Source organism: Trichomycterus rosablanca, chromosome 19, assembly GCF_030014385.1.
Source record: "Trichomycterus rosablanca isolate fTriRos1 chromosome 19, fTriRos1.hap1, whole genome shotgun sequence".
Lineage (NCBI taxonomy): Eukaryota > Metazoa > Chordata > Actinopteri > Siluriformes > Trichomycteridae > Trichomycterus > Trichomycterus rosablanca.
Genome location: NC_086006.1, coordinates 25,172,566 through 25,231,744, shown reverse-complemented (window position 1 = coordinate 25,231,744; position 59,179 = coordinate 25,172,566). Strand labels below are relative to the sequence as shown.

At 41.5% G+C, this 59,179-nt stretch overlaps 3 protein-coding genes across 6 annotated transcripts; 1 reads left to right on the top strand and 2 right to left on the bottom strand.

The window, feature by feature from the left end:
* Positions 1-6,713: 6,713 nt before the first annotated feature.
* rabggta (Rab geranylgeranyltransferase subunit alpha) lies at positions 6,714-22,891 on the bottom strand. Of its 2 annotated transcripts, none has more exons than XM_063015270.1 (17): positions 22,863-22,891; positions 22,147-22,173; positions 20,936-21,046; positions 20,036-20,160; positions 19,058-19,245; positions 18,575-18,811; positions 17,561-17,644; positions 16,795-16,877; positions 16,027-16,122; positions 15,110-15,215; positions 14,962-15,013; positions 14,132-14,220; positions 13,434-13,522; positions 12,545-12,661; positions 9,453-9,566; positions 8,127-8,214; positions 6,714-7,139 (listed from the first exon to the last, which is right to left on the bottom strand). In XM_063015270.1, the coding sequence occupies exons 2-17, from the start codon at positions 22,147-22,149 to the stop codon at positions 6,991-6,993; spliced, it is 1,731 nt and encodes a 576-aa protein (XP_062871340.1). In that variant the 5' UTR covers positions 22,150-22,173; positions 22,863-22,891; the 3' UTR covers positions 6,714-6,990. The 2 variants fall into 2 exon arrangements, with proteins under 2 accessions (XP_062871340.1, XP_062871339.1); XM_063015269.1 differs by lacking the exon at positions 22,863-22,891 and adding an exon at positions 22,395-22,648.
* An 823-nt stretch (positions 22,892-23,714) lies between these two features.
* stxbp3 (syntaxin binding protein 3) lies at positions 23,715-40,588 on the bottom strand. Of its 3 annotated transcripts, XM_063014883.1 has the most exons (20): positions 40,543-40,588; positions 39,188-39,237; positions 38,596-38,677; positions 37,897-37,973; positions 37,637-37,709; positions 36,396-36,496; positions 35,556-35,701; positions 34,347-34,440; positions 33,898-34,022; positions 33,297-33,395; positions 33,126-33,183; positions 32,960-33,025; positions 32,048-32,128; positions 31,788-31,923; positions 31,562-31,668; positions 30,739-30,840; positions 30,007-30,092; positions 28,822-28,967; positions 28,348-28,478; positions 23,715-24,152 (listed from the first exon to the last, which is right to left on the bottom strand). In XM_063014883.1, exons 1-19 carry the CDS (start codon positions 40,586-40,588, stop codon positions 28,372-28,374), a joined length of 1,782 nt encoding a protein of 593 aa, XP_062870953.1. In that variant the 3' UTR covers positions 23,715-24,152; positions 28,348-28,371. The 3 variants fall into 3 exon arrangements, with proteins under 3 accessions (XP_062870953.1, XP_062870952.1, XP_062870954.1); XM_063014882.1 differs by lacking the exon at positions 23,715-24,152 and having other exon boundaries at positions 25,546-28,478; XM_063014884.1 differs by lacking the exons at positions 23,715-24,152; positions 40,543-40,588 and adding an exon at positions 40,406-40,522 and having other exon boundaries at positions 25,546-28,478.
* Positions 40,589-42,584: 1,996 nt separating this feature from the next.
* Positions 42,585-50,923, top strand: LOC134333624 (fibronectin type III domain-containing protein 7-like). Its single transcript, XM_063015701.1, has 14 exons — positions 42,585-42,635; positions 42,731-42,743; positions 43,670-43,930; positions 44,136-44,396; positions 45,100-45,357; positions 45,463-45,717; positions 46,569-46,823; positions 47,195-47,455; positions 47,533-47,790; positions 48,334-48,588; positions 48,740-49,000; positions 49,621-49,650; positions 49,762-49,799; positions 50,309-50,923. The coding sequence occupies exons 1-13, from the start codon at positions 42,585-42,587 to the stop codon at positions 49,791-49,793; spliced, it is 2,451 nt and encodes an 816-aa protein (XP_062871771.1). The 3' UTR covers positions 49,794-49,799; positions 50,309-50,923.
* The last annotated feature ends 8,256 nt before the right edge of the window (positions 50,924-59,179 follow it).

The following is a 59,179-nucleotide window of genomic DNA, read 5'->3' as shown; positions in this document are numbered from 1 at the left end:
GACTGTGAATGCTAAAGCGTGTGGTTTGCGTTATTTTTTTAAATCATCACACCATTTATTATTCTCGTTTCTTGTTGATTGAGGCAGCATCATCCTTCAAGAATCCACTTCCATTTAAGTAGAAATAAAATACTGTACATTTACAGGGAACCAAACCATGTCAAAACCCCCACACAACATTGGTTTATTGTTTCCTTATCCATATACTCATTTTTTAATTTAATTTGTCACCTTTAATGTATTTAAACATGGGCAGACTGGTGGCGTACTTGAGTGAATGGTACACAGTAACCTGGTTTCTGTGAACTTGGTTGAATAAAAGTATTGGAACACCCCTTCTAATTTTTTTAATTCATGTGTTTCAGTCACAAATCAATTATGTAAAGGAACTTCTATGCTTCCAACTTGGCAGCAACAGTTTAGGGAAAGCTTTTCCAGTTCCAGCATGACTGTGCCCCTATGCACATGCAAGTCTTTAAAGACATGAAGAAAAACAAGTATCCTGCACAGAGCCCTGACCTCAGCCCCACTGACCAACTTTGGAATGAACTGGAACATCAACTGAGGCTTTCTTGACCAGCACCAAAGTCTATTTTAATACCATTTCTTTTTGAAATGGGATGTCCAACAAGCTTATGGTCAGATGTCCACACACTTGGTCATATAGTGTATTAGAGATCCACACTCACCAATAGGTGAAATTTAGAGTAGCCAGTGTGATATGAGTAAACTCACAACAACGAGGAAACAACCTCCCCCTGGCAGTAACTCACATGGATAAATCACTGTATTTTAAAAATGTAGAGAAACCTGCCCTACTAATGCCAGACATATCTGAGGGTCTGGCAGGCTGTAGCATGCTCAATGCCAGCACCAATCTGACCCACATGTTACTTAAGTGCTATGTGATTAATCTGTCGTAGAGATTACAAGATAAACCTCATTTTCATTATAAACAGGACGAAGGTGTGGCACAACAAAAGGGGCTCATTTTTTGGGCTTGGTACTATTTAACTTTAAGAATATGGTCACGTGAACACCAAACCACACCATGAAGGATCTTCTAAAGGTTTAAAATGTAGGTTTGGTTAGGTTAGGTTAGGTTAGGTTAGGTCATTCAGATTTTATTTATTAAACTTTCTGGATCTTTCCTGTCATGAATACAATTGATTGTGTGTTTGAGCTCAAGCGTTAAATATACAGTATATGGGTAAAAAAACAATAAACGAATGCTGTGTGGGGTATTTTGTTGACATGGTTTGGTTCCCTGCAAATCATTACCATGTACTTCATTTCTATTTAAATGGAGATGGATTGTTAAGGATGGGGCTGCCTCAATCAACGAGAATAATGGCATGATGGCATGATGATTAAAAAAATACCACAAATCATATCCTTTAGCATTCACAGTCACAAGAATCCAAACCACTTAAATTTCATTAACCACTAAGTGACAGCATGTCTATCATCTCGTCGATACTATGCCAAGGGGGAGTGGCTCAACACCTTTGAGTTGGTTCAACTGGATTTATTTGGCAGCGTTTGTAACATTACTACATTATTACTGTTTTTATTACAGGTGAAAAAAGTTAGGCATTGCAAACTAACAACACTGTACCAAATGTATCTCTTCATCACAGCGCCTGTTAGTGGGTGGGATATACTGTATTAGGCAGCAATGAACATTTTATCCTCAAAGTTGATGTTAGAAGCAGGAAAAATGGGCAAGCGTGAGGATCTGAGCGAGTTTTACGAAGGCCAAATTGTGATGGCTAGACGACTGGGTCAGAGCATCTCCAAAACTGCAGCTCTTGTGGGGTCTGCAGTGGTCAGTATCTGTCAAAAGTCGTCCAAGGAAGGAACAGTGATAAACCAGCGACAGGGTCATGGGCAGCCAAGGCTCATTGATGCATGTGTGGTCCGATCTAACAGACGAGCTACTGTAGCTCAGATTGCTGAAGAAGTTAATGCTGGTTCTGATAGAAAGGTGTCAGAATACACAGAGCATCACAGTTTGTTGCTTGTGGGGCAGCAAAAGGGGGACCAACACAATATTAGGAAGGTGGTCATAATGTTATGCCTGATCGCTGTATGCTATGTAGTGTTTTATTGACAGTGGAACTGGTTCATTACATAAGAAAGTCTTTGGATTTTGGATGTATTTGGGTGTTGCAGCAGAGCAAATCACACACCAACACTTGTTTTGGATTGGCGACATTGGGCTAAAACCAAGCTTTTGAAATCATCTGATCTTAATCTAAGTGATGTGGATTGTACTAAATGTCGTTATTATTATATTACAATATTTTTGTTAAGTAAAATATTAAAATAACTAAAAGACAATGAAATATCAGAATACATGTAATCAAAACATACAGTGAGTGCACAGCAAGGGATTTTGGGAATCTGTGTAACCTGCTTAACATTACTAGACCAATGGAACATCAGGCTGAACTTAAACTCTGTGGTGAGCTGAGTGGTAACGGGCAAGATGCTCAGTAAATTAAAGCAAAAAAGCAGTGCTCAAAAGCAAAAAGAAAGGCGTGAGGCCCATGAGCTCCTAGTTACGCCACTGTACCCAACCATAAATAAAAATCTTAAGACAAGGTATAGTACAAGCATTGTGCCCTTGACAGACTTTCACCCTGTCCAGCATGTATTTCTGCTTTATCCTGGTGAGCCTCATGGTGTAGCCTTGGGCCCATCCCAAAACACAAGTCCATTACAACACAACACAATCAAACGTTCACCCACTTATTCTCACCTGAAGCAGGTGAGTTTAGAGCAGCCAGTCATGTAAACCCCTTATAGACAGGTAACCGAGGCGAGGACGGACGGCTCTCTGGTCCCAGGTGTTGGAAAACAATTTATAAACTTAAGGTAACAAACTTAAAACAGGCAGAGTCTCTCTTACCTGAGCGTAGTCTCTGGATGTGTCCCGGTGTGATGATAGCAGTCTAGTGTACCTTTTATCTCAGGTGCTGACAGCTCTCCCGCTCGCCTTTTATATTTACACACACGCCCATCTCCTCGTCTCGCCAGTGGGTGTGAGCGGTGTCATTTTTAATCACCAAGACTTTTAATTCCACCCAATTCATCAACTTTAAAGAACTTTACAGAGAGATACAAAATTTTACTAAATTTTTTAAATATATAATATATAATCCCAATATAGTAAGCTAGCAGAAGCTCATGTCCTTTATATATAATCTCATTTTTTAATTCATGTGTTTCAGTCACAATTGCTAACAGGTGTAATAAATCAATAATATCTAGGAAAGAATAAAGCAACAATATAAAGAAATAAAGAACAGCAGTGTTTAGATTCGGCAAAGTGCTGAGGTCAGTTAAAACTGGCCAACAAGTATTTTGTCCAGCTAAACGTTTATATAAATAAATGAGTTAAAAATGTCTAAATTCCAAAATCAGGGTCTAATAAATACACTCTATGAACAAAAGTATTGGGACACCCCTACTTATTATACAATCTAAGCGTTTCAGCGATAGCAGTTGCTAACAGATGTAATAAATCATATAAAGGAAATTATATGTTTTCAACATTGCAGCAACAGTTTAGGGAAGGCCTTTATTGTTCCAGCATGACTGTGCACACAGCAGAGTATATAAAGACATGAAGAAAAGCTCAAGAGTCCTGCACTGAGCCCTGACCTCAGCACCACTGGAATGCTTGGAATGAACTGGAACGTCAACTGAGGCTTTCTTAACCAACATCTTGACCAGCCATACAAATGCTCTTTTGAATAAATGGGCACAAGTTCCTATACTACATACTATAAAGAAGCCTTATTACAAGAGAGGCTGATGTTATAGCTGAAACTGTCACACAGAGGTCACTCAATTTTAATACCATTTGTGTTTGAAATAGGATGTCCAGCTAGCTCACGATCAGGTGTCCAAATACTTTTGGTCATATAAATATGAATCCCAAATACTACTACTTCCCAAATATAAGAAAGAGTCCAGTTCTACCTTCCATTATAATCTCCTATAATCTATTTCTTTAGTGTTCGTCATCACAATGAATAACATTCACAGTCCAGGTTGGTAAAAAGCGCTCACACGTCCTGCAGCAGAAGTTACTGATCTGACAAGTTACTTGTACTGCTGTTTGTATGTTAATGGTACACAGAACATTTAGTACAGTCCACATACCTTAGATTAATATCAGACAATGCTTTACATTTTATAGTGTTGTTAGTTCGCAATGCCTTATTTTTTTGATCTGTAATAAAAATAGTAGTAATGTTACAAACACTGCCAAATGAATCCTCAAGATAAAAGACGTTCTCTTAGTTAGTAAGAAAGAAATAAATTAAAGTGGTTTGGGATTGTGTGACTGTGAATGCTAAAGCATATGATTTGCATTAGTTTTTTAATCATGACAAATAAAGATCAGACGACATTTTATTAATTATTAACAATTACAGAAATTGAGGTTGTTTTACACTCTTTGGTTACATTCATGACAGGAACAGTAGTTACTGCTTACACGAGGTTCATCAGTTCACAAGTTAATATCAAACTCAGTCGTGGACAATTTAGTATCTCCAGTTCACCTCACTTGCATTTTTTTGGACTGTGGAAGGAAACCGGAGCACCTGGAGGAAACCCACTTAGACATATGGAGAACATGCAAACCACACAGAAAGGACTCGGACCGCCCCACCTGGGGATCGAACCCAGGACCTTCTTGCTGTGAGGCGACAGTGCTACCCACTGAGCCACCGCGCCGCCCTATTAGTGCTGTTACAGAGGCGTAGTAAGATATCTGGTAAAATGGGTGCCGCATAGTAACTTGTTTTTCTCACGTCCATGTGGGTTTCGTCCACCTTCCAAAAACATGCGTAAGGTAAACTGGCCAGCAGAACACACCTGGGTGTGTGTATGTACAAAAAAGTCATTATGTAAATGTGTGTGTATACAGCATGTCTGGGTGGCGCCGGACCTCACCCTGCCCATAAAGTAACAGTTGATGAAAGTGATTTATACTCTATACGCAACTGTTTATGACTCACAGAAATACTCACTACTTTACTGATTATTGATAACATTTTTAATACATGTGATGTGTAATGAATAACTTACTGTCCAGTAAAATCTAACCAAGTCACGCTGGTGTTAAAACAGGTGCCACAGATTTCTTAAACTCTATGACAGCCCTTCCTGTTTCTCCAGAAAAACAAATTTTTATCATCAGTCAAGATCTTCAACAATCTCTTTCAGCCCCAGACACACCTACACTTCACTAAATGTATGCATTTCATTTCATGCATCTCAATGTTTTCATTTCATTTCACTTTTAATGACTGATAACAACACTGTCAAGTATTCAGAGTCATGAGGGTGTTCAGGGAGAGTGTGAACACTTCATTTGTTAATATACATCCATTCAGGCCTGCAACACATTCAAAAAAAGTTGGAACAGGGGCAATTCAAGGCTGGTAATGAGGTAAAAAAAAAAAAGAAAGACAAGAAAGACAAGTTCCTCGAAGAAAGACAAGTTTTCTGGGCTCAGAGGCATCTGGAATGAACCATCACACAGTTGAAATGTGTATTGCAGTCAGATGAACAGTATTTCAGATATTTTTTTAAAGAAATGGAAGCCATGTGCTTCGGTCCACAGTGCATAATATCATTAAACATGATTAAAGAATCTATCTAGCTGATGAAAGGGCAAGCTGATGAGCCCGTGATCTCTGATCCCTCAGATGACACAGCATCAAGAACCGCCACTCAACAATAGCTGATATAACCACATGGGTGAGGGATTACTCTGGCAAACGTATATTTTAAGGCACGACAATACAGTTACATGCACAAATGCCACTTAAAACTTTACTGTGCAAAAAAGAAGCCTTATGGTAACCATGTCCAGAAGCGGCGTCGACCTCTCTGGGCTCTGAGGCATCTAGGATGGACCATCACACAGTGGAAACGTGTATTGTGGTCAGATGAACAGTATTTCAGATCTTTTTCTAAAAGAAATGAAAGCCGTGTGCTCCAGTCCAATGACAAAAAGGACCTTCCACCTTGTCATGGTATGGGGGTGTGTCAGTGCCCTTGGCAAAGGTAATTTACACCTCTGTGATGGCAGCATTAATGCAGAAAAGTACCTTGAGACCTTAGAGCAACATATGTTGCCTTCAAGATGAGATCTTTTCCAGGGACGTTCATGCATTTTTCAACAAGACAATGCAAAACCACCTGCTGCACACATTACAAAGGCATGGCTGTGGAAGATGAGGTTCCGGGTACTGGACTGACCTGCCTGCAGTCCTGACCTGTCCCCAGTAGAGATTGTGTGGAGAATTTTAAAACGACAACCCCACACACCTTAAGCCTTGTTTGCAGTATGAATTAAACACTTCATCGCTAGGTATCCTTGGTGCCAAAACATATTTTAAATGTTGTGAATAGGAACGGTAACATTACAAAGTGGTAAATGCTTTACCGTCCCAACTTGTTTTGGAATGTGTTGCAGGCCTGAATTGCAGGAATGGATGTTTAGTAACAAATGAAATGAAGCTGATCAGACAAAATATGAGATTTTTTGGTTCATACCATCTGCAATTCATTCTGTCCCAACTTTTTTCTGATTTGAAGTTGAATACTGGCAAATAGCCCCTGTATAATCTTCATTAATCCTCATAATCTCACACACCAAAAGCACTCGGAAAGAATGAAATCCTTAATTTCTATTAAATCTGTTCTTTATTGTACGGAGAACACACTGTTCTTTTGTCTGGCTCATGTTATAATTGTTAGTAGACACAACTACTAGGTTGAGCTACAATTACAGTAGGTGTGAAGACCTCAAAACTCATTTAACACACACACACACGATTCGCACCAGCATGCAAACACAAGAACAATCAGGCACATGTGCACACAGTCTGGCGTTTGGAAGTCTCCTCCAAGCAGTGCAACACGTGTTCAGTCACTGCAGCCGTCAAAGCTCAACCAGACCCATCAAAGCAAAAGGTCAGTAACTGATGGTAGCAGCTCAGCCAGTTCTGCTTCAAAGTTGGATATCTTGGTGACCGGGTTGCCACGCAGATCCAACCTGGTGAGTTTTGGACAGGATGCCAGTGGCGTCAGGTCGGAGACTTTCGAGATGTCTGAGCAATAAGTTAAGCAAAAAATCATTTTTATATAAGTCAAATGTTTGCATAGACTAGTATTGAACAGGTACACTAGATAGGAACAGGTACACTAGATAGGCACACTAGATAGGAACAGGTACACTAGATAGGTACACTAGATAGGAACAGGTACACTAGATAGGAACAGGTACACTATATAGGTACACTAGATAGGAACAGGTAAACTATATAGGAACACTATGTGGCCAAAAGTATGTGGAAATTTTTATATTTTCTGGCAGCCTTCGATGAGATTTTGGACTATGTCCAAGCAATTGTGCGTCCATTAAAGGTCAGGGCTGTGTGCAGGACACTAGTGTTGCTTTACACAAAGGATGGTGTAAAGCAGGTGCTGAAAGGACCTTTTCCAAACTCATGGCTCAAACTTATTGTATATAATAATATAGAATAAAAATACCACAAATTTATTTGGCCAAATTAAAAAGTACGCTATATGGGCAAAAGTATTTGGACACTTGACCATGAACTTGGTCATTCCATTTAAAAAACAAATGGATTTAAAATAGTGACCTCTTTTCAGCTATAACAGCAGCCACTCATCTGGGAATTTGTGCCCATTCAGTCAAAGGAACATCTGTATGGCTGGACACTGATGTTGGTTAAAAAAGCCTCAGTTGATGTTCCAGTTCATTCCAAAGCTGTTCAGTGGGGTTGATGTCAGGGCTCTGTGCAGGACACTCGAGTTTCTTTTCAGGGACACAGTCATGCTGTAACAGGAGAGGGCCTTCCCTAAACTGTTGCCACAAAGTTGGAAGCTTATCAGTTCCTTTATACAATTGATTTATTACACCTGTTAGCATTTGTTGTGGCTGAAACACAGAGGTGTCCTGATATGTTCGTCCATATAGTGTATGTATAGTGTACAATAGTTTTTAATACATAGCCTTCTCCTACAGTGCAGTGTAAATACTGACTGGAATCCTGCAGGTTTTGAAAGGATACGGTTGTTTTTTAAAGACACTTCCTCAAGCTGGGGCAGTTGGTAGAGTCCTTCCACATTCTCAATGGCATTATCATCAACCTCCAGAACCTGCAGTGTCAGTCAAAAACGGAAAAAAACAACAAAAACAAATGTAAAAAAAAAAACCCCACAGCCAGTCAGAGAAAAGCACAAAGAAAGAAAAACAAACAGCAAAAGTGGATCAGAAGTGTACAGCCACAGAGCAGAACTTATTTTTTAATCTACTACTCACTTGAAAGCAAATTTTGGTGGAAATTTGATTTTAAAAACTATAAATAAACTATGAATAAAATCCTAAGCCAGTTTTTCACTGTGTGATTTCACTGTTCTTATAAGATCATTAAACGTCACAGTATATGAGACAGGAAAATCTCACTCAGGGCACTCAGTGTGAGATTCTTTTACAGGGAGACACACAGCAAGGAGGTCCTGGGTTCGATCCCCATGTGGGGCGGTCAGATTTCTTTCTGTGTGGAGTTTGCAGGTTTCCCGTGTCCGTGTGGGTTTCCTCCGGGTGCTCCGGTTTCCTCCCACAGTCCAAAGATGTGCAAATGAGAAAAATTGGAGATACAAAATCGTCCATGACTGTGTTTTACATTAAACTTGAACTGATGAATCTTGTGTAATGAGTAACTTCCTGTCCTGTCATGAATGTCACCAAAATGTGTAAAACATGATGTTAAAATCCTAATAAATGTATAAATATAAATATAGATTCTTTTACAAAAGACCTGCAAGTACATTGTCAATTTATGACAGAAAACAGGTTTATGATTTATTTATGATGAGAGCACAGTCATGCAGGAACAGGAAACAACCTTCTCTAAACTGTTGCCACTAAGTTGGAAGCTTTTCAGTTACTTTGTATAATTGATTTATTACCCCAACGGTTGGCAGTTGGAAGCAGATAATTTCCTTTATATAATTTATTACACCTGTTCCCAATAGTTGTGGCTAAAACATATGAATTACGTTCCAGTACTGTGACAGAATACTGTCTAAGCAATTGAGGGTTAAGAGCCTTGCTCAAGGGCCCAACAGTGGCAACCTGGCAGTGGTGGGGCTTGAACCAGCAGCCTTTGGATTACTAGTCCAGTAACTTAACCACTAGGCTACAACTGTCCCCCAGTTGAATTAAAAGATTAGAAGAGGTGTCCCAATAATTTTGTCCATATAATGTACTTCATATAATGGACATATGGACAAAGAGAAAGGTATGAAATGAAACAAGATGAATACAGTATTATAGAAAAGTATCTTTTATAGAACAGCAGCCCATCATTTCACTCCTCAGACTGAGACTTTACCTCCAGACAGTGTAGCATGGCGAACTGCGGTGGCAGCCTGACAAGCTTATTGGAGGACAGATTAATATGAGTGACCAATAGCAGCTGATCCAGGTGGCACAGGGTACTCAGGTTCTACAGAGAGAAAGAGAGAAAACAAAGCGACAAAGCAGTCAATAAAATGGGGACGCTGGTTTGATCGAAGCCTCCGGCCACTGTCTGTAAAGAGCTACTCCAATCTCTGTGTATTCTGTTTTTTCCCACCTCACAAAAGGCATAGCACCGTGAGCTATCAGTCTGAAGGTTAAGGGTTTGAATCCCAGCTCTGACAGGCAGCCAATGTTGGGCCCTTGTGCTTTATGCAAAAAGCATTTAATTGTGCTATATACATGTATGTTTCATTTCATTTTTACCACTGCTTTATCATGGTCAGGGTTGGGGTGGATACATTTCCCCTGGGAACACTGGGTGCAAGGCAGGAACACATCCCAGACAGTGTGCCAGTCCACACTGTGCCAATCCACTGTGGCTTTATCATGGTCAAGGCCGTGATGGATCCGATTTCTCAGAAAACACTGGGTGCAAGGCAGGAACACATCCCAGACAGTGTGCCAATCCATTGTGGGGCTTTGTAGCCATATCAAGTCTGTGTAAGTATCCGGTCAGCTTATAGCACATGCATAGATTCGAACCAGTACCTCAGTGGCAGTGAGCTAGCATAATAGACCGCTGTGCTACCCGAGCGCCCGTCTGTGTATATATGACAAATAAAAGACATTTTTCTTTATAAACATGCACAAGTGTTTCTGGGTTGTACCGAACCCACAGCGTTTCTGATCGGCTGTTATTAATAATGAGGAAATGCATTAAAATACACAATAAATAAACAACTGATGATTCAGCAGTCAAATATGGAACAAGTTAGAACAAGTTAACAAAAGTTGTTGCTAACATTGCTTCCACACAATTAGTTGCTTGTTAATGCAATTTATTCAGTCCTTGTGTGTGTGTGTGTATGCAACATTTGAATTGTGCTGCTTCACACTTTTCCATTAAGTTGGCATCTTTCAGTGTGCCTGATATTATGTGGAATGTGCACATTGTTTACATTTGTGCATTTAATGGAGGGGTTGTGATGGGGTCTAAAGACGACGTATGCCTAAACAGGTTGAAAAACTCCCCAATTCATCCAGGCCCAACAGATTATAACAGGTAAACACATTACACAGGTGTGCGACTAAAAAGCTGTTTAATTATTTTTATCTAATTTCCATGTATTTTGGTGTGCTAAAAACGAAAAAAATATTGAAAAAAATCCTCTCTTCAAATTTAGTACATTTTTCTAAATTTTTGGTATTTTTGATCTTAGGGTTTTAAACCAAATTTAAAGTCAAAATTACTATTAATTAATTCACATCAGTGCATTCAAGATATACAATGCCAAAAAAAATTTAACTTTCAATTGGTTCTTCGTAAACTTAAGTATGAAGACCACGGTTGGCAAGTGTGCGGCGGTTTGAAAGTCTTGTGCATGCTGCTCAGGCAACAAGCTGGGTATACCAAATATCCTTGTTTTCTGTGTCTATGGGACAGTCGAGACCGACAAAATCACTGGACTAAGAATTGCCAGAGTTGCCAGCCGAGGGTGCTCACAGTTGGTGAAAAAAATGTCCTCCGAGAAACTTTGGTACCTCCCGATAAAGTTCTTCTACCACCTCTCCACATAAAATTAGGATTGATGAAGCAATTCGTAAAATCCCTTCCAAGAGATGGAGAATGCTTCAAATACTTGGTCATCAAGTTTCCAGGCCTCTCGGAGGCAAAATTGAAGGAAGGTGTGTTCGTCGGACCAGACATTAGAAGGCTTATAGCTGATCAAGAGTTTATCAATACCATGACGGTTCCTCAAAAAGAAGGGTGGATTGCATAAGTCATAAAGAAATTTTTAGGCAATAACAAAGATCCTGACTACAAAAAGATCGTCGGACGAATGCTGAAAGCATTTCAAGCTTTAGGTTGCCTGATGAGTCTGAAAGTGCATTTCCTCCACTCCCACCTTGACAACTTTCCTGAAAATTTGGGAGCTGTGAGTGAAGAGCAAGGTGAACGATTCCACCAGGACATTAAAGAGATGGAAAGAAGATACCAGGGAAGATGGAGCATTACAATGATGGCAGACTACTGTTGGACGCTTCAGAGAGACATTGCAGATGCTACTCACAAGCGTAAATGTACCAAGAGGAGCCTCACAGGGAAGAAGAATCGATTTTAGTGTGTGTTAGTGAGCTCATTCCAGTTAAAAAAATGATTCTCATGAAAAATTTGTAATAAAAAATTTATTTTATAAGTCTACTTTCATTTATTTTGAGGTATTGCCTTATTTAACATAGTTACCTAAATTGTCAGAAAATGTGATGTCCTATGACAAAACGGAGGTCATTTTCGGATTCAGCGCACCCAAAAACATAAAGATTACGTGGAATAACCAAAACAGCTCTTGAAAAAAAATTTTTTGCAGACCTGTGATTAATGCATTTGGGTGTAAACCAAAAACCAAAACAAATCCAGGACCGTTTGCAAAAGGTGGTCTTATAGCACTCCTTAACGAAAACAAAAGTAACAGCATGAGAACATGATTCACGTGTGATTCAAACTGTTTTCGGTCCCACCTTTCGCTCACACCCCTCAAAATGTTGTTTTTTCTAATCCACTTGAGCCTAATGGATCCTGCATCACTGTTAAAAACACATCAATCCTCCCATGTACACATATAATCACATGCCATCAGACTTCTCATCTCAGGGTAGAGCATGATGAGCAATTAATCACTATGAATTATTAGAATGCATCACGACAAATCACAACCGCCATCTGCTCAAAAGAATGAAATCAGAGAGATGATAGATGACAGCAAACACGAGTGGGTTAAAAAAGGGCCGAATCAATTCCGAATTCTTAATTCTTAATTATTAGGATTTATTTTGGTGTAAAAGTGCTCAGGTGGCACATCGGTAAATTACGCTAGCCGACCAATGCTGGGGTCCAGTGTTCTAATCGACCATGGTACAGAATTCCAGTCACACCTCAATGCAAATCCTCAAAATGCAAATTACCTTATCAGAAAGACTGAAGACGCGCACTTCAGCATATTCCATCTTCATAATGGTGTTCTCAATCATAAACTTACTGCACAGATCACTGTAATACGAGCTTCGCATCGGGTCCACTTCCTGAGAAAATGAGAAAAAGATAAAAATAGACACAGTTTTAGTTGTTGTGTAGCAGAAAGGTAGAAGCCACGCTGCCGGTAACAGCAGTGCCTGAGTTCCTGGGGTTCTAATTCCAGGCTGGGCTCACAAATAGAGAAAGTGCTTGGTGCTTAGTCCTGGTCCCAAGCCCGGATAAATAGGAGGGTTGTTTTAGGAAGAGCATCCTATGTAAACACTGTGGGAAATCAAATAAAGATGATTGATCTACTGTGGCAACGTCTAACATTCATGTTCTGTGAACGAGTGTAGCAGCACATATGCTTGAGTTTTCTTTAATCATCCCCTCAGGTTCTGTCTGGATCTCAGTAGTGGTGAGCTAGTAATATAGCACTAATATACTGCTGCACCACCCGAGTGTCTTACACCTAAATAAACAGTCATGTTTTAGTCGCTTTTTTCTTCTTTATTCAAATCTACTTTTAACAATTTGTAAGAATATTGAAGCATACATTTAGTATTATGAATTTCTTCCCAACACTGTTTTAATTCCAGTTGTAATTGCCCTACAGCATGCGCCACACTTCTTGCCACTGCAGTACTGACTCCTAATGTCTGGTTAACATCCTACACTCACTTCATCAAACATGGGACCCAAACAGGCCGAAAATCCAGAAAGTAACCAGAGCTGGTTGCAGGGATTGTGCAGCACCAAAACTAAACACGTTAGATCTATATTAAGCACCAGACTCGGTTTTAGCGATTAGTGTGTGCTGTCTGATGTAGATCTACTCACCATCAGAGTCTGGAAATGAGCAAGTGTCTCCTTCTCATAACCCAAAGGATCCAGAGCTCTCATCAGCAGGATTATAGTCAACAAGCACCCTGAGAAACATAGAGGGATATAAGGACAAAAATGGACATTACACCAAGCTTACACGATGACCACAGAAAATCTGATTGGCTAGGAGATGTGCAATAATACTTTAGAAAACAACAGCAGTGAACCAGATCCAGTCAAAAATGACACACTTTCAAATAAATGCACCTGACTGATGAATACCAAACAGTGCGGCTAACAAGTGCACGTACAGTAGTACAGTTACACACTATGTAGCACACAGGATGGGACAGTTAGGTGAAAAGTAGTAACTCCTGAGTGTGAAGAACACACAACATGCATTAAATGCATTACATATGCAACACATGCACTGGTCAGTTGCTGCAGCATTAGCTGGAATCTTGCTGGAACTGAGCTGTGTCTCCGCTGACCATACCTGAGACCATACAGCATTAATACACAACATGCTAAACAAACTGGAAGCTACAATCAGGAAAATATGAACACTGGAATTTGTATTGGAATTAAATGCTGCACTAGCACTTGTGTTAACCCTCAGTTGCTTGCACTGTATCAGTCACAACTGCAAGTCGCTGTGGATAAAATCATCCGCTGAATGCCGTAAACGTGAACCTCTTACAAGTCACACTCACATTTATTCTGAGGTTCCAGTTCCAGCAGCTGATTACAGGACTGTAGTTCTGATTCCAGAACCGACGTCTTTTCTACAGACAGCTCACTCCTACCACACACACAGAGGCGTTTGTGAATTGCTGACAGAGATAATATTAGTCAAAAAGTGCAACATTTGCAAATACACTCACAGGCCAGTACCGGGACAGTCGTGAGGCAGCAGGGCAATGCAAAAAAAATCATGTAGAACAGCGTTTCTTAACCCTTTTTTCTTCAGTTACTGCTCAAATCACACAATGGAAAAAGGAGAATGCGCTCAACAGACAACTGGCCCCAATTCTGACCATCGGACCACGTCTTGTTTCTTTAATTTTCAGCTGTCTGGTTTGAGTGAGCTTTAGATCCCTCTGATTGGTTAACAGTAGTAAACTATAGTGTTTCTCTGGTGTTGTTAGTCCTTCACCTGAGGATCCGGCGTGTTGAGCTTTCTGAGAAGCATTTCTGCTCACCATGGTTGAAAAGTTCATTATTGAAGCCTCCCTGCTAGCTCAAAGCAGTCTGGCTATTGTCTTCTGGCCTGTGTTATGGAGGTGGAGTTACTAACACCCATTTTGAGTACACTGACAAGACTGTTGTGTGTAGAATCTTAAGAAATGTTACAGTCTGATGTTTGATATGAACATGAGCTGAAGTTCTTGACTCCTTCCTGTATGATTTATGATGACTACATGAACATGCAGGTGTACAAGTGTTCCTAATAAAGTGGCAAAGTGTAGTAAGCATCAATGTTAAAAAAGACACAAGAGGCCGGAAGCGTGGTGCACTTACGCAACCTTACATATTTTTGTACCTAAAAAGCCCCTGATCTGTAGCAGAGTCCCTGCACCAACTCTCCGACTGACCTACAGGGGCATGAAGCCAGAGATTAGAGCAGTTCGGAGATACAGAACGGAAGCCAAGAAAATCACATCTTATTTATTTTATTTTCGTTCACTCACCTCTATAGAGCGAACAGTCTTTGTGAATGTGTTTCTCCATCCAGGTCACCGTCAGGTTGTGTTCGTTATTAATGTCAATAAACATGTCGGGAGGAATTTGGAACACCTTAAAAAGAGACGTCAGAGAGGAGAGAGAGCATGTTATTACAGGATATTTCAGCCCCCAAGTTGGACCCCATTAGCCAGGCCCCTGATCCTCGACTGTGAATCAAATTCTGTCTGATTTTGGCAAATGGTGACTTAAAAGTCTGGTCAAATGATGGGAGCACCTAACTTTTAGAAAACATTAACTTCAGGGAGCAGCTGATTTGTTTTGTTAATTAGGATTTTAACGTCATGTTTTACACTTTGGTTTTATTCATGACAGGAACGGTAGTTACTCATTACACAAGATTCATCAGTTCACGAGGTTATATCAAACACAGTCATGGACAATTTTGTATCTCCAATTCACCTCACTTGCACGTCTTTTGACTGTGGGAGGAAACCCACGCGGACAAGGGGAGAACATGCAAACTCCACACAGAAAGGACCCGGACCGCCCCACCTGGGGATCGAACCCAGGACCTTCTTGCTGTGAGGCGACAGCTGATTATAGAAAAAAGGTCATCTCTGAGAAGTGCACAAATATTAGGGAGGGACAAACAATAGGGTGCGGTCGACTTCAGGGTCTGGCCGTCTTCAAACAGGGAGTGGCTTAATTTAGGGAGCGCCCAAAAGTATCAGGTGTGATTAAGAGAGAGGTCAAACTGGGTGTGGCTGAATGTAAGAAGCGGTCAACTTTCAATTCGTCCGACGTTAGGCTTTGGTTAACTTTATGAAGCAGTCTTTTCTAGGATTGGTCCGACTTTGAGGAGCAGCTTACTTTAAGGTGTGGTACTCTGAGTGTAAAATAACTGAATTAACTGTAAGCATACCCAGACAGGGCTGTAGCGGAGCTGAGGGTGAACACTCTTCCACTCGCCCCGCTGAGGCTGACCATTTGACACCACCATCAACTCCATCGTGAGAGCCTGAGAGAAAGAATAAAGAGTTTGAGAACGAAAGAGTTACTTCTACAACTAAAAAAGCGCTAATAAAAGTGTACACATGAATGTAAACAAATTAAATGTCACTTATTTAAAAGCACCTACAAAGAAATTCCCAGAAAAAACATTCTGTAGGGTGGTGAAGCAGGATAATAAGATAGCCCACCACTGGGGAAGGTTCAAGCTTTGAAGAAGAGGAGGTCAAATATGCACTACTGCTGTCTGGTCAAGGTGTTAGAGGAGTGTTAAGGCAGCTGCAGCGTAGTGGTTAAGGTACTGGACTAGTAATCAGAAGGTTGCCGGTTCACTGTTGCCACTGTTGGGCCCCTGAGCAAGGTCCTTAACCCTTAGTCGCTCAGTTCTGTAAGTCGCTTTGGACAAAGTCGTCTGCTAAATGCCGTAAATGTATAATGTATATAATGTATATAATGTACGTAATGTATAATGTATATAAAGTAGAATGTATATAATGTAAGGAGTGGAGGAGCACATAGGGCACAGCATGACTCCATCATGAGAATCCACCACTTGCTGGTGTAAGAAAGTGGGTGCTAGTCTGCGCCTCACCTTGGGCAGTGTGGGAATGGCGCAAGCGGCAGAACAAGTGGAACTGGGAATCAGAAATGTCTAAATTGTGAAGCGTGCATGGAAACTTACATTTACAGGTTTGGAGAAGGCCACAGCTACCCTGCCCCCCTCTCTATTCACATAAACGCAGCTTATCAGATCCTCCCGCTCAGCTATAGAGGGAAGAATAAATAAATTATTAAAGAAAAACATTTACAACTATAAAAACACTAAAACTAGAGAGGCACTGAGACCATATTTACTCTTTAGGGGTCAGTCTATGCAAGTAAAGATGGATCATGGCTCACCAATTTGTGAGAGAATTTCTCGCCACAAGATCACAAGTAATTTAAGCCATTCACCAACTACCGTACATAATATTATGAAAAGATTTAGAGAATTCGAAGAAATGCCAGTCCATGCAGAATGAGGCTGGAAACCACTGCTGAAAGTGTGCGACTGCATAAAAGACCATCATGCTCATGTGATAACATTACATGTGATAGCTACACGGGCTCAGAAGTATTTCGGAAAGCTGTTGTCATTTAACACCATCCGCCATTGCATTGAGAAATGCAACCTGAACATCTGTCACACAATGACAAGGCCGATTCATCAATTCAATACAGAAATGCTACAGTTCTGTAGTAATCTGGCCTAGAGCTTATCCCAGATGGACCGCAAGACAGTGCAAACATGCTGTGGCCAGATGAGTTCATGTTTTGGCTTGTTTTTAGGAAAAATGGACGTCAAGTTCTCCATGACAAAAACATAAAGGACCGTCCAGACTGTTATCAGTGAAAGGTGCCCAAGCCAGCACCAGTCATGATACAAACACAAATACACAAACTCCTACCTCTTCCCAGAAGCCAGCGGTAGTAGAACCAGGCACTCTGATCATTTGGGTCAGTAAAGAAGGCGTTCTGCACCAGCTCATACTCTAAAGAGAGAGAAAGAAGCTCACAATTTCTACACTCCAAATGCAGTCAGACAGATATGTTCAGTGTTTGCTCTTCTAGACTTTATTAAAACTTTACATAAATTCTCAAGAAACATGTCTAAAGATTTCAACAGCTTCTGCAAGTGTTCTTTTTCTTATTACTAAATTATTAAAACCCATTTTACGGTACACTTATGTATTTATTAGGATTTTAACGTCATGTTTTACACACTTTGGTTACATTCAAGTTTTTGTCAAGGAAACCCACACAGACACGGGGAGAACATGCAAACTCCACACAGAAAGGACCCAGAGCGCTCCACCTAGGAATCGAACCCAGGACCTTCTTGCTGTGAGGCGACAGTGCTACCCACTAAGCCACAGTGCCGCCCTCACATGTATCTTTAATCTTGTTTAAATTAATAGAATAAGGGATTAATAAAGTGATCTATCTATCTATCTTTACAGTAGACAGTAGAGGCCTGGAACCGGTGGCACTAACAAAAAGACAGAGGAGGGAGCTGGAAGTGACAAAGATGCTGTGATTTTTGTTGGGAGTGACAAGGATGGACAAGATAAGTAATGTTAATTAGTTTATAAGAGGAACGATGCAGGAGCAGGGATTAGTGATCTATTGGCAGAAGGGTGCTGAGGATGAGAGAAAGACCGAAAGGATGTTTACAGATGTGGTGAGGACATGCAGGTGTTCTGAGAAGGATGTTCAGGACAGGGTGAGATGGAGACGAATAATGGCGAGCCCTATCAGGTGAAGATTTTTTAACAAGGTGAAGCAATCAAGCATACAGGAGCTGCTCCACTGGTGCAGAGGCCTAATGGTACAGCCCACAATCAGTGAGAAAGCACACTGTTGTTTTTTTTACTTTAATTCGTCACTCGTCTGGACAGGTATGATGTGTTAACAGGTCTCACCTTTGAGCAGCTGCTCTTCACACACCCGGTGTGACTGTGGTGAGGTGTTGTTTTGGCAGGGCTGTGCTGATTCTGAGCTGGATTGCGGGTGCAGCAGGGGCAGCAGGGTGCTTCGGTAGTGCCAGCTGGAGTAGTTAGAAAAGTTGGAGCCAATTAGGCGATCAGTGAACTGCAGCTCCTGTTCCACCGACACTCCGGACTCCTTCACAACCAAACGCCGGTAATCCCAGCAGTGAACTGAAACAGAGAATTATTGAAACCCTTACTAGAGATCAATAAATAATGATCATTGGTAAGCACTAGCTGTAGATCTTCTAATTTTTTGCCACTATAACTGTCTATGGCTATTTTTGTATCACAATGCACACACTTTCCTGTGTTAATAAATGACTAAAGGAATATCTTCACTGTCACCTCATATTTATACATATTAATATTTATATAGTCCTTTCGCCCACCATCCTCTTCCTCCCTTTCACTCACAGTTACGGTCGTCCAGGCTGAGGCAGCGATCACACAGACTGAGCTCCCGCTTCCAGTCTGGCTTTGGCAACCGATAGGATACCCAGCCGCGGTGATGCCAGCTTCCATACGATTTGGGGTTCACCTTCAGGCAGGACTCGATGAAGAACAGTTCGGCCTCGTACAGCTTCTGCATTTCTTCCTTCTCTCTGTAAAGAAAAACAAAAAGCAGATTAGATTCATAGTTCAAGAAAATTAACACGATTTCACACTACATGTGCTGGCTGACATCTTTCTGTGCTGGAGCTAAAGTAGCTAACAAGTCAAGTGGCTGTTAGCCTATCTCGGCCAAAACCTTTTCTAAAAACGCTACAGAATTTAATGAAGAAAACAACATAAATAAATATGAGCATTGTTACTCTGAGGCCATTAGAAAAATGCTTTTATTTTGATAATCAACTAATCACTCAAAATTAAATCTCTTCCATCTAAAGCAAACCACAGTAAACCACAGTGGGACCAGATTGCCACCAGTTTCATCAATTAAATATATTTTGTGTTGTGTTTCATTTTGATGCATCGTTTGTGTTGCCTGGGTCGTGGTAAAAATAATGAACAAAATGTGGTTCGCTTAAAAAAAAGTTTAAAAAAACCCAAAAAACCCTGGTCTAATGGACAGGTGGCACCAAATCGCACCCTCAAAATACAACAGCGCCCCATTTAGAAGCGCATGCAACACATTTATACACCCACTTGTCAAGAATGTTCCAATTTCTATCCATGGCACAGAGCATGCTACCACCACAACAACCACCAGGACAACATGGTTAGTAAAGATGAGTAAATGACTGGCTGCAGCTTCATGTAGGTAAATGTGAACTTGTCTAAATTTGGCATTTCAGCCCGATGTTCTAATGAAGCCAGCGTTGCAAGCAGGCGGACTGAAATCTACTTTCATGACTGACACACAAAGCATGCTGGGAGTTCTTTTTCTCATACTTGATGGTCTCTAGGTGCAGCAGAATCTCTCTCCTGTAGTTCCACAGGGTAGCAAAGTCTGGGTTAGAAGACAGAAGCTGCTGAGTGAGCTGGAGAGCCTCCTCATCGAGCTCACCATCACTTCTCTGTAACAGATAAAGATATGAAGTTTTTAGCATCCACTAAACAATGGAGCTCATTAAGAACAGATAGTTCTTAATTTCTGGATAGTAACCTTATTTTATGTGATCGAAACTTGTGTGACCCCACTCTCTGCTCTACAAGCTGTGTGTGTTATATATTATATACAGTATATTTAGCTGCTCACATATTTAAGGGCTGTCACAGCCATTGAGAGGTGCACGTGTCAGTGCGCTCTCAGTGCTGGTCCCAAGCCCGGATAAAAATAGGAGAGTTGAGTCAGTACAGGCAACCAATGTTGAACCTGGGCCAGCTATTTGGATCAGAATGATCCACTGTGACGACCCTTAAATACGGGAGGTTAAAACACAGAAGCAAATTTCGTCTCTTGAATGTATGCCGGAAATAATTATGAGAGATGTCCATTTACTTTTGGCCACATAAAGTGATAAGCTTTCTTTGTTATTTACTTAAGTAATATTTTTAGCATTAACATTGAACATTTAATTTTATTAAAAATAAAATCACAGGCTAAAAAGAGCACACGCCTGACCACATCTTTAAAATGTCAAGCACTGTATTCAATCAGACTCTTAGCGTGTACAGAAGACTCCTGTATTTTTTCAGCATCCTCGTCAGTGTCTCAACCAGACAGCAGGAGTCACTGCTGCAGAGGCAAGGTGGTGAATCCCCGCCCAGACTCCCCTCCCTCATATACAACCGTTTAGATTAATGATTTAATACAGTGATGAACAAACACTTATCTGCTGCATGACCAACCTTTTTAAAAATGGCATCACGGACAGTCACATACACTTTTAATTTCTTTTCTCTCTCTTTTCTCTTCTCCTCCTCCTGCTGAGCGGTGGTCTTAACCTTCACCCGACCGTGCTGAGAGAAAAAGATGTAATCATTAAAGTGGCTGGTCACACTCTGTGTACAGGATGTGTGGTACTGGTATGTGTATGGTGCATTGCAGTAAGGTGTGTGATGTTGGTACTTGCATATAATGGTACTGTGTATGGTGTATCAAGACACTGTGAGTGCATCCACATGGGTGTACATAATTTAATGTGTACAGTACTTGATAGTACTCTTTACACCCCGGTCACTCCCTTTTCATTTGTTTTTATCTCAGCGGGGTCAGAGAGTGAGAGCCATAAAGACTCGAACCGCCACCTCCACAGCTTCTTTCCCCAGGCCATCACCATACTTAACAAGGACTGTTCCCACATCACTCCGCTTTAACAGAATGAACATTGATTTTATCATACATGCTGTACTTCACACGTGCCTTCCACATTTCCCCGTACGCAGTCAATGCCCATATGCACCTTATTTACTTAATAATCTCCATCGCACAATTTTTTACTTGAAGTTTGTCAGTGTACTGTGCTGTACATCTTCATTGCACACTTTGTCTGATGCTGTACTGTTTATGTTGCTGTTGTATTTAGTATTTGTTTATATACAGTGTTTCTTTTTCTAATATTTAATTAGATGTATAAATGTTGACACCTGCACCAGTAGAAGTTCCTTGTACATCTGGTACTTGGCCAATAATAAAGGGGCGGCACGGTGGCTAAGTGGGTAGCACTGTTGCCTCACAGCACTGTCGCCCTGTCGCCAAGGTGGTCCTTTCTGTGTGGAGTTCTCCCCGTATCTGTGTGGGTTTCCTCCGGGTGCTCCGATTTCCTCCCACAGTCCAAAGACGTGCACGTGAGGTGAATTGGAGATACAAAGCTGTCCAAGACTGTGTTCGATATAACCTTGTGAACTGATGAATCTTGTGTAATGAGTAACTACCGTTCCTCTCATGAACGTAACCAAAGTGTAAAACATGACGTTAAAATCCTAATAAACAAACAAACCAGTAATAAAGATTCTGATTCTGATGAAGTATGCCAGTCACTCAGTCTAATAAATAAATAATAAATAAATAAATCATATGTATCCGGTGTGTGAGTGTGCATTATTTGTTTAAATCTCACCATATTTCACTGATGAAGAGCTCAGATCTGAAAAACATAAATGAACCATTAATAGAGAACCTGACATGTACAGTGCGCATGCGCGAACCACCCAGCCCACCGTATCATGTAAATCAGTCTGAATACGGGTGTGTTAGAAGCGACAGGTCCAGTAACATGATAGGATCTAATTTAAATGTCTAGAATAAATGAGAAACGTTAATAAATGTCTAAAACAACTGTGAATGCAAACACAGGGTTTGACTCACCCAGCTAACTGTCACTAGTGCTGCAGTTCAGTCAATGAATGATGAAAAAGCGACCGGAAGAAGCGAAAAATAAAACTGAACCCACGCAAATAAGATTAGAAACCGATCCTTTTTTAATAAACACTTTAGTTTACTGTCAGTCTGATTACAGAACTAAATACTGGTTTAATTTCCCCCTGTGCAGCTCTGTTCTTGCTCAGAGAGATGTGTTGTCATCCTGAATGAAGTGGACTACAAATTTACGTCACTTCCTTCTCTTTGTGAAAGTGTTTCCGTGTTTTTGTAGTTCTCACAGACTGTCCAAATCTGTTTAATAAAGTTTAACTACATCAGCCTTTCTCAACCGGGGAGCCGTCTGGCTTCGTCAGGGGTGCCGTCAAAAATATTCTCACGTTACTGATATTATGAAATAAATTTAAAATAAAATAATAAAATACAAAAAAGTCAACTTATCATGAAAATGTATACCATTAGCCGCCTCAAACATCAACATGTGTCTCACACGCCCCTTTCCTCATGCTACAACGTCAACGCGGGTTGCCTATAGTGATGAGTCGTTCGCGCATGATCCGATTCAATTGAACGGCTCTTTAAAATGAACAAAAGGAACCGAGTCGCGCCTCTGGGAGCCGTTATAATATATATTTATATTTCTGTGCTGTTCTTATCGGCTGTAATTCAACCATTCCGCTTCCATCAGTAGAGGAAATTAATCAGTCATAAGCAGTCAGCTGTTTATTGTCGAAAATCAATCACTTTCAGTATAGCGGAGAGAGCAAGCGACACACACACACACACACACACACATACAGAGAGAGAGCTCATTACCTCATTACTGTAAATATAATAATTTTTATTGTTATTATTTTGCACTGTTTTTATTAATATTTTATTATTTTTGCACATGTAACTGTTTTGTATATAATTGTTCTTTTTTATTGTTATTTTTATTATTTCTCTGTAACTTGCTTTGGCAATACGAATGTCCTTATTTGTCATGCCAGTAAAGCTTCTTTTGAGTTTGAGAGCCGTAACCGAGCTACAGAGAGAACATGCAGACAATGAGCAGTGCTAGTGGTAAAATGACAAATAATTGAGAAATAAACTATAAACTTCTTGATGATGTTAAATCTGATTGGTTCATGGCGCGTATGTTTTAAAGCAGAAACAAACACAGGTACATCTCTGCACAAGAGAGGATTTTTGTAAAACTTAATGCAATGCAACCACAGTATGTCTCTTCCCTGTAGTGTTTTTGTGTGTTAGCAGTCCGAGGGATGCAGAGTGTAAGTTTTTTAATAAATTTTTGACTGGGGTGACTCGAGATTTTGAATACTTTTAATGGGGTGCCGTGACTGAAAAAAGGTTGAGAAACACTGAACTATATGATATTAAAATAAAAGCCCACTTATTTTACATTAAAAACATGAAGACACACAGGTCACTTTACTGGGAGTAGTGCACGGCTGTAATCACATTATAATATAAACAGCCCCTACTATTCAGAATGCCTCCCAATATACTGATGTGATCACAGCAAGAAGGTCCTGGGTTCGATCCCCTGGTGTGGCGGTCTGGGTCCTTTCTGTGCGGCGTTTGCATGTTCTCCCTGTGTCTGCGTGGGTTTCCTCTGGGAGCTCCGGTTTTCTCCCACAGTCCAAACACATGCAGTCAGGTTAATTGGAGACACTGAATTGTCCTATAGGTATCTGGCCGCTAGGATGCATAAACCAGTGCATCGTAGTGCTGGTCCCAAGCCTGGAAAAATAGGGAGGGTTGTGTCAGGAAGGGCAGTCATCGTAAAAAAAAAACGGTGCCAAATTAATAATGCGGATCGCGATCCACCGGCGACCCCTAACGGCAGCAGCCGAGGAAATAGATACTGATGTAAAAATTATATACACATGGGATCCTCAAAAAGTTTCCGCACTTTTATATTTTGGTTAGAATCGGTGAGGGTGAGAGGAGTAGTAATCTGTCGTGTCTGAGAGACTGAGAAAAAGCTTATAGCCCGGATTTAGCGGCATCCGATTTCCACCTTTTTGGACGCTCAAAGAAGCTTTAAGGGGAAGAAGATTTTCATGTGATGATGCTGTGGGATAATGTGCTGTGCATCAGTGGCTACGTGCTCAACCAAAAACATTTTTGCTGATGCCATTAAAATGGTACGACGCTGGGAAAAATGCTGGAACGTTAGGATCTGTCAGTGTTTCCATTAGTTGTTGATATGCCAGGAATGCTTTAGAATGGCAGGATCCCCATCCCCTACCCCTACCCCTACCCAAACCCCACGTTCAATGTTCAGTTTATGGCTACAGCCTTGAGAAGCATATGCGCAGTCTTGTGGCATTTTACAGTATTCAGCAGACACTTTTAACCAAATCAACTTACAAACTGTGCCTGAATACAATCCAAGAAACTAAGGGTTAAGGGCCATAAGGGCCTGGCTCGGGCGACCAACAGTGGCAACTTGGCAGTGGCAACTTGGCAGTGGTGGGCCTTGAACCAGCAACTGTCTAACCACTATTCCAGTGCCATTAATCCATGTGGCAGTGGCAGCAGCATAAAGCAGAAACGATCATACAGCCTGACTGAAGAGATCCAGTCAGGATCACACACACTACTATACTACAGTAGTATCTGAGAACATTTCACGCTCCTGCAGGAGCATCATCCGGCCAGCAGAGACCGCAGTTGTAGCAGCAAATTTTACCATCTTAGATTCTGTGGCTTGTTTGGTCCTGAAGGTCCTTAATAAAGAGCTTTACCACACATTGCACCACTGCAAGTTCCATTACAGCTACAGTTTATCAGCTTTGTTTTATTAGCTTCTTGTTCTTGCTTATTGCTGTTTTTTGTTTACTGGGTTTCTCTTGCAAATCTTCTAAATGAACAGAAGTGCTCAAAGTCTGAATAAATTAGATATCTACACTTGAATGGACCAGGCGTTGTGCTAAAATCTGATTACACTGCAACGTCTCAGCAGGTTTAGCTTCACTTCAATATGAAACGGTAATTTAAATGAAACCTAAATCTGTAAAATAATAATGATCATAATCTGTTGGGGCAGTGGGTAGCCTGTGTCTGTGTGTGCATGGGTTTCCTTCAGGGCCTCAAAGAAATGTGATAAATATAACACAAAGAAATGTGATAACTGAACGACATTCATTTATTTGTCAGTTGTTCAAACAAAGGTTATGGAAATAATTACATTTGTTAAAAGGTACTACACTGTAACACAGCAACAAGCATGTACATTTGCTAGGCAATTATTTCAAACAAGGCACAAAAGTCAAAGTCCAGAAGTGTTTATAAACTATTTGACCAAAAGTATCTGGCCACCCAGCCATAAACTTTATGGACATTACATTAAAAAACCACGGGTATTGATTTGATGTTCTGATCTGTCCTTCACCCTGCGGTTATAGCAGCCTCCAGACATCTAGTAAAGCCTTCCAAAGGAGTTTGGAGTATGTCTCTGGGAATTTGTACCCACTAAATTAAAGCCATTTGTAAGACCTGGACTTTACTAAACGTTCTAAGGGCTCTAAGGTTGTTAGGCTCACAGATTAAACAGGGTGTCCACACACTTTTGGCCGTGTTGCGTAAGCACTAAAGCACTGTAGGATAAAATCTCTTTATGTTTATTATGTAACAGATGCAACATCAGAGCATTATAGACTTGAATACTGAACTAAATATGATGTCCTAGTAGCTACACTCTATGTAGGACATAATGCAGTTTGAATGCAGCCGGGAAATCAATGGTAAATCATGTCTGCATGAGTATGAACGTCCAAAACATGTCAGTTAGGTGTAACATTGTTTCTTACAAGTTTGTTTGTTTTTTAGGATTTTAAGGTCATGTTTTACACTTTTGGTTACATTCATGACAGGAACGGTAGTTACTCATTACACAAGATTCATCAGGTCACAAGGTTATATCGAACACAGTCTTGGACAATTTAGTGTCTCCAATTCACCTCACTTACATGTCTTTGGACTGTGGGAGGAAACCGGAGCACCCGGAGGAAACCCACACCGACACGGGGAGAACATGCAAACTCCATACAGAAACTACCCAGACAGCCCAACCTGGAAATCGAACACAGGACCTTCTCGCTGTAAGGCGACAGTGCTACCCACTTAGCCACCGTGCCGCCTTCTTACAAGTAAAAGGAACAAAGGTGATCAGAGTTTGAATCTTTGCTGTGTTATGGACAGGCTGGCAGGTCCCCACACAGACATGACTGGCTGTATCTGTTGGAAGGGGGGCGGTCGGAGCTGCCTGCATGAAAGATGGTGGAATTATAGAAAATAGTGCAAGACCCTTTGTAGGCAATAACACTGTTTGCAAAACAGTCTAGCTACTGGGAGGTGCATCTGTCAGTGCACTCTCAGTGCAGTTCCCAGGCCCGGACAGAAATAAGAGGATTGTGCCAGTAAGGGCATCTGTGTAAAAACTGTGCTGTCTGGTATGTGGACCTGAATAATCCGCTGTGGCGACCTTTAAATAAAAACATGGGAGATGCCATAAAATAGAAAGAGAAATGAACAAACCTGGTTATGAAGCGAGCCCTTTGTTAAGTAGTTAAATAAGCCATGCAGACATTGTTAGAGAAACGTGGCTGTTTAAACCCGAACAGCATTTTCTTGAAGGCACAAATAGATACAGAAATGTGTAGGACGACTGTTAGAGTAGGTGAGCGCAGGATAGCGCTATACTTACATAATCTATCTATGAAATACTTACATTATTGCATCAGAAATGCATCAGAAGAAACATAACCAAGCAGAAAAAATATCATTATTTGTTCTGACATTAAATATACACAATTTTCCCTTCCTCCTTATGGAATCCATTAGCCAAGACATGTTTGTTGTTTGATGTTCTACTTTAGTTTTGCACTGGAGAGAAATAATGTGTGAAGAAAGAGAAAATATTGGAAGCTAGTAGCTGGTGTCCCTGTTTCTTTTCATCACAAAAGCTGCTATCACTCCACATAGTACTTTAGAAGTGATTCTTTGCTCCCAATTCGGTCATTTTCAATGCATCTGCACTGGACTTCACCCACGCTGGCTGATGACGGCTGGCCCGAGCCACAGTATTTTTTGGTGGCAGTTTGGATGGCCTACAGTTTTAATGGACACTAAAAAGTAAAGGGGTTTTCTAACATTCGCTTCAGGCTGCCCTTAGACTCATTTCTGAGGAGGCATATCACAGCCTTTACATGTAAGCTACATTAGCCTCATAGCTCCAGTACAACCAAAAATCACACAGCAATGTTTTGGCAATTATACTGTAACGCCGAAAGTATTCGGACACATGACCATGAGCTCGTTGGACATGTAATCTTTTCAGCTATAACAACATCCTTTTTTTAAGAAGGCCTCCCACAAGACTTTGAAGTATGACTGTAGGAATTTATGTCCATTTGGACAAGTATTTGAATGGATGGACACTGATCTTGGTCAAGAAAGCCTTAGTTGATGTTCCAGTTTATTCCAAAGCTGTTTAGTGGGGCCAAGGTCAGGGCTCTGACCTTTTCTTTAGGTCTTTATAGAGCTTGGACAGACATGCTAGAACAGGACAGAGCCTTCCCCACCCTTGCTGCAAAGCTGGAAGCATGTAATTATGTTTATATAACTGATTTGTTACACCTGTTAGCAATGGCTGTGGCCGAAACACAAGTTCAGTAATTAAAAGGGGTGTCCCAATACTTTTGTTAATAAGAGTAACAACATTACTCTGATCAGACGCAGGTTAGCAGTAGTAGTAGGTTTAAAGTCTGATGTTAGTTAAACCTATATGAACAGGTCGAGCACTCAGGGGTCCTGGATCAGTGTGTTAGTTTGATCACATTGTGCTCACTTTGTTCTCTGTCAGAGAAGCTGAGTGCTGTATGTTTGGAGTTAGAGAAGAAAAGAGATGAAGAGGCTATTAAGAGTTTACAAGGGGTCTTCAGTGTCTCTCCGTTTAGCTCCTGTGGGTCTCATCCTCTGTCGTGAATTTCTCCATGGGTTTTTTGTTCAGGTCTCGTATGTCCTTCAGAAGTTTGGCTGGAGTCAGCATGTGAGTAGAACCTATTAAAAAAAAATAAACAGCAGCAAGCTAAGGAACGATGATAGGAGATACAACAGATTCAGAATCTATTCAGACACCTTGACATTTCCACACTTTGCATTGTGGTTTTGGAGTTAAAAGGATCCATGCTTGGAGAAAAAAAACCATGAGTCACTATTTTTACCATGATATAAAATACCACACTGCATAGACACTACTGTCAAAATAGATCAGTCCAATTTGAACTAAAGGTAAAAACCATGCGATTATAAACATATTTGCACAAAACAAAGGCAACATGATAAACGTCGCAGTTTCATAAACATGCAAACGGCTGCTGTTCGATTATCATCAGGTACTGACCGATGATGACCGTGCAGGACTTGCTGGCCTCCGTGACCTCATAAGCAGAGCGCATCTCAGAGTAGCTGACCCCGCCCAGGACGAAGATGATGATGCGGGAGCCGTTTCTGTAGTCGTCCTGAGAGCCCGGCTTTTTCTGTCTTGCACTGGGAGAGAAGGTTCATGTTTGTCAAAACCAAAGCAAGCACCAGGCTAAATGTACTCTTCTGGCTTCGTGTTATATGCTAGCAGATTGCACTTGACACACAAGACGACTCAAACATAAATCACGACTAAATCCAGGATAAGTGGGATTTTATTTTTCTAAAACTGGTTATCAAGTTTAATTTAGTCTTACAGAAACAGACTTTTGGGGATTTTTACTTACTAGATAATACTAGTTAGGCCCAAACTATGCTTTAGAATATGGAACCTTAAATGATATAGTGATATACGCTATGAAGCTAGTATGTCTGTGGGAATTTGTGACTTGTTCGGTCAAAAGATAGATAGACAGACAAACGGACAGACAGATAGGTAGACAGACAGATAGATAGATAGATAGATAGACAGATAGACAGACAGATAGGTAGGTAGACAGACAGATATATAGACACACAGATAGACAGGTAGGTAGATAGACAGACAGAGATATACAGACAGATAGATAGACAGACAGATAGGTAGGTAGATAGACAGACAGATAGACAGACAGATAGATAGACAGATAGGTAGGTAGATAGACAGACAGATAGACAGACAAATAAATAAACAGACAGACAGACAGACACTTCATTAAATCCGAAGGAAATTAAAGACAAAAAAAAGAGCATTTGTATGGCTGGGCACTGATGTTGGTCAAGAAAGTCTCAATTGTGTTCCAGTTCATTCCAAAACCTTATAGAGCTTGTTTTGTGCACAGGGCAGAATCAGGTTGTAACTGGCCCAGCGATTAGGAACCCTGTTTCAGTCATTATCTCCCCCCCAACAGACACACAGCAAATCAAGTGGCAGGCCAATAACAGAGCTGAGATTCGAACTCAAGATCCCAGCATTGGTGTGCGCCACCAGAGCTCCCATTCTTTTAGGGTTAGTAAGTTAAACTGGAGATTATAGAGAAAAGCTTTTCTACTGAATCTACTTCTACACATATGTATTATATTACTCCATGGGGTGTAAAGATTGAGAAGACTTGTTGCTGGCTACCTAACAGCTCTGGATCCATTCCATGCAGAAGGACACTCGGACACGTGCGGCCAGTCTCTCGAGTCCAGTTTATTTTCCACCACATCCTGCAACACAAACACAAACCAGGTTGTTTAAACAATACAGTTATTACTTCTGCAAATCTGGTCAAATCCAGTTGTATTTCCATCACTGTACCTAACACTCCCCTTGTAGCCACCGTTTCTTTTCACATGCCCAAGACGAGTTTACGCAGGGATCAGTAACTTCCAGAGTGTCATGCTCTGACCATGCCACCCTCAGACACCTTAGCCAACCACGTCTGTGTAAACGCGGACATGAGATTGGAAGCAGAGCTGAGACTGGAACTTGAGCGCTCAGGATCTCGGCAGTGGTGGGCTGGTGTGTTAGACCAGTGTGCCACCTAAGTGCCCAATACTGTTATTTCCTTAAGAACATTTAGAAATTTAAAACTTGAATGAACTGCGACTTATTTTACAGTCATTCAATAAAAGGGCAGGTTAAAATTAATAAGTGGCATCATGAACAATAGCTTTACTAGTGATGTGAACTTCTGTCTCCTTTCAGCAGCCAAACACTTGCACACTACTCAAAATAAATGCTGAAATCTGTAGCCAGTCACATGTTTCCACAGTTAAGCCCCAATTCTATGTCAGCACCTTGAATTTGTAATAAATATGAAAATTAGGAACACTAATCTATTAAGTTTAATGGACTGTGTGCACAGCTCACCTCCATCACATCTTTAATGATGGGTGTCCAACGAGAGAGGTTGTACACTTCCTCCTGGGAGCGATCTCTTCGAATCATCTTCTTGAACGAGAACAGGCTCGGCTGGAAAAATGAAGAGAAAAATATGCATCAGGTAAATCTGCTAGTGCCAAACAGACAAAAGGAACAAATGAATATAAAACATAAGGATGATTAAAAGGACGAATGAGTGATTAAAAGGACGAATGAGCTACAAGCAAAAGAGAAACGAAGACAGATAATAGATGCATTCAAGCCAGTGAAAGAAAAAATGATACAACCACTCATTGTTTAAACTGGAAAATGAGGGAAAACTGAACTGTTAAAACAGTTTAGGGAAGGCTCTTTCCTGTTTCAGCCCCTGTGCACAAAGCAAGCTCTAAATACTTAAAGAAAAGCTCGGTTTAAAGAACCTGCGCTGACCTCAGCCCCACTGAACAGCTTTGGAATGAACTGGAACATCAGTTGAGGCTTTCTTGACCAGCATCAGCGTGCAGCCATAATAAGCACAAATGCTCCTTTAACTGAGTTAGCACAAATTCCCACAGACATATTTCTCAGGCGAGATCACAAGCTAAATAGAGATCACTCTTTTTAAACAGCATTTGATTTTGAAATACGCTGTCCAGCAAGCTCATGGTCAAGTACTATGTCCAAATACTTTTGGCCACAGTGTAGGAATGACAGAAAAATTGAAGATGAAAAAAAAATAAAAGCAAAACAGGACAGAAGAAATTAAGTCAGAGAGACAAAAGCAAGCAAGAAGAGGATAAACAGAAGAACCAACAGGATAAAAATTCCTCACAGAAGAAATGATGGGGACACCCAGCGCTTTCCAGTTGGTGATGTACTCGCGCTCCTTCTCGATCCTCACATGCTGAATTAATTTATTTAGATTCTCCTCGGTCGTTCCTGCATTCAGATAAACACACAGAGTAGTCAGAGCTTGATTAATATCATAACATCTTTAATAGCAGACATGCTTAAAAACCCAGCTATAAGAAGAAGCACCACTGGGTGACCAGACGCACCGTTGAGACTGAAGATGTAGAGCAGAACGGCTCGGATCTTCTCAAGATCGCTGTGATCGTGCAGAAGGACGGGCAGCAGAGTCCTCATCGGGTCCTTTACCTTCTGCCCCTCGACATCCGAACCGACGGCCAGGTCCTGTATGCACACAGATGCATGTTGTTTGGGAGAGGGGTATGGGTGGTATATTTTTGGCTATATAGAGCTTAATTCTGTGCAACGTTTCTGCTTTTTTTTTTTTTTTTTAGAGATGTCTTTATACCTGCTCTGCTTTGCACAACTTCTCCACTGACTCCTGGAACTTGTTCATGCAGTCCTCAGTCAGCGTGAGGTGAACTGTTTTCTAATGGGAGACAGAAACAGTCACGGAACAGACAGGAACAGTTATGATTAATTCGTTTTAATGCCAGAAAGAGTTCTGTAATACTAGAGCTTTATTCACATTTTCATTTACATTTTCAGCATTTAGCAGACGCTTTTATCCAAAGCGACTTACAATTTTCACTTAACACGTTCTTATTTTTCTTTTTTTTTGAGTAACTGAGGGTTAAGGACCTTGCTCAAGGGCCCAGCAGTGGCGATCTGGCGGTGGTGGGGCTTGAATCGGCAACCTTCTGAGTACTAGTCCATTGGGCTAACACTGTCCCCTTTATAATTATATCATTTTCATCCATCCAAAACGGTCTAATGCAGTAGCCCACCATTACCTCATCAGAGCTGGAATCTCAGCTGTGCCGTTGACTGTCCCGGTGCCCACACTGACTCCATTGGCAACAATTGTTTTTTTTGCCACAGTACAACAGTGGCCTCTGCTGTCTGGTTGAGGCACCTGCTCCAGCAATAGATCTGCGGATTTCTCGAGACTTCATTGGATGTGCATTTATTTGCCTTCAACAGGGCCACTAATGGTTGTAGCTAAGTGATTAAAGCACTGGAATAGTGATTCAAGGTGACAATGTTGCTTGGCCAATGGTGGACCCCTGAGCAAAGCGCTTAACCCTGCATGAAGTCATAAATGTAAACAATACATCACCGTATACGGCCACATCGATTCATGTTGGATTATTCCCTTAATTTAACTGCACCACTTAAAGAGAAAGAAATATGTGGCTAGTGTGAAACCAGAAGTTTATCGGGGACTTGCGGTGACACCAGGTCTCAGGGTGCTGCGTACCTGAGCGATCTGTTTACGGAACGCAGGCATCTGCTTCATGACATTGGCCAAACTTCCAATCGACATCTGCCAACAGAAACCAAAACACACACGTCTCGGGTCAGCCCGGTGAGAGACACAGAGAACAGGTTTAGATCAGGAGAGAGAGAGTCAGAGAGGGACGTACCTTCCCGTCAGACTGTTTTTTGGTGGCAGAGATCTCCTTCAACAGTTTGGGGATAAGCCTAGGATAAAAAAAAGATGAATAATCCACTGATCCTTATCTGCTGGGTGGAGCTGGACAACACCTTTAATCCTACTGGACATCTTTGTCAAACTTTTGGGTTCAGTTACTCACGAGGTGACGTCGGCGATGTGCTTGTGACGCAGTCTGACCCACAGAGGGTCGCCGTCATTCAGCTGAGCTTCTTTCACTGAACCATCCTTGCCTTTGTACCTGGAACATAAAACAACAGTTCAGCTTACTGGTGTTTACTGGCAGTGGCATTCTAACACCATGCACAGTTCAGCGCAGATCGCACCACGCCCGCGCTGGCCAAGCAGAGCCGCAGACTAGCTGCACCGTCTCGCCACAAAACATTAGTCCATCCTAATCACTCCCAACGAAAATCTCAGCATCTTCATCTCTGCCACCTCCAGCTCCCTTTCCTGGCTTTTAATCAGCAGTTTCATGGTACAACATAGCAGGACTCACTACTGTCTCACAGACTTTCTCTTTCAATCAGAAATCACTCTTGCCACTCCACACCACCCACTCCATCCTGCCTGCACTCTCTTCACCTCTCTAAGGTATTTAAACTTGTCCACTTTCACACCTAAACTCCTTGCAGCTTCACTTTTCCACCTCAATAAAGCTTGTCTGGTGAAGGTGTCATGGTTTAGGTGTTCCTAATTAACTGACCACTTAGTGTATTATGTAAGATGGTGTATTTATTTACCTGTAAGCGTCGCTCTCGATGGGTATGAGATCATACACCATGGCCTGATAGGTCAGCTCATGCAGTATCGGGCTCACAGGGTCAAAGCCACGGTCCACAATGACCAGCTGAGCCTGGGTCTTTTCCTAAACATGACAAAGGTTCTGATGAGGTTATGTTCTAAAATTTTACTTTCAGGGTATGACTGCATCATGGAAATCAATTAAATACCCGAGTCAGGTTACAGGACTCAAACAATAATAAAAAAAACTGCGGGGATCAAACAAGTCCTGTAAACTGAGTCAAAACGGCATTTCTTTGATCCACTGGCAGTATTTGATACAACAAAACATAATAGCCTTTGTTCTTGTCACTATTACGGCATGTTTTATTCATTCGTTCATTCATTTATTCTCATGAAGTTGAAAAATAGAGTACGAGTGGAATAACGTGTGAAAAATAATCCGTGCCTTTTTTGTACAGCCATCATCCAGCTCATAGTGTCGGGCCAGTTTTTTGTCCACCATCTCAGCGAGCCATTTAGCATAATCCACTCCTGAATCTCTGCACACACAGAACAGTACATAGTCAAAATCAGAATCAAAGCATTTGCTGCAGAGCCTTTAAAAAGTCAAGTCCAGTCAAATTTATCTGTATACATTTTTACGATGGACAGATTCCAGGTCTAAAACCCCCCTGATGAGCAAACCTACGGCAGGAGACATAGACGAGATGTTTGGTTTAATTAAACGTCATGTTAGCATCTATGGCAGTTCACATGACAGACCCAATTTCTTTTACAGTCCTGGGCATATGATTATACACTATGTGGACAATATAGACAATATATGGACTCTATAACCTCAGCCCCTCTGAGCAGCTATGGAATGAACTGGAACATCAACAAGGCTTTCTTTTTTTTTGCTATTTTGTTTATATATTATGCTTTGTAAAGTCAATTCGTCTTCTGCTGCTGAAGACTCAGGTCAGGTCCAAGGAGGGTATTTTTGCCTGCCTCACGCTCCCTCCGACAGATGTGCAGTCCACCGACCCCTTCATCATATTCGCTCACACATTCGGTGAATTTGCATGTGAGGCCAGATCTGATCTGTGTGCTCCCCCTCAACTTTTTGTACAAGCGCCTTGGGCTATTAACCAGGGTCCTTACACAGCGTCGAAGACCCCACCCACTATTCAGTCCGGTCTTTTACCTACCTGGCAGACTTTAATGGCCAATTTTGTCTGCTAGAGGGCACCCAGCCGACCAGTATTCAAACTTAGGAGTTTAGAATCCCAGCGCTGGTGTGCTAGCGGAACATCCCGCTGCACCACCTGGGTGCCAGCTGAGGCTTTCTTGAGCCAAAAAACTCATTTGGCTGAATGGGCACAGATTCCCACAGCTGCCATTTCAGTGTCCAATATTAGTGTCCAATTTCTTACTCGGTACTAGCCGTACCCTTTGGTCTCTTTAAATTAGAAATGAGTCTTGTATTTATTGTACTGTTTTTTTTATTCACACTGTGTATATTGTATTGTTTTGCATTGTTTTTTTGTATTGTTTTATTTCAGTATGTACTTGTATATAGCTGAAATGACAATAAAGCCTCTTTGCATCCATGTATTCCATACAGACCTGTTTATTACCGTTTGCAGATGTGTAACGGCGTGTGTTCACTCACTTCTTGTATCTGACGCCGGGATACTCATCCAACGTGCCGCACAGAGCGACAATCTGATCAGCAATGTTCTCCAGAGTCTGGGCTCGGTCCTGACTTTCAGTGCAGTAGATGCTCCTAAAGGCTTCAGGTTTATCACAGGTAAACACCTGCGTGCGCACACACACACACACAAATAGAGATAATGCAATACACTGGACTGCACAAATAATAAGAGAATTTGGGAAAAAAGACAACCGAGAGAAAGCCTTGGTTTGGCCAGTAGCCACATATGTAAAATGAGGCATTTAAGCTTTTGAGAACAAATGCATCAGTAAACTGCTGTAAATCACATGGAGGAAGATGATCACCACTGAGCAAGTGTATGAGATAGCCAGAACAGAAAAAGAGCTACTGAACCACATTAAGTCCCACAAGTTATGTTACTCTGGGCATGTGATTAGGCACCCACATGACAATGGATGGATGGCTGTGCCACCTGAGCTTGGGATCAGAACATCCTTATGAATTAGTGTGATGTTCACTGAAATGACACAGATCACTATCGAGCTGGTCGAGAGTCCAGCAGGCACTGCTAGTGCATCCTCTGCTGGCTGGTTGAGGCGCCTCCATGAGAGACGGATGATTCACAGATAGCAGTATGTTACTGTCCATATTTAATGTGACTCTCAGTGAGACTCATGTCAGAGGGGGTGCGTGATGGTCTGCTCGGTCAGGACAGGGGCGATGCGAGTGGCGAAGGAAGTTATGATCTCGCATCTGGACACAATGACACTAGAAGAAATACAAAAGAAAAAAACAAACCAAAAAGACAGATTATACAGAGAACAAGTGTTGACTTACTTGAGCCTCCACTGGAAGGAAGGAAATGTTGATCTCTTTACAAACTTTAATGTGTTTTCCACAGAGTGACTTCATTTTGTTAAACAGCTCATCTGGGCAGTCTGGAGAACAAAAATAAAACAACAAAGCTTTACTAGGCTTAAAATCCCTGCTATTTAGAATAAGAAGAACTGGTCTTACAAAGTGTATTAAAAGAGGAACCCTAGCCTAGGCTGTGCCATTGTGTTCTAATGAGGTGAGGATTCACTGCTTTGTCACTCCTTTTTTACATTGTGAAACCGAGCTCAAATTTTAATCTGATTAAGATTTGACCCAGTTTATCAGTAACCTTTTCAAAGCACCACCAATGAGACAAATAGTTTATATAAAAGTTAGATTCTCACAGTTTCACAAACAGAACCGACTGGCAAGCAGTAAACTGTGTAACGATTAGACTGCAATTAACTCTTTGTTCTTAAATCTGGAATTGCGTGTTGTGGCTTCATAGCTCTTTAATAAGAATTACTTCACACTTTGTTGATGTTGCATGAACCCATGAGCCTTTTTTGCTTTCTTTCCACATCTGTAAAATGACAACTGTTGTCAGAGCTTTATTGTTTTAAAGTAAAATATTGTTCAGCTTTATTATTTAGAAGTAAAATACATTTCATACAAAACCTCATGTAAATAAACTTTTAATACTGTAATTCAATAGAGTGGATTGTTTTCAATAGTGCGGATAAGCATCCAATCTCATGGTGAACAAAGTACATAATGTGTAAGCAGCCTAAACCTTTAGATTAGCTCTTTTTGACCGTCCGTTCCAGTTCTCACACTAATTTTGAACACTTCAGCACATTTTCACCAATTGTCAGGGCAGCTGTAGCCTAGCAATTAAGGTACTGGACTAGTAATCGAAAGGCCGCTGGTTCATGCCCCACCACTGCCAGGTTGCCACTGCTGAGCCCTTGAGCAAAGCCCTTAACCCTCAATTGCTTAGACAGTATACTGTCACAAAACTAAGTCTCTTTGGATAAAAACAATGGCAATACCCTCGAAGAGCAAGCAGTGCTCTGCTGAAGAAACACTACATTTATTTATGTATGTATTTGGTTAAAAATTCTCCAGTTACTGAAGGAACTAGAAAGCCACACCAGATGCCAGACTGGTGGAAGATTTGAAAATAAAAGCTGATGCAAATGTAAGATTCTGGTGGAGAAAAGTCAATAGTAAATCTTGCCATAGATACGATTAGCACTTACAGTCAGTGAAGTAGACGTATGCTGATTTGTACAGGGGTTTGAGGTTGAAGTCGTTGATGAAAGCATCTACACACTGTTAGAGAGAAAAAAAAAAAAAAGAAAAAAAAAAAAAAAAAAAAGAAAAAAAGAAAAAAAAAAAACACACTATGAATACGAAGCAGAGGGACCGTGAGTGTATTATTTAAAAAAACACTCACATCATATTATTGTGAGCACACAGTTTACACAGGATGCAAAACAATCATAAAGCAATACAAGACCTTAGCAGTGGGGGATATGAAGTATATAGCCTTCATCTCAGGGACTGGCTCTCTGATTTTAAACAAGTCCTCCACAACTGTAAATATGAACACATCATTACAGATTCATGTTGTTAGTTGAAGTAAATAAAGTATCTGGAGATAATCACTGCTACACTACAGTATGTTGTGATGTTTACACACATTTACAGGGGATCGGCTCCAAGTCATACTCTTCTCCGTTTCCTAGTATACAGTGAGCATGCGATCAAAGATGCAAGGCTTCGTCCTCTACGACCCGCCCTTCCCCGGACATAGCCTAACATTGTACATGATTGTAGGCGCCCGCCTGACCAATAGCAATGCTGAGATTTCAATTTCAGCTCGAAAATCTCAGCACTAGTGGGTTAGCGCCCCATCTAAGCGCCAACTGATTTCAAACAAGACCATAATTTATGAAAACATTCATCAGTTTGTTTAGGTGAACTAAACTCTGAGACTCATCATCTACAGATTATAAACACTGTAAATGGCACAAAAATCATTAGTTTCAGTGCTATACACTGCGGCATCTACAAACCAAATAAAGGTTCATCTAAAGATCAGTTAATCTCAACTGACTGGCGAACTGAGGAGACATTTCTTTTTTAAATATGGAACATAGTCATAAAAATGTTGTGTAACTATCAGGCAAGCCTATTATTTTCTTCTGGTACTTACTTGTAATCCCTTCGGCCATCAGGTCGGACATGTTGCAGCACATTGACAGGAGCCGTGTGGTAAAACTGTCTAACATCATTATCTGTTGGAACAACATGAGAGAGACACAGAAAATCACAATAAAATTAAACATTAATCCTGATTAACACAGGTAGGTTAAGCCTTAACCTTCGACCTGAGAGTGTCCAGCCATAAGTGCTAGCCCACCACCGCTGAGATCTATCAATCAGCCAGTGCCTAGACAGACATGATGGGCTGTGTCTGAGGGTGGGACCGCCAAAGAGATTCTTTATAGATTCTTGACCTCAGGCCCACTCAGGAGCTTGGGAATGAATTTGAACATGACCTGAGGCTTTCTTGACTAACATCAGTATTCAGCCATACGAATGCTCTTTTGACTGACTGGGTACAAACTCCCACATACATACTTCAAAGTATGTCTGTAAGAAGTCCTGAAAGAAGCCTTCTCAGAAAAGTGGCTGTCACTCTATTTTAATACCATTTGTTTTTTAAATAGAATGTCCAGCAAGCCCATGGTCAGGTGTCCAAATACTTCTGGCCATGTAGTTGTTTAGAGCCAAGACAGACATACCTTCCATATTTCTGATTTTTTGCAGTCGGCTATAATAGTGTCCTTTATTCCTGTGTGGTCAGAAGAAAACAAAAAAATCAATAAGAGCAAACAAATCACAACTTAGTCAGCAAGGTGCAAAAGTTATACAAATATTTATCTAAAACTAGACCTGAAAGCTTGAAAAAGCCCTTCCTAAACTGTTGCTGCAAAGTTGGAAGCATATAATTTCCTTTATATAGTCGATTTATTTCACCCGTTAACAACTGTTGCAGCTGAAACACATGAATTCAATTATTAGAGGGCGTGTCTCAATACTTTTGTCCATATAGTGTATTTTTTACTCCTAAATTACAGTATTTGCGGCTTAATCTTTGTAGCATCTGATAACAGGACCAAATGATTAACGACAAACTTTAGTCAGGCGCAAGTCCAGGTTTTAAAGCAGGTGTTGTACCAAATTCGTCTTGTTTTTTCTACACCAGAACCATTTTACCTTTGCAATGTAAGAAAAGGTGGTAGTTGTAGCCCAGCGGTTAAGGCACTGGACTAGTAATTAGACAGTTGCTGGTTCTAGCCACACCACTGCCAGGTTGCTGCTGTTGGACCCTTGAGCAAGGCAAGGCCCCTAACCCTCATTTGTTCAGACTGTATACTAAGCAAGTCGCTTTGGATAAAGGCGTCTTGTTAATGCCGAGAATGTAATGTAAAAGACTGAATGACAGTCTATAATCAATAGAAACTGCAGCAGGAAAGGTAGAAAAACAAGATAGAATAACAATACAGAGTAAAGATTTACCTGCCCTGTATGGATTACTGTTAACAGTATCAGTATTCCATACAGCTAAACAGCAAGTAAATATTGTCTATTAATTTTCTATTAAAGTCTCATATCGAACAAACAAGCTCTGTAAATAAAGGTAAGTTTCAGACAGTTATTCAGAGTTTTTACCGTGATGTGCATTTGCAAAATAAATGTACGGAATACCGTTAAATAACTGGCTTCTGCTGACACTAATGCATTTCATACAGCGAGCTATGCTATGCTAACTAAAGTTCGTGCAGACTGACAACTTCAGTCCTGACACTATACATATACACTTCCATAGCTGAAATATAATAATAATAGTAGTATTAATAATAGTAATGATAATAATGTTAATAATATTAATTGTGTGTGTGTGTGTGTGTTTCTAAAACCACTGAACAGGAAACCAACTGTTGCTCCCATTAACCCACATAAACTGTAAACTTCCGTCTCTCGTCTTATAGCGCGTTTATTCACAATTCACGCATGTCAGCGGCTTAAAAAGGCTCCAATGCATCTTTACAGCTGAAAACATTAAAATACATTTAAAGAACATAAACAAACTCGCTTTGCCAAACTATATTCTTCAGCCCGTGATCTCCTCCCGATGCCATCTTGTGTCTGCTGAGTTTTTACGCGCACGTTCAGCGTACGTAATTACGTCGGTTACGGCACCGCGCGTGCGCGTGTATGCGCGGGCACGTGAGTGAATCAAAATAATAATAATAATAATAACAACAACAACAACAACAACAACAACAATAATAATATAATAATAATATAATAATAATAATAATAATAATATAATAATAATAATAAGAATATAATAATAAGAATAATAATAATAACAACAACAAAACAACAACAATAATAATAATATAATAAAATTATGATAATAATAAGAAGAATAATATAATAATAATAATAACAATAATAAAAATAATAATAATAAAATAATAATATAATAATAATAATAATAATAATAGTAATAATGATAATAATAACAATAGCAATATAATAATAAAATAATAATAATATAATAATAATAGTAATAATTAAAAATAATAATAATATAATAATAATAATAGTAATATAATAATAATATTTAATAATAATAATAAAATAATAATAAAATAATAATAATAATAGTAATAATAATAAAATAATAATAATAATAACAGTAATATAATAATAATAATATAATAATAATAATAAAATGATAATATGACAATAATAATATAGTAATAATAATAAAATAATAATCATAATAATAATAATAATAGTAATAATAATAATAATAGTAATATAATAATAATAATAATAATAGTAATAATAATAAAACAATAATAATAATAAAATAATGATAATAATAATAATAATAGTAATAATAATAATAATAGTAATATAATAATAATAATAATAATAGTAATAATAATAATAACAATAATAATAATAAAAATAATAATGAAATATACATAGTAAAAAATTAAAATTAAACAATAAAATAATAATAACCATACAGAAAATGTAATAAGAAAAATACAAAAACATAATAATAAAATGACAAATAATACCTTAATATTCGTAATAAAAATACAAAAAATTTAATTAAATTAATGCATACAAACAATAATAATTTTAATATTATTATAAAATAAAAATATAAAATAGATCAGTAATAATAATAATAATACAGAAAAAAATACTACAGCAATAATTATAATGCAATTATAAAATATTATAATAATGTCATTTGTAAAAACCATACTTAAATTTTTCTAAACTTCAATGTACTTAATCATCATCATCATTATTTAAATGATATTATTATTATTATTATTATTATTATTATCATATTAAGGTAATGATAATTATACTATTACTAAAATGTACAATAATACTGTACTATTAATAATAAAACAAAGATAATAATCATGTATACTATCACTATAATAAATCATAACAGTACTACATTTGTAAATTTTTTTTAATTTTATGTTATTACCAGCACTTTATTCTGGTGCAGATTGGTGGATTTGGCTTCCCTTCAAAAATGCCAGTAGGTGAATTGGCTAGTTTAAGTCGCTGCAATCTAGGATTGTATGTGTAAAGTGTGTAAGTGATAAAACATGTATTAAGAATGTACGGACGTGTAATAAATGTGTTACAATGTTTACAGTTTTTGTTAATTTAATGTTTTTATTTAGTCTCATTTTGACTTAAGAAACTGTCTGTCTGGTTCCTTGATAAAACTGTTATTATATTATGTAAATGATGAGTTCTTATTTAGGCTAATTTTGATTTTTAACATCAGTCCTCTAGACCCTCTGTCCTGCTCCCAATACATCTGATCCATATAAAGGGTGGGATCAAAGAATGGAAACTTGAAACATGGGCCTTCATGACTGCCATTGAGAAAGCCTGATCTGACCCACTTGCCCACAGGTAACCAAATCTCCTTCACTCTGATTGGGTGTCTTTACAGAAGGGCGGAGCAAACCTCAGGTATCTCACATGTGACCAAGAAATAGATAATCATTTGAATCATTTGAATGCGTTACACACATATAAGAAACACTGATTAATAAGATATTACTGGATATGAAGAAGATGGGTGTTTTGGTGATGTTTTGGCTATTTTTCCTTGGAATTGTTGCACAGGTATGTTTAGATTTAATAAAAAAAAAATAGAAAATTAAATTCAGGAATATACTCTTTATGAATCTTTATAATGTTTTTCCCCCTTTTGTTTACAGCATGCTGTGCAAGGTAATATATCTGCAATTCAGCTTTTTTGTTTAACAGTTAAACTGTCTTTATTGATTAGATTTTTTTTATATATATGAAGAGCATATTCAACCAGTGTATACACAAAATCTAACTTACAATGACAGCCAATAGTTCTATTGAACATCAGGAGAAAAAATTTAGACTTCTAACATTTTAGAAAGGTAAATTTTTGTAAAAATTAGTTTAAAGTTTATTTATGTTGAAAAGATTGTATAATATACTGGTAATAGAATACATGGATACATAGATAAAGCAATACAGGGTTTATAAAAAACCTGGAGTGATTTTGAGCATGTATTACACTACCTTTAATTATGTATTGCTTTAATAAGCTTCATCCCGTTTTAGTGTAGAATGCCTGGCACAAACTTGGTGCAGTGGTCTGTTATGCAAGCCCACAACCTCTGAGATTCAGGCTTGAATCTCAGTGGTGCTCTCAGTTGGCTGGGTGTCTATACAAACATAACTGGATATATCTGAGGGAAAGGGAGGGGGCGAGGATATATGGCTAAAGCCCTGTGATAAATTAGGCAGTATTCCCAGCTTGTACCTAGTGTTTCCTGATGGAACTGGTCCCACCACAAACCTGACCAGGATAAAGCGCTTTATGAAAATACAGCAGTTGATAAGATGAGGAGTGTGAGGCTGCTGATTGGCCACTGAATGGGATCTCTAGTGTCAGAAACGACCCTAAATATAAATAACATTAAACAGAAGAAATGACGTTAAAATACACCTCATTGCATTAATATATAAAAGGATGTACTTTAAAAAACTATAAACATGTACTTATATATGTAAATATATAGTTAGTGAATCATTGTTGTACTGGTCTGTTAAGTTGTCTACCACTGTATTCTGCATATTTGCTATATATGCTGTTCTTCTCTGGTCCCACCTAGGAGGTGATCTGAACGTGAGTGTGTACACGGTCACATCTAAGAGCGCCGTGCTGAAATGGAACAAATACACCGGTTCAGCCTCGTACAGACTCACAGCGTCGCCTCGTAACTCTCCAGATCCATCGGTGTTCAGCAGCTTCAGCCAGAACACCATCATGGGCTCCATCAACACTCTGTCCCCCAACACCGCCTACAGGTTTCAGGTGGAAGCTCTGGACAGCTCCATGAGCGTGCTGGCTCAGACTAGTGTGGATGGATCCACAGGTATGTATTACACTGAAGTTTAACTGCGCTGAACGAATAAGACGAGAGCATGGATGTGTTCCAAACCACATACTATTATGGTAATGATCGTGACAACTGTTTATATGGTACAGACAAAGTTGGTAGAGATTTGGTTGAACATTTCTGAAGTATTCCTTTAACTAAGGTGTTTTTATATATCACATCAATATCTCTGCCTGCCCAGCTCCTGATATCCCAACCATCATAGCAGCCTCCTCCAAACAGAGCCAGAGCATTACAGTGGAGTTTATGGAAGTACCAGGAGCCTCCTTCTACATCCTGCGTGCCGAGACCAGCGATGGCTCTATCTACTCAGAGATGCCTGTACCGGGATCTCCAGGAACGCTGCCTGGCCTGCAGCCCTACACCGACTACACGCTCAGCGTCCTGTCTGTCAACGGCGGTGGCAGGAGCCAGCCTTCCTACTCGGTCCGAGCAAAGACAGGTATTCTTCTATCCTTGTCTGCACTTTCTGAAATGAACAACCTATTCATGAGGGCACACTGTCGACCATTCTCATCCCTCAGCCCTCGGTGGTCACCTGAGCTCCTTGTTGAGTTAAAAGGATCAGGACGTGGCTCATATTTGACCTCCAGGGTCTGAGCGTGATCCATGGGAGCAAGTGAGCAAGTTCAGCGCACGTTTGTACCTTTGGCAGTAAAGGAGTACTTTAGAGGAATATATAGTCCAGGAACACAGGTCATTACTAGAGAATGGGGAAGAGAAATTGGGATTTATGTTCCTTCAGGAAAGACCTAAGATATTCTTGATTGATATTTAAACAAACCCGAATCTAAGCAAATAAATCCTTCATACCTGCCTTTTCAATTTGTGCAGGAATGTGATGTGTTAAATTAAATAAACCCCTTTGTCACCCTGTTAGAGAGACTCGTGATTGGTTGTCCAGCTACAAATTTATGGAAGGCCAAACAATAATCATTTAATGAGAGGCTGATTTCAAATGACAGTAAAATTGACCAATCATATCTTACCATCTTACCTTTGGTGAGATTTGTTATGGCTAAATTTATGACAAGTTTTGATCCTATGAGGATACGGGAGCAGTGTAGGATTATTTGTAAGGATAATGTAAGAAATGAGCTGTTTACTTTAATTTCGCCTCCCTTGTTTCCTGTACGTGCCTGCAGTGTTACCAGCTCCACTGTTGAACAGCACATCACTCAGTAACAGCAGCATTTTAGTGAACTGGGCTCAGGTCCCGTCTGCCGTGCTATACAGCATCAGCATCATTCGCAACGGTTCGTACCAACAGAGCCGCCTAAACACCACCAACACCAATGTGGCCTTCAGCAACCTGGAACCTGGGACCTACTACTGCATCAAGGCCAATGCCTGGAGCTCAGAAAGTGTGCCTGGGGATGATTACACTATCTGTCAGATCACCCGTAGGTGGCATCTATCATATTCATATATCATAAATCTGCTATACTGAGTAATGTTAATAAGGTATAAGTACATTAACTATAACTGCATTGTGTGTGTGTTCACAGGTTCATCCACTCCTCAGTCCGTTCTACTAGTGACAACAAAGGTAAATGACTTGATGGGTCTGTCAGTGTCCTGGTCCCCGGCACAGGGAGCCAATCAATACGTGGTTGAGAGCTCATCTGGGCTGAATTGCTCGACCGGGTCGACTACCTGCACACTGAGTCCGCTGAGCTGTGGACAGATTCACTACATCTCCATTACCGCCATCAACGAGGCTGGACCCAGTCAACGATCTGACCAACAACGCTACGTTACATGTACGATACAAATCATGAGCATGTTATAAAGAATTGTAACCATTATAACATTGATGTGCTTTTCAGTTTTCACCCAGCACACACAGCGTTCCTGCAGGTGTCCTACCAAAATTTGGCATAAACAGCACTTTTCCATGGACTCCTTGTGTCTACAGTTCAGGTGGTTGATAATGGAGTGGTGGTGTGTGTTTCCTGGACACATATTGGGCCTCTTAATCCAAATCGAGCATTGTTTGAATGCCTCAACCTGTTTGAGTTCTATTGCTGAATATGTGCATCCCTTTATGGCCATAGTTGACCTTTTTATAACATCTAACATGATAATGCCACTAGATGCCAAGTCATCTTAGACTGGTTCCATGTACAACGTACAAGACGATGATTTTAATGCACTTGAAGGCTGTAGCCATCAATTGAACATTGGGGGGACCAAATGAAATATACTGGGAGGGGGAAGCTGCCATATGAACAAGTAATGGGATCACTGAAAAGCTAGTGAGTCATTTTGACATTTTGGTCATATGTAATGTGATTATGGCCTTGATGTATTTCAATAGCCTTTCCAGTCACCAGATTTACATTTTCATTTACATTTTCATTTACATTTTCAGCATTTAGCAGACGCTTTTATCCAAAGCGACTTACATTACAGTTACAGTATACAGTCTGAGCAATTAAGGGTTAAGGGCCTTGCTCAAGGGCCCAACAGCAGCAATCTGGCAGTGGTGGGGCTTGAACCAGCGACCTTCTGATTACTAGTCCAGTACCTTAACCACAAGGCTACTGCTTGTACTGCTGTACTAGTTATTAAGTTATTACAGTCACCAGATCTAAATTTTTGTCCTTCTCAGTCCCGTGCCCGCCAGAGCCGGTCCGTGTGAACGATCTCGGTAACGGCAGCTGTTCAGTGTCGTGGAACTCGGTGTCCTACGTGGACTACTACACCACCTTCATCAAGAGAGACGATGGAATTGAGGAGATGTGTAACTCCACGGGAACCTCATGTGACTTCAGCTGTCACTGCGGCTACTCCTACATCATGAGCGTTTTCGCCAACAACCAAGCTGGCGCCAGCACTCCCGGACCAGTCCTAAACCAAACAACATGTACGTACAACCCATAAACATTTTATTTACATTTAGGGTTATTGTAATGCTTAAAAAAACTGCTTTTTCACCTCTTTTGTACCCAATCCAGTCTTGGCCAATTGGAGCTTATTTCTCTCTGCTTCTATTCACCTGCTAGTGTCGGGGTCTTATAGATAACACATTCAATGTAACCTTTATACACAAATGTGTTTGATTGATTGTTTGCAGATGTTAGCAAATTGTGAGGTGGAATCGCCAAATTTGCTAGTTAGATGGGGTGTGTACAAACTTTTGGGCATGTAGTGTAGCTACAACATCTGTCTAGACTAAAAATTAAATGGAAAAATATGAGTCGTCCACTCCAACCTGTCCATCCTGTCTGCTCACAGTGCCCTGCTGTCCGGAGAACGTGGTGGTGTCTGACATTTCCTGGGAGTCGCTCATGATAACGTGGACGGCGGTACGTGGGGCGGACATGTACGAGACCCAGGCTGTGAACTCTCCTGACCGTGCGGTGTTGTGTAACGACACGTCACCTGTCTGTGTGCTCTCCGATCTGGCCTGCAACACCAGGTACAGCGTCCTCGTCTCTCCCTGCAACGAACCACGTGGGTGTAACCGCTCCTGTAACCCACGGATACAAGAAACAGGTACAACATAACAATAACAGGCAATACCAGCGCCCTCATTCAAATGTTTACCCATAACACCCCTGTTTCTCGTACAGTTCCTTGTATGCCTGAGATCACGCGTATAATTCAGAAGAACTCCTCGAGCGCCAACATCACCTGGACATCCTCAAACAGCGCTGCCAACTACACGGTCAGCGTGATTGGATCAGTGGGCCCTCCTCTGACCTGTCAATCAGACGGGACATCCTGTCAGGTAAACGGACTGTCCTGCGGTTCCTCCTACAAGTTCAGCGCCATCGCCTCTACAGCAGCTGGAGTGAGCATGCCCAGTTACAGCATGCCCTTCGAAACAGGTAGAGTATCGTTAATCTGTAAGATGTGGGTTTGAGTCTTGCCTCCGGTCACTGTCTGCAAGAAGTGTTTCACATGTTTACTTTACCTGTCTGGGTTTCCTCCGGGTACTCTGGTTTCCTTCCATATCCCAAAATGTTTATCGGATTGGCTGCTGTTATTAAAGGTTGGGTTCATCTGTGAGTTTGTGGTGCCCTGTGATGGAGTGCCACACTATCCTGGGTACAGGAAATCTGCCTGCACTGACCTTGCAGATGAAGTAGTTTGTAAACAGAGAATAAATTATCGTTGGGGCAGCACCCTTGTACACTTGGTGACATCTTTACCCTGACCAGCAGTGGATTCATACAAAGAATCTTAGCACATAGGGAGGACCACGCTGCTCTTTCTGTATTCTTTCACCACTCATGCCAGAAAGGGTGTCCCAAAACTTTTGTCCACATAGTGTATTTATACAGTAGCTGTATTACATGCACCCTTGTATTAGGTTCACTCTTGACATTGTGATCGTGCTTCTGCTTTGCTCTTCCACTTTCTCTTTTCAGCTCCGTGTTGTCCAGACAGTCTCAGCGTGACTCAGGTAACCCAGGCGATGAGTAACGTCTCCTGGTCACCTTCTCAGGGAGCCCAGACCTTCAAGGCATCGCTGAGTTCATCACGGGGCGATGCCCAATGTCACACCACACAGACCAAGTGCATGATGGGCTGCATCACCTGTGGAACGAACTACACCGTCCGGCTGGAGGCGATCAGCTCTACGGGACAAAAAGCACAATGCACCTACCACGGCTTTTCCACCAGTGAGTTCGATTTGTAACATTTAACAAATGACATTGGGGGCGCCAAGGTGGAACTCTCTGTGTTCAAATCTCGGCTCTGCTGCCGGTTGACTGGGCGCCCCTAACTGGCTTCATGAAAGGTTCTTTTTCTGATTCTCTTTTCTTTGTTCAGGTGAGTGCTGTCCGTCTGGGATTCGCCTCTACAGGCGCTTTAATAACACCCTGCGGGTGTGGTGGAGGTCGTCCGCCTCCCTCAGTAACTTCACTGCTCAGGTGACGGGTGGAAGCAGGAACCACTCCTGCAGCCCCGCCCCGGGACAGAGCATGTGTGATGTGTCGGAGGTCACGTGCGGCGACGTGTACTCGGTCGTGGTCGCACCCATCAACCCGGACGGGACGGTGGTCCAGTTCTGTTCTAGCAGGATTTACTCTGGTAAGTGCACCTTATTTTTCAAATCAGTGCTCGAAAAGTCACTGGTTCAAGCCCCACCACTGCCAGATTACCACTGTTGGGCCCTTAAACAAGGCCCTTAACCCTTAATTGCTTAGATAGTAAACTGTCACAGTACTGTACGTCGCTTTGAATAAAAGCATCTGCTAAGTGCCGAAAACATGAACATTTCAGGGGCTGCTTTTATAGCATACATGTGCAGCACCCCCTCCTGTGCCTAAAAATCAATACCAGTCCCTGCAGTCAATTAAACTAGGAATCATTTTTTAGCAGATGTACAAAATCTTTTTTTTTTATTTACTGATTCTTGTTTTTCTCACCCCACCAATACATACTTGCATACACACAATCGCATATCTGTATTCACACCCACACACATACGTACTTGAACCAACATAATAAACAATCTGAGCAAAAGTACCACATGCACACTTACATTCACTCACACACTCACATATATAACCAAAAGTATTCACCCCCCACATACTCCACTATTACTGAGCTGCAATCACACTCGCCTTCGCTTGCTATTATTATTATTAATATTAGTAGTAGTAGTAGTAGTATTATGGCCTGTGCTCACTCTCTTTTCTCTTTTTTAGTGTATTGCTCGGGCAGTGATGTTGGGATGGGTAAGTGTCATTCATTTAAAAAAATTTTACATTTACATAAACATGAACATAATTGGCTATGATATGATTCACATTATTCTTATTTTTAATAAGTAATTTTACTTTTCACAGTACTCTATCGAGGCAAGAGAAGTGTGGATTAGCAAATGGTAAGTCAGACACACAAACATATCCAAATAATACAATCATATTTAGCGTAGATATATTTACGCTAAATGTTTTTACACACTAAATATCTAACGGTGGATGTGGCACAGTAGGTAGTGCAATCGTCTCACAGCAAGAAGGCTCTGGGTTCGAATTCCCCGGCCAGGCGGACAGGGTCCTTTGTGGGGTTTGCGTGTTCTCCTTGTGTCTGGGTTTCCCACAAGTCCAAAGACATGCAGTCAGGTCAATTGGAGAGACTAAAAATTGCCCTGTGTGTGTGTTTGTGTGTGTGTGTCTGCCCTGTGATTAACTGGTAACCTGTCTTGGTTGTTTCCTGCCTTTTGCCCAATGAATCAGACCCATCGTGACCCTGACCAAAATAATAAGGTGGTAAAACAAACCCTTAATGAATGGATGCAGCCCATGGGCATCGATGTGTGTGTGGTGTTGCATTGGTAAACAGTGTGTTAACTTGTGCTAATTACTTGTTGTTGTTTTTTTTTCTCCACAGATATACAGGAAACGACACAAGTGAGCACCAATGCACTCTGTATGTAACATCCTTGTCCCCCAAAAACCTCCACTTTTAAACCAAGCACAGAAAACAACACAGAACACCCAACCCTCCTGACGTATTCTAACATTGATTATGATGTGTGAATAAGTAACTTAATAATGAACCAACTTTTAAATGAATTTAAAATCATTTCAAGCCATTAAATCTCTGCACTCAGTGTTTCGTTGTATACAATCACTACAGTGAAAGTCAATGCATAAATTTTTTTAAATGGCATGACTCCTAAATGCCTCTGAAGTCAAAAATAATTGTTATAAACCAGGACGTAAAATATTCAGGTTTTCCAAATGATCTCAGGAAAAACAGCCAAATATTTTTACCTAAAGAGAGGAAAGTTATTTTCTTCATAAAGTAGATTTGCATCATGTAAAAAGGTCCACTTATAAAATGATATGTTTTATCCTTATGTTTTAAATCACTATCAGTTTAAATCTGATGTAGACTCTTCATACGTTTGACACCATCACCATTGTTTTACTGAATGCTTTGAATTGTTTAACTTGCTTTGAATGTGATACAACAATTCTGGATGTATCTATAGATAATAAACTCATGCATCTGTTCAGACTGTGTTACTGCCTCACAGTTTATTCTTTATAATACAGTAAAAAGTAGTTTAACCGTTTTTTACATTTTGGGAAACATTTTCGAGTCCTTTACATGTCATTTAGGAAAAAAGCTAAGTGGGCTGTTATATGCCTTCTACTCACCCATACATTTAAGTACTGCAGAGATGGTTGTCCCTCTAACAGATTCACCAATCACTGCAAATGACCTTTAGAGTGACAATTGGGTTATTTCTTACCTCCCTGACCAATGTTTCTTACCCAGATTCCCAAAATGGCAAGATAGCCAACCTAGAAAGGTTAAAGGTTATTCCAAGGTTCTTAGATATTGTTTTATATCCTGGCCCTGACCTATATCTTGCCATAGAGATCCACAACAGTTCCTTGGCTTGTTTTTTTCCATTACAATGCAGTGTAAATTGTGGGCCCTTATAGACTCAGGTCTGTGCCTTACCCAACTATGTTCAATTAACTGGTGGCCTAGAGCTATAGACATTGTAGGCTGAATTCCCAGCTCTGCCATCCAGCCACTGTTGGGCCAATGAGTAAGACCCTAAAACCTCTCGGCTTCAGGGGTGCCGTAAAGTGGAAGACCCCAGCTTCCAAACAAAATGGAATATGTGGAAAAAACATTTAATTGTATTGTACATGTGTATATGTGTATTAAAAATAATGACATTTCATATGCCCAAGGTTATATTATTATTATTACTATTCTTCTTATTATTAATATTACTACCACTAGTAGTAATAGAAGTAGTAGTAGTAATAGTAGTAGTAGTAATAGTACTAATAGTAGTAGTAATAGTAGTAGTAATAGTAATAGTAGTAGTAAGAGTAGTAGTAGTAATAGTAACAGAAGTGGTAGTAGTAGTAATAGTAATAGTAGTAATAGTAGTAGTAATAGTAGTAATAGTAACAGAAGTAGTAGTAATAATAGTAGTAGTAGTAATAGTAATAGTAGTAATAGTAGTAGTAAGAGTAGTAATAGTAACGGAAGTAGTAGTAGTAATAGTAGTAGTAGTAATAGTAATAGTAGTAATAGTAACAGAAGTTGTAGTAGTAATAATAGTAGTAGTAGCAATAGTAGTAGTAGTAGGAGTAGTATTATTTGCTACTAGTGAACTCCAACTGGGTTCCAGACACATCTCAAAAATAAATAAAGCAAACAGTATGCACCCGACCTTAATTTGAAAGCGCACAAGATCTTAATACTTCTGTGGATAATAGATTTTAGTTTGTGATTTTTAATAAACTTCAAAAATCACGTTTTGTCTTTGTCATTCTGGTAGATTAAGTGGAGATTTATGGTAAAAACAACAATTAAACCAATTCAAAATGTAACCCACTACACAATAATGTGTAAAAGCCAAGGGGTCTGAATACTTTCTGAATTCAACGTACATGTACAGAGATTTTGGTCCCGTGCTGTGTGGGTTTTCTTACACAACCAATTCATGGTAATAATTGTAAACACAGTTCTGGTGATGCTGAAAGGATCCAAACTTCCTTTAGATGGGAAAAGTGTCCTCCTATATTACTATATTACAGTAAAGATGCTAGTGTATTATTTGTTAATTCTATTGTTTACATGGTAGATCGCGTTTCATATCTGTTTTCTTCTTCACAAACTGGGAGTGATATTCATTTTCATTTGGATTAACTACCACTGCCCGAGGGAACAAGTGCCAAATAAAAGCTATCAGAACTGGAGACGATCTTCTAATCCAGAACCTTTATGGCACTTCTTAGTAAAGACAAGGATCGTGTAAGGATCGATTTACCCCATTGGCCGCATTGGGCGCTGTGTGGTCTTCCCAAATGCCTCTTTTGTTAATAAGACAAATCCACCCATATTAGATTCATTTCTAAAGAACTGAATGATAGAGTTAATTTCTTGATACTTTTACATAAGTGATTTGGTTTATCTGATCCAGCTACTATAACGAAGCCTGTAGTAGCTGGTGAACGTGCCCCGGGTTCCCAGCGAAACAGGTCTTACAGAGCTCAGAAAACAAAGCACTAAGTAGTGGGTTACTCATTAGGGCTGATCGCCCGCAGCGGTGTGGCTGACTATTTAAACCAGCTCCACACAGCTGCGGGTGTCGCACCTTTTGTTTGTTTTCCGTCTCCTGTGGTAGCTCGTCCACACTATTTCTTAGCCGTAGGTGGTAGCCCTGGTGGCGCAAGGCCATTCGGGTAGGTAAAAACCGCAAGGTTTGAGGTATTGAGGGTTTTCTTTACTTCTTAGAAATACGGTGGTGCGACGCCGCGCAGTCCTCAAACTGCTGTTTGTTTATCGCTTTAGCCTTTAGCATTAGCGGTTGCACGCCGTGCCTCTGTGTGGCGCTGGTGTTTAGCTCCGCTACTAGAACTCCTATTGAACGCTGTAATCGAATTCGGTTACCGTTGGGTGGCGACCCCGTAAAGCTTTCGGCCGGTCTGCCAGCGTTCCCGGTTCGAATCCGCAAGTTAACCTTGCCTTACTGTGCTTGTCTCTTTTTTCTCCTTCCAGGTTGGAGTGCCACTGTCCCGCGACTGTGAGCCCGTCGCACTCCGAATAGTTTCGCGCGCAAGCCACTCCCACTATCTCTCCACCCGAACCGGAGTCCGAACCCATGCAGCTCGGGTCGTCAAGACCCGATGCCCGTTCGGCATCGGGCTCGACTTCCCGAACCAGTCGTCCGTTAAACAACTAAGCCGCTCTCGTGCCAGGGAAACGAGAGAGGGCACTATTAACATCCCTACTCAGGGTCTCTTCCTAGCGGCCCGGTTGTCCTGGGGTTCGAGGCGCACAAGCCTTAGGGCTTGTGTAGATTCGGGGGCGGTGGAGAGTTTTATAGATGTCGATCTGGTACACAGGCTGGGGATAGAGGTCCAACCGCTAACCAAGCCGGTCTCGGTCCATGCTGTGGATGGTCGAGCCGTAGCGGGTAGCCCGGTTACCCATCGGACGCAATCGTTAACGTTGCGTCTAGATGACCACGAGGAACGGATCACCTTCTTAGTGACTCACGTTCCTCACCTCCAGGTGGTCTTGGGTCACTCGTGGTTACAAAGACACAACCCCCAGATCGACTGGGTCACCGGGTCAATCTTCATCTGGGGAACACGGTGCCAGGATTCGTGCTTGCTTCAGGCTGGTACGAAGTCCGCTCCGCCAGTACTCAGAATGGAGACCCCGGATCTGACCACAGTTCCTCCTGTGTACCACGATTTACGGGAGGTTTTTAGCAAGTCCCGGGCGCAGGACTTGCCCCCCCACAGACCGTTCGACTGCGCCATCAACTTGTTGCCTGGCACAACTCCCCCTAGAGGGCGCCTTTTCTCGCTCTCCGGTCCTGAGAAGGTCGCTATGGAGGAGTACGTGCGTGAGGCCCTCAAACAGGGGTTCATCCGTCCTTCGTCCTCCCCAGCTGGGGCAGGGTTCTTTTTTGTAAGCAAGAAGGACGGCACCCTGCGCCCCTGTGTCGACTACCGCGGTCTAAATGCCTTAACGATCAAGGATCGGTACCCGCTGCCGCTGATGGCCACGGCTTTTGAAGCCCTTCAGCGAGCCTCTATTTTTTCAAAGCTCGATTTACGCAGCGCGTACAATTTGATCCGGATCCGGCAGGGGGATGAATGGAAGACTGCGTTCATTACGCCCACTGGCCACTATGAGTATCTGGTGATGCCGTTTGGGTTAATGAATGCCCCCGCAGTCTTCCAGAGATTCATTAATGAAGTCTTGCGGGAGACTCTTGGTAAATTCGTCTATGTCTATTTAGACGATATCCTTATCTTTAGTCGGTCCATCGACGAGCACATAGGGCATGTCCGACGAGTTCTTCAGCTCTTGCTCGACAACCATTTGTTTGTCAAGCTGGAGAAGTCCGTCTTTCACTCCCCCACGGTTTCGTTCCTGGGGTTTGTGGTTTCCAAGGGCACCCTGCGCATGGACACGGCTAAAGTATCCGCTGTGGAGAAATGGCCAACTCCGAGTTCTTTACGCCAACTGCAAAGGTTTTTGGGCTTTGCTAACTTTTTTCGGCGTTTTATTAAGAACTTCAGCTCTATCGCTGCTCCATTGACGGCCCTTACTGGCAACAGCGCTTTCAATTGGTCGGTGCAGGCCCAACAAGCTTTTGATAAGCTAAAAGTTCTCTTGACGACTGCACCAGTTTTGCAGTTGCCTGATCCTGACGAACCCTTCGTGGTCGAAGTGGATGCCTCAGAGATCGGGGTAGGGGCAATTTTGTCCCAGAGAGTGGGGCCAGGAAAGAAGCTGCATCCGTGTGCCTTCTTTTCGCACCGCCTGACTCCGGCTGAGCGGAATTACCCGGTCGGAGACAGGGAACTGCTAGCCATTAAGTTGGCTTTAGAGGAGTGGCGACACTGGCTCGAGGGGGCCAAACATCCTTTTCTTGTCTGGACAGATCACAAGAATTTGTCGTTCATCCAGCAAGTAAAAAGGATGAACTCACGTCAGGCCCGGTGGTCCCTATTTTTCGGAAGGTTCCACTTCACACTGTCGTTCAGACCGGGATCCAAGAACGTTAAGCCGGATGCCCTGTCTAGACAGTGGGAACCGACTAGGCCGGAGACCGGACCTGATCCCGTGATCCCCTCGACCCAGATAGCTGCCCCAGTCACCTGGGGTATTTCCAAGGTCATTCGGGATGCCCAAAGGGCCGAACCCGACCCCGGTGGGGGATCTCCTGACAGACTGTACGTACCTTCATCCGTACGGCGTCAGGTTTTTGAGTGGGCTCATGCTTCCCCGTTTGCGGCGCACCCAGGCGTGACTAAGTCCCTGGTTTTGCTGCGCCGAAGATTTTGGTGGCCGGGGATGGAGAATGAGGTACGCGACTTTGTCCGTGCCTGCTCTGTGTGTGCTCTGAACAAGAGCCCCAGAGAACGCCCGAGGGGTCTTCTCCATCCGTTGCCAATACCTGCTAGACCGTGGTCCCACATCTTCCTGGACTTTGTGACAGGCTTGCCAAAGTCCAGAGGGTTCACGGCGGTATTGGTAATTGTCGACCGGTTCACCAAGTCTTGCCTCTTTGTTCCGCTGCCCAAGCTGCCATCCGCCATGGGTACTGCGCAAATCATCCTTCAACATGTGGTGAGAGCGCATGGGGTCCCATCAGACATTGTGTCAGATCGGGGCCCGCAGTTTGTGAGTCAGTGCTGGCGGGCCTTTTGCCAACTTATTGGCGCTAAGGCCAGCTTATCCTCCGGTTACCACCCGGAGTCAAATGGGCAGTCGGAGAGGCTTATCCAGGATCTGAGCAAGATGCTCAGGTGCCTGACGGCAGGGAATCCGACCACGTGGTCGGATAAACTGATGTGGGCAGAGTTTGCTCACAACACCCTGCAGCATTCGGCGATTGGCATGTCACCGTTTGAAGCTCAGTTCGGGTATCCTCCGCCGCTCTTTCCTGAGCAGGAGCAGCAGGTAGCGGTCCCGTCTGTACAGCTTCATGTCCGCCGCTGCCGCGCCGCCTGGCGTAAGGCTAGGCAGGCTCTTATAGCCACCCAGCGCTCTGTGAAGCGCAAAGCTGACCGCAGGCGACAGCCGGCTCTTACCTTCCGGCCAGGCCAAAGAGTACTTGTCTCGACGAGGGATCTCCCCGTTCGAGGTGCCCCACATAAGTTGGCACCCAAGTACATTGGTCCGTTCAAGGTGGTAAAGCGGATAAACCCGGTGACGTATAGGTTGGAGCTTCCTCCCCATCCAACCAACAAGTGCATCCAACCTTCCATGTCTCCCATCTCCGACCATTTATGTGCGGGGGAGTTTTACCCCCTCCCAAACCTCCCGCCCCTCGTATCATCCAGGGTGCCCCTGCCTTCACGGTCCGCCGACTGCTGGATTGCAGGAAGGTTCAGGGTAGCACCCAATACCTGGTGGATTGGGAGGGTTACGGCCCTGAGGAACGTTCATGGGTACCGGCTCGTCAGATCCTGGACCCTGAACTGATCCGCGAGTTCCGACGGAACCGAGCTGCGGGTCTTGGGACCTCAGGTGCTGTCCCTAGAGGAGGGGGTTCTATAACGAAGCCTGTAGTAGCTGGTGAACGTGCCCCGGGTTCCCAGCGAAACAGGTCTTACAGAGCTCAGAAAACAAAGCACTAAGTAGTGGGTTACTCATTAGGGCTGATCGCCCGCAGCGGTGTGGCTGACTATTTAAACCAGCTCCACACAGCTGCGGGTGTCGCACCTTTTGTTTGTTTTCCGTCTCCTGTGGTAGCTCGTCCACACTATTTCTTAGCCGTAGGTGGTAGCCCTGGTGGCGCAAGGCCATTCGGGTAGGTAAAAACCGCAAGGTTTGAGGTATTGAGGGTTTTCTTTACTTCTTAGAAATACGGTGGTGCGACGCCGCGCAGTCCTCAAACTGCTGTTTGTTTATCGCGTTAGCCTTTAGCATTAGCGGTTGCACACCGTGCCTCTGTGTGGCGCTGGTGTTTAGCTCCGCTACTAGAACTCCTATTGAACGCTGTAATCGAATTCGGTTACCGTTGGGTGGCGACCCCGTAAAGCTTCGGCCGGTCTGCCAGCGTTCCCGGTTCGAATCCGCAAGTTAACCTTGCCTTACTGTGCTTGTCTCTTTTTTCTCCTTCCAGGTTGGAGTGCCACTGTCCCGCGACCGTGAGCCCGTCGCACTCCGAATAGTTTCCCCGAAAGTCTACCGCTGCTCCGGGGTTGGCGTAAGCGGAGCCTTTCCCTCTCGCCTCGGCTTACAGCAGCGTCTTCAGCGCTAACACGCTCTCGTTTTGCAGTACCGCGTTAGCGCGGTGTTAACGCTCCCGGCTCTCACTACGGAGCCCGGGGTTCGCGTCCGTCCTGTTGTGTTTTTTGTTCGCTGCACCCGCAGCCTTCCGTCGGAGGTTCCGATCGTTTTTTTGGGTTTGCTTTATTATTTTTCTGTTTTATTTTTTTCTATTGATTATTATTTAAAAACAAAATAAAAGCTTTATTTTTGATCTTATTCCTGCGTTTGAGTCCTCCCTTCTTCACCATCGTGACAGCTACAGCATGTTTTTCCCAATAACATCCTTGTTTCTTGGTCAACCACAAGGTGTTAGATTAATAAAACAATAACACCAGGTCTAGCTGTAAGAGGTTCTTTTACATGGTGCTGTAATCACAGACCCAAGTCCATCTTGTTCTGAGGCGACAGCGCTACCCACTGATATCACTTAATAATATCACTTCCCTATTATCAGCACAAATTCCCAGAAATATCAATGGAAGACCTGACAATGGTTCAGCGTCATCATGGGTAAAACTAGATTCATTTACTGGGTGGAATAACAACACCAACATGGAAATACTGAGATAAAGAAAAGTGAACTAAATCCCGGTGGTTTTTCACCTCTAAACATTTCCCTGTACCGTTCCTCTGGGCAAGGATTAGTTCCCAAAAATCTCAGCTGAAGCTTGAATGATGGGTATATCATATTTAAAAGTTACATATTATGGACGTCATAATAAACAAAACTTCAAACCTGCAACATGAAACATAATAAAAATAAATTGTTTAACAATTGTTAGATGATTGAGCATGTTTAACCAGTCTTGGTCATTCTGTCCCTCTCTTTATTAGACTCTGTATGAGGTTTATTATTTCCCCATGATATACAGTGTATCACAAAAGTGAGTACACCCCTCACATTTCTGCAGATATTTAAGTATATCTTTTCATGGGACAACACTGACAAAATGACACTTTGACACAATGAAAAGTAGTCTGTGTGCAGCTTATATAACAGTGTAAATTTATTCTTCCCTCAAAATAACTCAATATACAGCCATTAATGTCTAAACCACCGGCAACAAAAGTGAGTACACCCCTTAGTGAAAGTTCCTGAAGTGTCAATATTTTGTGTGGCCACCATTATTTCCCAGAACTGCCTTAACTCTCCTGGGCATGGAGTTTACCAGAGCTTCACAGGTTGCCACTGGAATGCTTTTCCACTCCTCCATGACGACATCACGGAGCTGGCGGATATTCGAGACTTTGCACTCCTCCACCTTCCGCTTGAGGATGCCCCAAAGATGTTCTATTGGGTTTAGGTCTGGAGACATGCTTGGCCAGTCCATCACCTTTACCCTCAGCCTCTTCAATAAAGCAGTGGTCGTCTTAGAGGTGTGTTTGGGGTCATTATCATGCTGGAACACTGCCCTGCGACCCAGTTTCCGGAGGGAGGGGATCATGCTCTGCTTCAGTATTTCACAGTACATATTGGAGTTC

Coding starts and splice junctions, on each gene's coding strand:
- LOC134333624 (XM_063015701.1), top strand. CDS start 42,585: ATGGGTGTTTTGGTGATGTTTTGGCTATTTTTCCTTGGAATTGTTGCA. Junction 43,931..44,135: donor TAGTGTGGATGGATCCACAG/GTATGTATTACA, acceptor CTGCCTGCCCAG/CTCCTGATATCCCAACCATC. Junction 48,589..48,739: donor CTACCACGGCTTTTCCACCA/GTGAGTTCGATT, acceptor TTCTTTGTTCAG/GTGAGTGCTGTCCGTCTGGG.
- stxbp3 (XM_063014883.1), bottom strand. CDS start 40,588: ATGGCATCGGGAGGAGATCACGGGCTGAAGAATATAGTTTGGCAAA. Junction 34,441..35,555: donor CCCGGCGTCAGATACAAGAA/GTGAGTGAACAC, acceptor CTGTGTGTGCAG/AGATTCAGGAGTGGATTATG. Junction 34,023..34,346: donor ATGATGGCTGTACAAAAAAG/GCACGGATTATT, acceptor TGTCATGTTTAG/GAAAAGACCCAGGCTCAGCT.
- rabggta (XM_063015270.1), bottom strand. Junction 15,014..15,109: donor AGACTGTTCGCTCTATAGAG/GTGAGTGAACGA, acceptor ATGCCCCTGTAG/GTCAGTCGGAGAGTTGGTGC. Junction 7,140..8,126: donor AGTGTCTTTAAAAAACAACC/GTATCCTTTCAA, acceptor CTTATTGCTCAG/ACATCTCGAAAGTCTCCGAC.